Source organism: Argiope bruennichi, chromosome 3 (assembly GCF_947563725.1).
Source record: "Argiope bruennichi chromosome 3, qqArgBrue1.1, whole genome shotgun sequence".
Taxonomy (NCBI): Eukaryota; Metazoa; Arthropoda; class Arachnida; order Araneae; family Araneidae; genus Argiope; species Argiope bruennichi.
The window spans coordinates 145,683,286-145,744,774 of NC_079153.1; the positions used below are offsets into that span (position 1 = coordinate 145,683,286).

The window sequence follows — 61,489 nt, forward strand, 5'->3', positions numbered from 1 at the left end:
AAATTTGTAGACCAATCACAGAGGTTCGAACATGTACACCTGGACCTTGTAGGCCCTCTACCTCCTTCTCAAGGAAACTATTATTGTTTAACAATGATAGATAGGTTCACGAGATGGCCAGAAGCCGTACCAATTCCAGACATGACAGCACAGACAGTAGCACAAAATTTTTTTAAACACTGGATAGCCAGATTTGGTTGTCCTGCAAGAATTACTACTGACCAAGGCAGACAGTTTGAGAGTGATTTGTTCCGTGCTCTCTCTCAGCTACTAGGAATTAAAAGGATCAGATCTTCTCCTTATCATCCTCAGGCCAATGGCCTGATCGAAGAGTTCCACCGCCCATTAAAGGCAGCTTTGAAAGCCTACAACACAGATCAGTGGTCTGCAGCACTGCCCACCTTGTTACTAGGATTCCGGTCCGTCTTCAAAGGGGATCTACAAGCGACGACAGCTGAGCTGGTATATGGCAAGTCTCTGCGACTACCAGGAGAATTTTTCGATCCAACACCTGGAGACGCATCACCCAAGCAGCTTGTGGAGGATTTAAAACGTCATTTTGCATCGATGAGACCAGTTCCAACATCCTGTCATGGACAAAGAACTATCTTTGTACAACCTAACCTCAGCGAGTGCTCACATGTATTTGTGAGACATGACGGTGTACGCAAACCCCTACAAGCCCCATATGATGGACCGTACATTCTAGTCAGGCGACAGAAAACTTTCGATCTCGAGATCAAGGGAACTTCCCATACCATCTCTATAGACAGTCTGAAACCTGCTTTTATTATTCCTCCTGAGTGTTCAAGTATACTACCGGCCAAACAAGAAGCAAGTTTCACTACTAAGTGTACCAAAACACTTCCAGCTGAGACATCCATCGTCGTTCCAGCAAGGCAAACAACTCGCTCAGGGCGACAAGTTCGACCCCCACGTCGTTATGTCCATTTCCAATGAGACTGCGGAGGGAGTGTGCAGCTGCCAAACAAGCGATAAATGACTGTTTGTTTCGCCAGTTGGCGATAAGCGTCAATCATACCTTTGGAGATAAACTTTGCTCTCCAACGGATACGGAGTGACTCACTTCCTGCCTTCACCAGATGGCTTAGAACTTCTGCCTCGTGCTGGTAGATGGAATTACGGCCAATGTATCATGATATATATTTGTTAATTTAATTACTAATTAAAATTTATTTTTGTTATTTAAATGGCTGGCAGTTTTTATTAAGTAAAAATGTTTAATACTTTAATTTAAAGTAAATTTGGCAATGCGTGTTAAACCACTCACCAAACTTTTTTAAAGCGGCCAGTATATCATCATAGTTGCACAAGAACACAAAGTAATTGAGTCTTGAAAGTTTCACTTTTTCACTTGAATCATATCCATCAAAAACGAGCAATAACGTCCATTCATCAGTCCAGTAAATCATCCACAGCAAAAATCCACTCTTATCAAAACTTTTAGCATCAATTTAGCGTCTTAAATTGTACCTACGTCCACAGCTTTTTCAACAATTTGGCGGGATTTGCTAGGGGTATTCTCGAGAAAGGCCGAGTCCCCAAAAATTTAGGGAAAGGCAACGACCAGCATTAATATGAAAATATATTTATTATAATTAAAGGACAAAACATTACTATACTAACATAACACATATAAAGATACATGAGCGTGAGCTGTACGCCTTACAGACTCACTGTCCAACTCTCGTCTGCCAATAATGGCGGGAAACATCACTTGATTAATGACGTGACGCAGCATGGCGCCATACAGGATACGGGATCTGTCAGTACTTACCACATATATATATATATATATATATATATATATATATATATACAAAAGTATTAGAATCAAGTTAATAGGAAAATCAAAAATCAAATAAAAATTAAACCAAAAAATTATAAAAAATACAAAAAAAGAATCCGGCCTGAAGACTTTTTCAAGGGTCACCCTCAGGCAGGGATTCAAACAAAGGGAATTTTTTCTGTGAGGAAATACAGACATTTGTCTAATAATGATTCCTCGTGACCCGAAAATCCCCTGAAATTACGCTCAAGAGACATACCATTTTAACAGAAAGGAAATACAAAACAACAAATTAGAAGAAAATAACCACTACAAAGTAAAAATACAATAACAAAAATAACAATAAAAACAAAAATTAGCACTAAAATTAAAAGCGAAAAGGCCAGCACATACCATCAACAGTCAAGGAAATTTTAAGCTATCGATTGTGATTCCCGATTTTTAAAATACTAACGGTAAATTATGTAAACAGATGTAGGCTCCCAGCGCCATCTATTGAGTGATCCAATAGGCAAGGAAAGTTCTATTTTTATTTAAGCCAAAGGATTAATCCCAAACCATACCTTGTTTAATTAAAATATTGACATTACAGTAATTTCTAGGAAATTCATTTTTAATTAAATTTTTAAGGAGGTTGTTTGATGCTTCAATATAGGAATTTTTATTATTGCAAACCCTTTTGATTCTGTTAACTTGTGAGAAAATTAGATTTTTGAAAATTTTAGAGTTTAAATTGGAATGGTAGTTACATAGTTTTGTAATTTTAAAGTTGAAATCATCCCTTTTATCGTATATACCAACTATTGTTTTATCATTAGCAATTTCGATTTTTTAATCCAGAAAGGTAGCCTCAAGTTGATTTTTATTTGTATCTTTTAGAATTAAATCTTTTGGATAGCAATTAGTAATAATATTAGTATTGTCGAAGTGAATCAAAAGTAGGTCATCAATATATCTCCACCCGTTTATTAAATTATATTGAATTATTTTTTTCTCAAAGTAATGTAGGAAAATATTAGCTAAAGCACTTGAGAAAGCTGTTCCCATTGGAATGCCCTTGATTTGTTTATAAAAATTAATACCATTAAAAACGTAATTTTCAGTAATATTAAAATTACTTAACTCAAGCCAGTTATTTTTAGGAATGATATTTTCATTTAAATATTCGTCATATATAAAAGTGCAGACCTTTATTAATTTTTCATGAGGTAGATTAGAGTATAAATTTTCGAAATCAAAAGTATTAAGTTTATTAATGTTGTTATCTTTAAGAAAATCCAATACTTCTTTGTTACTAGAAATAATAAAGTTGTCTTCATTTTTTATTTTGTCCAGGATAATTTTTAAGTATTTAAAGAAATGTTTACCCGGATAGTAATTATAACTGCCAGTGCTACAGGTTACGAATCTGAATTTTAATGGATTTTTATGAAATTTAACTGTTGGGAATAAATAAGGATAGTTAAGAGAGCAAGTCTTAGTTTTGGTTTTTTTTTTTTTTTTTTTTTTTTGCGAAAGCTTGAACCCCCCCCCCCAAAAAAAAAAAAAAAACTATTAAAAATATTTTATTTAAAAATTTGCAGTTCGTTCAATAGGTTTTTTGGTGTATTAAATAAAAAATGTAAGAATTTTCAGATCATTTTTCCTGAATTTACTTTTTTGAGAATTCCTTGTTTTTGGCGTTTGGGAGATATATATTTCATTTTAATAAATAAATTAAACTATGCAAAAAGTTAATAACGAATTTATCATAGCACATGGCCCGTCGCGCGCTCTACCAAGGGGCACTGTGGATAGCTTTGTGTCAGGAGCATTCACGGAGAAAAAATTACTAACACAATTGTTTTGTTTAAAAAATCTTAAAAATACAAAAAAAAAAAAAAAATTTTTGGAAACGGAAAGTGTAGAACATGTCCATTAGCAGATAAGGAACAGATGAAAAATGAAAACTCAAAATTACAAACATTCTGTAAAAACAAAAATTTGATTTATCTCCTTAATTGTTCAGAATGTAATTTAAAATATATTGGCCAAACTAGCACCGAGCTTAATTGAAGAATTAACAATCACAGATCCGATATAAAACACTTCATAAAAAATAGGACCACTGACTTCGAACCAGGAGCATTTTCAAAACCATAACTTTAACAATATTAATATCTACATTCTAGAAGACAATATTAACGAATTAAACAAAAGATTAGATCTGGAAAACATTTATATTTGCAACCTGAAAACTTTATTTCCATATGGTCTCAATAATAAATTAAATGGGGAAGGTTATGCAGATTTAAACAATAATTGCATTTATAACAAATTTAACATATTTAAAAATTTTCTTAATAAAGATAACTTTTCTAAAAGATTTAAAAGAGGTAAAGGGAAAGGAGGCAATTTTCAAATTATATTTGAGTAATTTCAAAATTACTGTAATCTGGAACACAATAGTGAAAACATTCACAAAATTAGGAAATACATTTTTGGTCTTAGAAATAATAAAATTAAATGGTTTTTAAATAATAAATTCGGGGAATTAGAGTTTAAAAATTCGTACACTAAATGTATTATTCTAGATCTTATTAAATGTAAACTTAACATTGGAAAAAACGATTTACTTTTTAATAATAAAAATAATGTTTACAAAGAATACTGTGTGATTAAATTCTTGGATATTTACTTTGAATATCTAAAATTACCCAAAATTATATATAATAATAATATATTTTTTCCTCTTGCAGATAAAAGAACTGTATCAATAGCGTTTAGTTACACTTCAACTTTAAAGAAAAAAAAATTTGTAATTATAATTACTATAGCAAAAATTTAGATAAAATAAATAAAACAGATTGTTACTGTAACAAAGAAAAATATAAAGATTTTATAGATATTGATAAAGGTCATATTATTACAGGTAATTTAAAAATTATTGAATCCAACTCTTTAAGAGATTTGATGGGAACAGGAACAAAATTTAGATAAAGAGAAAAAATAAACCATAGCAAAATTTTGATTTCTATTGGTAATGATTTGGATGTTTTTATTGCTAAATTACCTAGAAAATACCATTGGCCTGGTTTCGGGAAATGGAAAGTGAGAATTTTAAAGGAAATTAAAATAAAAATGAATACTGATTTTGACAGATCTAAAGAACGTGGGATTTATTTTAGTAAAACATTAAAAAACGAAATAAAAAATTTAAAAGAAAAATTTGTTATTACATTAATAGATAAATCAGCAAATAATTTCTGTTTAATTTGTAAATATTATTATAAAGAACTTTTAATTAATGAATATAACTCTAATGCAACTTATATGTTAAAGAACACCGGGAAAAAGGAATTAGATAAAAGAATGCTAGCTTTCGCAAAAAAAAAACAAAAAAAAAACTAAGACTTGCTCTCTTAACTATCCTTATTTATTCCCAACAGTTAAATTTCATAAAAATTCATTAAAATTCAGATTCGTAACCTGTAGCACTGGCAGTTATAATTACTATACGGGTAAACATTTCTTTAAATACTTAAAAATTATCCTGGACAAAATAAAAAATGAAGACAACTTTATTATTTCTAGTAACAAAGAAGTATTGGATTTTTTCTTAAAGATAACAACATTAATAAACTTAATACTTTTGATTTCGAAAATTTATACTCTAATCTACCTCATGAAAAATTAATAAAGGTCTGCACTTTTATATATGACGAATATTTAAATGAAAATATCATTCCTAAAAATAACTGGCTTGAGTTATGTAATTTTAATATTACTGAAAATTACGTTTTTAATGGTATTAATTTTTATAAACAAGTCAAGGGCATTCCAATTTGAACAGCTTTCTCAAGTGCTTTAGATAATATATTCCTACATTACTATGAGAAAAAAATAATTAAATATAATTTAATAAACGGGTGGAGATATATTGATGACCTACTTTTGATTCACTTCGACAATACTAATATTATTACTAATTGCTATCCAAAAGATTTAATTCTAAAAGATACAAATAAAAATCAACTTGAGGCTACCTTTCTGGATTAAAAAATCGAAATTGCTAATGATAAAACAATAGTTGGTATATACGATAAAAGGGAGGATTTCAACTTTAAAATTACAAAACTATGTAACTACCATTCCAATCTAAACTCTAAAATTTTCAAAAGTTTCTAAAATTTCTCACAAGTTAACAGGATCAAAAGGGTTTGCAATAATAAAAATTCCTATATTGAAGCATCAAACAACCTCCTTAAAAATTTAATTAAAAATGAATTTCCTAGAAATTACTGTAATGTCAATTTTTTAATTAAACTTGGTATGGTTTGGGATTAATCCTTTGGCTTAAATAAAAATAGAACTTTCCTTGCCTATTGAATCACTCAATAGATGGCGCTGGGAGCCTACATCTGTTTACATAATTTACCGTTAGTATTTTAAAAATCGGGAATCACAATCGATAGCTTAAAATTTCCTTGACTGTTGATGGTATGTGCTGGCCTTTTCGCTTTTAATTTTAGTGCTAATTTTTGTTTTTATTGTTATTTTTGTTATTGTATTTTTACTTTGTAGTGGTTATTTTCTTCTAATTTGTTGTTTTGTATTTCCTTTCTGTTAAAATGGTATGTCTCTTGAGCGTAATTTCAGGGGATTTTCGGGTCACGAGGAATCATTATTAGACAAATGTCTGTATTTCCTCACAGAAAAAATTCCCTTTGTTTGAATCCCTGCCTGAGGGTGACCCTTGAAAAAGTCTTCAGGCCGGATTCTTTTTTTGTATTTTTTATAATTTTTTGGTTTAATTTTTATTTGATTTTTGATTTTCCTATTAAATTGATTCTAATACTTTTGTATCAATTCATCTGTGTTTTAAAAGTAGCTGCAATTGCGCTCTCTAAATACTATGAAGTTCTTTTTTGGTTTTAGTTTAAATAGGTAATAAATTTTAGTTGCGATTTCGAAACTATTTGGTTTCGTTTTCATTTCAGTTTCGTTTTCAAACTATTTCTTACTTTAGATTGGTTACTTATATATATATATATATATATATATTTGTAAATATATGTATTAATTAAGTTTGTATATCATTTCAGAATTTTGCATTCAAGAATTATAAGAAAACAAGGGGTGTTTATTTTTCTTTTTAGTTTGTTTCTTCTTTATTTGTCTTCACAAACAAATAGATATTCACATTTTTTTAAGACAACTTTTACAATAATACTTTTAATTTGTTTTTGTTTTTCCTTGTTAGTTGCATAATGATTCATTCACTTAAGAATTTCTTTTAACTTTTTTATATATTGTAAAGATAATTATATTTCTTATTCATTTTTTTAAATCTGGAATTAGTGTATTAATAAGTGAAATAGTCTAAGCACCTCCACCTCCCTTTTCTCCTCCTTGTAAAAAAAGGTTAGTTCATAGTTTCGGAAATTTAATTGATTCATACTATAATATTTAGTTGATAAATTCATAATTCGTAATCATCTGATAATATTAATATCAATAAGATTCATGATATAATAGATAGATATTTTTTCAAATTCATAGTTTCTGCCACAAATCTTCCTGTTAATACAACCCGTAAACTGGCTCAGTGATAAGCAATGAACAATTGTCCAACGAATGGGGAAAATATTATTTTTTTTAATCTATTTGTTAATGTCATGAATAATTCGCTGCTTCTAAAAAAAATTGTTCACGTGAAAGGGGTAGGATTGAGGGTTGCGTTCCTATCATTCGCAGTCGATCTTATTAATTGTCGGCAGTCTTCTCTCAAGTCACGTGATGCATCGGTGCGTTATCCCGGCAGCTTATGCTCGAATTTTTAACCAATAATCAGCGGTGGAACAGAGAGCATGAATGACTCAAACGATTTTCTCCGCGATTTCATTCAGATAGGGGTATTTTAACTCAATAGCTCTCGGTTACAGTTACGCAGTGACCCCCTCGTCCCTGAGTGACTCAAGAGGGATGCAAGCGAATGGAAAAGGGAAACGGCTTCCCCTTCAGTTTAATTGTGAGTTGTTACACAAATGGAAAAATGGAAATGAGTTGGCATTTCGGGGCTTGCTGTGCCCTCATACCGCCATGTTTGGTCTCAAAACAGGAATATGTATTTTTACCTGATAAACATTTGCGATCCAAGTTCCTTTGCTCTGAACGCTTCAAAGCATTTCTTTCCTTAATCACTTCATATTTAAAATGGTTTTAAAATTTGCTTCACAAAGACTTTACGTTATATTGTTTTAAAATATTATTTTAATAAAAATTCATTGCTCGCATTACAGTATAGATAATACGCCAGATATCTAGTTATTTCTAAATTTAGTTGTGGAACTTATTTGTTAACTTAACTTTAAAAAGAAAACTGTAATTAATAATAACTTAAAAACAGTTTTATGCTGTTAATCAATCTATTTTATCTTCATCAATTTTCTTGAAATTATTTCGAAATGTTTTTCACTGCATTTTGAAATATGCAGTGGAAAATGCTTTTCCCACATCTCAATAATACCGGATTCTGAGATACACATACACGTACATAATTACTATGCAAAATATTAATGCATATATTCTTATATCTTTCTTAGTTTAAATTTCCAACTTTTCCTAAAAGATACAAAATTTGAAAATATAAGAAGCTAATTTAAATGATAAACTATAATTTGTATTATCTTTTTTAAACACAGTAACTTATCATTTTTAAAGAGATTTAATAACTTTTGTGAATTGGGGTCATGGGAAATTTCTTTAAAAACCACTTCTTACAATTTGTAATATTTTATAAAACAAGAAGGTAACTGAATTTATTCAAACGCACCAAAAATACATTTTGGGGGCTTCAAGATTATACAAGATTGATATTTACAAAGAAATTAGAAAGAAAAAACTGCAATAATCAGCAATGATTTTTAAATCGAATTGGTGTGAATTTCAAATAAATATCATTCAACAGAAATCCCTAAGACACTTTTTGAAAGAAATGATTGAAAGAATTGTTCATTGAATCACTGCTATAGTATCTTTTTTTAATTAAAATTTCATTATATGCAAATATAAGAAATCTTCAATAAATAAACTCACTGTGTAGACAAAAATGGGCAACATACCAAGTTTGGATTTATTTTTTTTTTTTACTAGAGAGTGGCTGCTCTTTGCACATGACGTCACGCGATAGACTCAATATTAATGATCAGAGTTAATGAGTCATTTGTAGCGAGGGGTGAAAAACTCGAGGGAGAATTTTTTCCCTTCCCGTTGAATTTATAATATTCACTATAAAAAATTCGGATTTAGTGAACGGAGAAATGTGTTTTAATTGAAACCATTGAAAATGTTCCCCGAATGTTTGAGTATCGATTCTAATTATATGATTTTGAAAATTCCTGACAAACTCATACTAATTAGAATGAGAAATAATTTTAAATGTAGAAAATCAATCAATTAAATGGTTGTTTTTATGTCTCGTAATCAACTTTGCACTTAGATACATTATAATTTGCAAATATTAGAGACTTTGGTTGAAGATAGGATGCTTTGAGATGGATTCTGCAATATATTTTCGACTGTCTTCCTCACATCAGCCATCTTGCCTGGAATTAAAAAAATAATCACAATATGAATAAATAAACGAGTTAACAGGGTTTTATTCCTTGAAATGTTGCATAATGACCAAAATTTTGTGATGGGTGTTAAAATATTTTTGAAATAATATTTTGATATTATTGATTTCTGGTTATTAGTAGAAAATAATTAGTTTTTTGTTTTTCACATTTCGATACTAATAGAAGCATAAAATAAAGGATAATAAATTTTCAAACGATATGATTTTTTTTAATAAAAATTTTGATGCTCCTGAATAAATATTGAAATTCTCATTTTAATAGAAGCTTTTATAAAAATCAGATCTAATGGATTTCCAATTTTCAAACATTATAACTTCAATTGGAAAAACAAGAAGCCTCTTTTTCTGTTTTAAATATGCTTTTATATTTCTTATATGCGTTGACAAAGAAAAAAAAACTGCTTAGTTTTCTGAAACGAACGGGCTTATGTGTTCTGGTCATTAACAAGGAACATATAAAAAAATTAAAAGTCATTTCTTGCTACGAAAATTTTTTATTTTAGTTACTTTTTATTAAATAATTACAATTAATATAAATATGTATATACTTATGACATAATTACAATATTAAGTGGCAAAGAATCCGGATTCTTTTTTAATATTTTTTTAATAATTTTTTTGGTTTAATTTTTATTTGATTTTTGTTTTTCCTATTAACTTGATTCTAATACTTTTGTATATATATATATATATATATATATATATATATATGGGAAGTGCTGACAGATCTCGTATCCTGTATGGCGCCATGTTGGCCATGTTGCGTCACGTCATTAATCACGTGATGCTTTCCCGCCATAATTGGCAGACGAGAGTTGGGCAGTGAGCCTGTAAGACGTACAGTTCACGCTCATGTATCTTTATGTGTTTTATGTTAGTATAGTAATGTTTTGTCCTTTAATTATAATAAATATATTTTCATATTAATGCTGGTCGTTGCCTTTCCCCACATTTTGGGGGGGGCTCGGCTTTTCTCGTGAATACCCCTAGCAAATCCCGCCAAATTGTTGAAAAAGCTGTGGACGTTAGTACAATTTAAGACGCTAAATTGTTGAAAAAGCTGTGGACATTAGTACAATTTAAGACGCTAAATTGGTGCTAAAAATTTTGATAAGAGTGGATTTTTGCTGTGGATGATTTACTGCACTGGTGAATGGACGTTAGTGCATGTTTTTCATGGATATGATTCAGGTGAAAACTTTTAAGATTCGTGTTCTTGTGCAACTGTGCTGACATATACTGGCCGCTTTAAAAAAGGAACATCATCCTGTTAGACATTTCATAATTAAAGAAGAAATTGAATTATTTGGAAATGTGTAAATCATTTGGGAGTGAATAGTTCGACTGCTCCCAACCGAGAAGACTCAATTTTTTCCCCGCATTTTCAGCTCTAAATAAATGCGATTCTTGATAAGTTTGTAATTTATAGCACGTTACTTTATTTCATTCTCCCTTTAAATTTTATTCCCGATTGAATGTCTATTAGTTATGTTTTGATTCATTAAAATGTCTTTAAAACTAGGCGATATTCATTTAATCGCTAATTCCCTTAAATATGCTAAAACTAATTCAGTAAAACTGCTTAACTCTGTGTTAGGTTACAGTAAGTTTGACCATTTTTCTCGAAAAAGAATGAGAAATTTTGAAAGATTTGAAAATTTAGATGTAGAAAAACATAAACAGGAATTGCTGAAGAATATTTCTTTATTTCACTTTATCTCCGTTTTTAATTTATTACACTTCGATGTAACTAATACCGACAAAGATGCTTTGTGTGAAAATATTTTTAAAACCCTAACAAATTTAAATGAGTTTTAGAACTCGCTCGATACTAGTTTTTTATTGGGAACAGAAGAAAAACTTTTGTCTCCTCAAAAGGTTTCTCAAACCGAAAGTTCATCTAGTAATATGGGTAATAATTCTTCCATCCCCGTAACTTCAGACGAAACATTCATAAATAACAGTGAGGCATTAAATACTGGCTCCAAAAGAGAATCTCTCGAAAATGATCCCTCGAATAACCAAACGATGAATGAAATAAACCTTCAGTTTTGTTTTTTACTACGCGATCTCTGTGGTAGTTGTAGAAACTTCACAGGCAATGATTCCTGTTCGATTAAAAGGTTTTTTTGCGATGTTGAAGATAATTTTTCGCTTTTTCCTTCTTTAAGCGAACAACAAAAATTAATCTTTGCAAAGAGGTTAGTTTCGGGCACAGCTAAATGTTTTTTATTTTCTCAAAGAAGTCTAAATTCCTATCAAGCTTTTAAAAATGCATTAATTAATGAATTTTCCGACAAAGTAACTTCTATTGAAATACATAAACAACTAGAAAGACGTAAAATGCGCTCGAATGAAACTTTTATGCAGTATTTTATTGCCATGCGTGAAATTGCGAATCAATCTGAAACCCTTATTGATGAATGTTCTGTTATCCAATACACAATAAATGGGATACAGGGTTCCCCTTCTGATAAAATTATTCTTTATGGTGCAAAATGTTATTCAGAGTTTAAAGAAAAATTACGAATTTTCGAAACTATCATTAGTGCAATGAATGCAAATTATTCAAAGATGTCGTATTCTAGATATACTAATGACGGTCAAAGACGTGGTACAATACATAAAATCCCTGTCCAACAAAGAGAATCAAAATCGAATCTTAGTAATCCGACTAACAGTAAGATGCGTTGTTTTAACTGCAACGATTTTGGACATATCTCAAAGTCTTGCCCTAATCGTTCTCGTGGTCCTAAATGTCTTTTTTGTAATCTTTTCGGACATAAATCTTTCGATTGTCACCGAACTACTCTGAATGACAGTTCTAATCCACGTGATAATGTCAAAACTTTACATTTATTGCAGTCTCCGTCGAATATGCATAAAGATGTTGTTATTCTTAATAATACACTTTCCGGATTAGTCGATACTGGTAGTTTTTCGACACTTCTGAAACATTCTGCATGGATTAAACTAGGATCGCCGCCGTTGACGAATAACGAGATAACACTAACTGGATTCGGTTTTTCCCAAACTAAAATAATAGGTTCCTTTGAATCTGAAATTATTATTGATAAACAAAGTTTTCCTGTTTTTATTTCTGTGGTATCTAATAATTGTACTACTTATGATCTAATAATAGGTTGCGACGTAATAAATCAGGCAAATTTGACAATTAAACCTGACGGTGTTGTATTTTCCAAAATTTCTAAATCTGATGATCCTGTTGAAACTGACAGTTTTAAAATGGCTATTTCTGCCGATACTCCCACGTTTGATATAGGTTCGAATATTTCTAAACAAACTCGAAATGAGGTTGAACAAATTTTATTAGCTTATAAATCTAACAAAACTGAAACCGTGAACATCGAACTTGATATAACGCTTACTGACGTTGAACCAATTTACCACACTCCTCGACGTTTACCCTTTGCCGAACGTGATACAGTAAATGCGCAGATAGACGAGTGGTTAAAAAATGGAATTATAGAACCATGTTCTTCACCCTATGCTAGTCAAGTTGTCGTAGTTCGTAAGAAAGCTGGAAAATATAGAGTCTGTATAGATTATAGAAAATTAAATATTAAATTAGTTAAAGACCATTAACCACTACCATTAATTGATGACATTTTAGTTCGTCTTCAAAATGCTAAAATTTTCAGTACTCTCGATTTGCGCAACGGATTTTTTCATGTGCCGATAAAAGAAAAAAGTCGTTGTTACACCAGTTTCATCACAAATACAGGTCAATTTCAGTTCCGTTATATGCCATTCGATTTAAGTTCATGTCCTGTTGTCTTTATACGATACATAAATGCTGTTTTTTTTATCTTATTGCAAAAGGCGTCCTCCCATATATGGATGACATCGTCATTCCCGCAAATAATGAATCTGAGGCTCTCGAACGCCTTAACACTGTTCTAAAAGTAGTTCGCGATTATGGACTAGATATAAACTTTAAAAAATGTCAATTTTTGTATAGTCAGATTGAATTTTTTGTCACGTAATAGATAACGACAAATTGCTCCCTTCACCCTCCAAAACTAAAGCAGTTCTTAAATATCCTGAGTTAAAAAATGCAAAAGACGTACAACGTTTTCTAGGTCTTAAGGGATACTTTAGAAAATTTAGCCCCTTATACTCTACTATAGCAAAACCTCTTAGTGATCTGCTTCGTAAGGACAGCCCCTTTCTATTTCACACTCAGCAAAAAAAATGCGTTTTTGCGCTTAAAACAGCTACTTTCTGAAAAACCCGTTTTAACTGTTTTTAATCAAGGCAGTCCCATTAAAATTCACACAGACGCGTAAATTGATGGCTTGGGGGCAGTCCTACTACAAAAATCCAAAGATGATAACAAATTCCATCCAGTGTATTATATGTCCAAGAAAACGTCTGACAACGAAAGAAAATACACCAGCTATGAACCGGAGGTACTCGCCATTGTAGAAGCTCTTAAAAAATTCCGAATTTACATCCTCGAATCACACTTTAAAGTTATCACTGACTGTAATGGATTCGTCAAAACGTTAAATAAAAAAGAAATGAATTCCCGCATTTCGCGATGGGCACTATACCTTCAGGATTTTGACTACGAAATGGAGCATCAAACCGGTTCAAAGATGACTCATGTCGAAGCTCTTAGCCGAAGCCCATACTGCTTAATCATTCAAGACTGTGTCAATCTTCAAATTTTCAAAGCTCAACAGACAGATGAGCAAATTACAGCTATAAAGGTATTACTTCAAAATGCACCTTACGAGAACTACATAGTTAAGAACAACATTTTATATAAGAACATAGACGGAATCGATTTACTTGTCGTATCTGATGATATGCAGGCCAACATCATTAAATCATGTCTTGAACCAGGCCATTTTGCAGTAAAACGCACTCAGGAAATGTCAAAGAATTCTTTATTCCGAACTTGAAAGAGAAAATTGAACGGTGTATACGCAACTGTGTAACATGCATTCTAAATAATAGAAAACGTGGCAAATTAGATGGCACTTTGCATCCACTTGACAAAGACGACACTCCCTTTCATACATACCATATTGATCATTTGGGTCCTTTTCCCAGCACTTCTAAGAAATATAAGCATATTCTGGCAGTCATCGATTCCTTTGCTAAGTTTGTGTGACTTTATCCGACCAAGTCCACCGACACCACTGAAGTTCTCAATAAGCTCGAATGCCAAAGATGAGTTTTCGGCAATCCTTCAAGAATTATTACGGACAGAGGTACCGCTTTCACGTCCAAGACATTCAAAGAATATTGCGAGCATCAGCATATCACTCATATTGCTATTACAGCTGTACTTCCTAGATCAAACGGTCAGGTAGAAAGAATTAATTCTACTATCATAGCTGTACTCTCCAAGCTATCCATAGAAAACCCTGAAAAATGGTATAGCCATGTTGCTGCCGTTCAGCAAATTATTAATTCTACATTTCAACGAAGTATCAATTCTACTCCATTCGAAATTCCGTTTGGAACTAAAATGAAATCTGAGCATGATACAAAAATCCTCGAAATCGTCAACGAAGAGATCCAATCTACATTTCTCCAACAGCGTGATGAACTCCGTAAAGATGCAAAACAACAAATCCTCAAAATCCAAAAAGAAAATCTCCCTACCTACAATCTGCGTAGGAAGCATGCTCAAAAATTTCAATTGAATGATCTCGTCGCAATCAAGCGCACTCAGTTAGGCCCTGGTCTCAAATTGAAACAAAAATTTCTCGGACCATGTTAAGTGATCAAAATTAAAGCAAACGACACATACGATGTTGAAAAGTGTGATTTCTTCGATGGACCATCAATAACTTCAACTTGTGCAGAATATATGAAACCATGGTCCAGCAATATAGAACATATCACTTGAATTGTTTTTCAAAAGAAAAACTGAACACTACTTAAAGAAAAAGAGAACTATTTTCCTTCTTTTTGTTTGTGTGTATATGGACGATAGAAGACTTTGATTTTTTTTTCTCTGCTTATTTTGTGTTATTACATTTTCAGATGTTCAACACTAATATTATTTTTATTTTTAGTTAGTTATTCAATATTTCCAGTGCACGCTATTGTATTGCTACATATTCTTATGCTGTCACGGATGGTATGACTATTTTGATTGTTTTATCTTGTGAATATTTCAATTTTACATATTATTATTTTCCTGTATTTGCTTTTGTTTCATATATTTACTTCGATGTACTGTATACCATAAGGCGAGGTCGCCGATCCTGTCATGATGGCCGATGTGGGAAGTGCTGACAGATCTCGTATCTTGTATGGCGCGATGTTGCGTCAAGTCATTAATCACGTGATGTTTTCCCGTCATAATTGGCAGACGAGCGTTGTTCAGTGAGTCTGTAAGACGTACAGCTCACGCTCATGTATCTTTATGTGTTTTATTTTAGTATAGTAATGTTTTGTCCTTTAATTATAATAAATATATTTTCATATTAATGCTGGTCGTTGCCTTTCCCCATATATATATATATATATATATATATATATATATATATATATATATATATATATATATATATATATAGGGAGAGTGTGAACTACTAGGAATTGAAAAAAAATTACCGTGTTAAGCAAAATGAATTCAGTTAATGCTCACGTAATAATCGTTAAATGTTTTATATCAATTTAATTTTGGAATTCATTCCGCTATAAACAAGAGAGAAAAAAGCGCTAGCCCAGCCTAAGATGAAGTGCACTTTGATGCTCAGATAGAGACACGCAGCCCTGTAGAGTATGTGATAGTGATACTAAGAAATTGGCTCAACTATATATCTTAAAATCCTGAAAGAAAGAAATTAAAATTATGTTTGTCATAATAATTACAAATAATTTTGACAGTGTAAAAAAATTTGGAAGTCCAATTCAGCAGTCCACAACCATTTCATTCCCTGACGTTCTCTTTCTTCTTTGTAATTTTTTTATTTTTCTATTATTTTTATTGGGTTTTCTTGCTGTCGTATCCTCAACAATCCTTCATCCAAATTAAAAAAAGATTCTGTTAATAACGTTAAGGGCTTATGTAAACTTAATAGTCAAATTACTCTTACTAAATTAGCTTAATAGCATGTAAAAACTTTTGTTTTACATTTTATTCTTATTTTATTCCCTGCTGGTTCGCTAGAATGACTGGTCTCTAAAATTTTCAATTATACAATTATACGATGGTTAGAACTTTAATAGTGACAACTATTTATTTACATGGAATACAAAAGTGATTTATGTCACCATGTTTTACAGATCTTCAATATATAGTCGCCAGCATTGTGTACAACCTTTTTCAACGATGTGGAAGTCGCAGAGCACCTGTAGCAGCGTCTGTTCTGTTGATAGTTCGAATGGACCGGTCTACTGCCGCAAGAATCTCTGGAACATTTTTGAAACGAATGCCAGGAAGTGGTTCCTTCATCTTAGGAATTAAGTCAAAGTCACAAGGCTTAGATCTGAGGTGTATGGTGGATGGTAAAGTACTTCCCAGCCCCATCGATCGAACAAATCAACCACAGCTTGCGGTTCATGTGGGCGAGCATTTTCATGCAAAATGATAGGGACGTTCTGCAGAAAGTGTCGCCGTTTTTTTTTTTTTTTTTTTTTTTTTTTTCAAAGCTGGTCTGAGATGGTGCTACAAAAATGAGCAGTAATACTGCGCTTTGATGGTCTGCTGTGGGGGAACGGTATGAGTTAGGATGACACCATCACAGTCGTACACGAGAACCAACATAACTTTCATATTGCTGGGATTCTGAAGAAATTTCGAACTTCGAGGTGACCCATAAGGACACCATTCGATTTATTGGCGTTTCAGTTTTGGCTGGTACGATCTGGTCAAGTCTCATCTAGCTTATTGATACGGTGTAAAAAAAGCCTCTCCTTCGCGCTCCAGGTAGGTTCGAGCAGCATCGTATCGTAGCCATTTCTCATTTCCATCAAATGGTGTGGAACCCATCGTGAAGTAATTTTTCTCTTGCCCAGGCGTTCCTTCAGAAAGAGCAGCACAGTCTTATGCACAAACCCTGTCTGTCGGCCCAGCTCACGAATGGCTGGACATCGATCACTGTCCATTATTGCGGCAACAGTATGCACTTCTGCTTCGCTGACACTAGGACGACCTGGCCGATGCATGTCTGCCAGATTTTGGCGTCCTTCATTGAAGGCTTTTACACATCTTGCAACAGTTCTGTAAGGTTGCAAGATGGCATCAAGAGGCTTGCAGATTTCCCCGCAAGCCTCTTGAAGCCCTACATGACATTGCCGTGCTGTACGACCTCTGGCACATTCAATTTTTATCCAATTTCGTTGTTTTTGCTATGAAAACCTCCTGACAACACTTACTTTAGACCGCAAGCTAATACAAGGATCAGTTCTTCGCGTCACTCCGCATGCGCGCGAAATAGGACGAGTCTTTTTGCTGACAGGTAAGGTATGTATGTAGCTAACGTGTGATATACGTGACTTTCTTTAGTTTTATTTTACAGCAGTGTTAAACGTTTTTACAGCAGTGTTGCCACTATTAAAGTTCCAACCCTCGTATGTAACTTAGTTTTAATAACATCTTCAACAAAATATTTTTATGCTTCAAATCTTGATAGTCATACGTAACTCGCACTACTCTAGATGTCTTATGCCGTTCTGTTCATTGCACAGTGCATTTCTCTAATTTTGGATCATCTCCTCCTAAAATAACTTCTATTTCAAAGGAAATGATTCAACTTTTATTAAAACGCTTTTTTTTTTTTTTTTGCTGAAAGTAATATATTTTTTTAAATATGGATTTGGAAAATAGAATCGTTCAGCATTGAAGTCATATTACACAATACTTTTTACAATGTATGCAATACCTCGGAGGATTATTCAATAAATATTTCTCTGGTTCCGTGTAAAATTCAGTTTATTATAATAAGAAAACAATTTTCAAACGAAAAAAACAATAATATATTTTTACACATCCAGTTGTATTAGAGGAAAGACTGGTAGTCTATAAATATGAATTCACATTAAAAAAATTTCTTCAGTTCTTACTTGTGAAGTTAAATCTTTACAAGTGAGTAAAGTGGAGCAATCTCAACAAGAAAATTAATTTCAGTTTGAGTTTCAACAATGAAATATATTATTGTTGAAGAGTTAAAAGTAATTAATGAATTTCAAGACGATGGAATGATCATTTTGATGCTGTAATAATTTCCAAAGTTATAGTGAAAAAATATCAAAATTTCATAAATATTTTTTCATCTTTATTAAGATTATTTTATTTTATTTGCTCTCATTTTAATGGTCCGTTTTGTGCAATTTTGGACGGAGGGCATCTGGGCCTCGGACCAGCTATTTTTTGTTTTGTTTGTTTGTTTTTTTGAAATTTTGACTAGAATTTTATTGAAGTAAAAATTAAGGTTTAATGCTTTTTCACGATTATTTTTTTAAAATATTACACCATGAAAATTATTTTTACATCATCTAAAAAACTTTATGAATTATTCCAAATTTTACACAAAATGTTTTTCATTAAATTAAAAAAAATATTTTATACATATTTTTTAAAAATATATGTCTTATGCTGCGTTGAAACTCAAATCTCCTTCATTGTGCCTATAAATGTTGCATCCCGGCGTCTGCTTTCCATTGCCGATGATCAAGTGGCGAAAATTTGGCTTATTTTTCCATACTGTGTGGGTTTCAGTTCGCTTTTAAAGAAAAATTTGATATTTTGCTGTTCTTACATCTGAAGTTCAACTTTAAAATCAAGTAGTGATGAATTTTTTAAAGTACTCTATTTTTAAACTCTGTATTTCTTTTCTGTATGAAGAGATTGTTAGAAAATTAGGAAAATGGGCCGCGCCATGAACAGTATAAGATTTCTATAATATTACGAGTTATATACCTGTTAAAATTTCAAATTTAAGAATATTTCTTAAGGAATTCATAAAAATCAAATGACACGAAATATTTAAACTAAATTCCCATCAGTCATTAATCTCGATGAGCCAAATAGTCGCCAAAGACAACTAGTTTTTAATATTTTTAAGAATTTAGTTTGTTATTAATTTTTTTGAAATATCACATTGTGGGTGTTAAAAATATTGAAATAGTCTCTTTATTGAAATACAAATGAACAGAGACATGTAGCAGAAACGAAAGTTTCGTGATTAAGTAAATTATCAAGATAAAGTTTTATTTGCAGTAAATAAAATATTAAAGTTTCTTGATTCTTAAATCTTGATATTATCCCGAATAATGAATTTTCTTGTTAATACATCCGGGAATATGTGTAAATACCACATCTATTCAGTGGAGGAAATAAAGTTATAAATTCTTGATTCTGTTTAGTTCACATTGCATTTGAAAAGCATTCTAAAACACTCCGAGGTCGTCGCAATAACATGCCCGTGCATGTTGATTTTTTTGTTCTTATTTTCAATGAACTGTATTTTCTAAGAAACACTCAACTTATATTTTTTACTTTCTTGTATATGAAGCATAGAGAAGGTATTGTAATAGTAAAGAAAACCGAACTCGATATTTTGACGTCCCTGAAACAGTAGAGCACGTTTTTGGTATCATGCATGCCTGTCTTTGAACACCTTGAGCCAGACACCTTGAAATTTAAAACATGTGCACTTACGACCAAATTTATAGATTGCTGACAAAGTTTGAACGCAGTTGGTGTTCGAATGCACGTGAATTCAAAAATTACAGAATGTAAATATTTAGATAGAGAAAATTTGATTTTCAGGTTTAGCATCTAAAACAGAGATTCTTATTAAATTTTGCATTAAACCTGTCAAAGGGTTGACCATCTGTCGGTCTGTACTTTCGCATACATGTAAATGCAATGACTTAAATCAATGAAATTCCTTATAGTATCTTGTGACTATATCTGTCGTTCTGTGTCGAATTTTAATGTCAATTGATAGACAAAAAAACGTTCAAAATATATATTCTCGTTATAGAATCGGCAGAAACACTAGATACACGTCAAATATCTGTTTCGTAACCGCAGTTCAACAATGCTATGCAAAGGTATCCACTATTTTATCCAAGACTACATTTTTATGCAGGGATAAATAATATTCGAAAGTATGCGAGAAATTTAGAAGAGACCACCTCTACTTGTTAGTCTTATTTTTTTTTCTTTCTTTAAAATTAGCCTCTTATTCTATGAAGTTTTTTTTTTTTTTTTTTTTTTTTTCAAATTATCATTCACCAAAAAATTTTGTTTACAAGGAGCCCGTTGTCCCGACATCTAAAACTATTTAGGATATGTACATACTTAAAGTTGAGAAAATGCTCTAAATGGTGTAAATAATAATATTTTATTTTGTTTCTGTTAGTAAATGAACTTCTGAAAAATGTATGGTCTAAATATTTTACGGTCTTGTGATCCAAAGAATAATATTCTGCAAAATATTATTCGGTATTTAATCAAAAATGAAATCAAAAAGCATTTCAGTCTTCTTCGATGAAGTTTGGCCGAGTTATGAGGCTTTAAATATCATTATTTTAGGACGGTCAACACTTTCATTATTTTAACCAATCAGTCCTGAACAAATTCCGGGAGCTGAATAGCGCATGCTCTTCGAGACGGTTGATGAATCCGTCTAAAATCTCCTGTTTTTATAAAATATTGATTTCAAAATTTCATAACTCAGTTTATTTTAGCTGCCAAATATTGGAACTTTTTTCATTTAAAATGTCGGAATCTCAAAAATACTTTATTAAATATGATTCATAAGACCGGGGACTGTATAAAAATTCTAAGTTCGTAATTCATCGAAATATTTATTCACTTATTGATTAAAATTTTCGAAAATTATCCCCGAGATAGACATTCTACCTTTCCAGGATATATATGAGGGAAGTATCTCTGTTTCAAACAGTCCGATTTGCAGAGCGCCGACACACACATATTATTAGCTTTTATAATTGTTGAGCTAAAAGTATTAGTTGAATGCCAAAATGAATGAATTAATTAACTATAAAAGTTAAAAATTACTCATCGTGATAGTTAACACTTAAAATGAAAGACAATTTCAATGATATCCTTTCGAATTTTATAAAATTTGGTTCAAATGAAGTTATCTTATAATATCTAAAATTCTGTCAAGGCAATATTTGTTCTGTATGAGACGATAAGGCTCTCTCTACAAGTTCTGTCTTCATACTAAAAAAAGGGATTAAATATTTTACTGTTTTAACACTTCTTCATTCGCTGCTATTCAAAAAGGAATCGCATTTTTTTTTAATTTTTTAATCAGATTGTAAAGAATAATCAAACGAAAGCTTGATTGACTTTTTAATTGAATTTTCTTTGGCGTTTTCAGAAATACTTCATGGACTAAATTTAAGAGTATTATTTAAGAGTAAAATCAAGAGTATTATTGCGTTTTTCAAAATTATTTATAGTACTGATTGAACAATAAATTTTTGAATTTGAATAAATTTTACTTTTTATACAAACTAGAACAAATAAAATGCTAGAATTTTTTTCATTTTAACCCATCCCCCTCTATATTTTTTATATTTCTACCATTGCATTCGTGAACCTTGAAGGAGAAGCGTACAGCATGTTTTGAGTCTCTAGCTCAAGAGAAAGAAAATATACAAACTATTAAATACGGATCTAATACCTTTTAGTAACAAAAGAAGAATTAATGAACGACAAAAAATTACTTTTCTCTGTAATTTAGAACGTTTTGATCAAAAGCCCAGAAAAAGTCTATAATAAATATCATGCCGGGAAAAAAAAAATTGTTTCTGCCTTGTGGTCGAATCCTTATTTCATTCATTGAGCTGATGGCTCACTTCATTTAGATGACTCACGACTGCAGTTCTTCCTCATCGATTCTATAATTAAGGGATATTGATTATCGGAGTCATTTTGTCCTTGAATGTACCGTTAATCGTCACACTCGGTGCTTACGGACAGAGGCCATTAATTTTCTGAATGGCACGTATGCGATAGGATACCATTTGAGGCCCTTTCTGTTTCTCCTACGAATCTTTGTCTTTTATTTATCATTTCACTGAGTTTTTTTAAATCTAATTTATCAGTATAAAAAAGTTGCAAAATTTCATTTAACCCTGAAATGCACAAGTTTATTGCTTTCAAAATTTAATTCTCACGTCGTCTTAAATTGTTTTAATGCATTGATAGGCATGTCACTGTGTAAAGATATATAAAAATGGTATTTTCTTTCATAAAAACAATTATTATCTGTTCCGAAATGAGTGATTATAAAAAAAGAAAATAAAAATACCATTTTTATTTGTATAAGAACGCTAAAACTCAGAATATTTTTTATTTTAATTGTTGTGTGTTTTCTGTCTGTTATTTACAAATCGTTAACCTGATTAAAATGGGAGAAATTTCATTTTTAAATTCATTTCCAAATGACGTTCCTTCACACGGTATTCAGAATTAATTAAATGAAATGATTAGCTAATAATTGCGGTCTGAAAACATTTAGATGATGTATTATCGTCTACACGATATGTAACATTTCACTTACCTCCCACTTAATAATGGGGTGATAAACGGTTACAAAATTCCATCTTAATATAATATGAATCAGTCAAGTTAAATAAAAATTAAAATTTCCCCCATATTGATTTCCTGCATAAGGACCCTTTATAATCCCAAAGGAATTTTTGTCGTTTAAATAGCCCTGTACTAGCTTGAGTAAAAATACTCTAAAGCCGTCTCTTTGATAGTTGGGCACTTGCGTTATTATACTGAGCGGAGTGGTAAAATAAATATCCACAGTAATTACACTTTTATTTCATATAAAGCCCAAAGCGCATTTTAAAAAAAGTGTTATTCATTTTTATTTCAAAAATTATTGAAAAAAATCTAGCATGCCGTCAGGAAAAGCATTTCATTTCGATGACTATTTTGACACAAATCCACAATTTGGATGTTAAGCAAGCTCCTGGGTACCCATTAGGCGAAGGCAAAGAGACGAAACAGTTTTGATAGATTTCTTCATAAGCTAATTAAATGTATTCTATTGAATTTCTTACAAAAAGAGGGAGCATGAATGACTTCAATGAGACTGATCAGCAATGTTCAGTCAATTCAATTTGTTCAAGAAAACAAATTTCTTTTTTAAATCATCCGATTGAAGGTGTCAGAACAGTTAGCGTGATAAGCAACAGCCCATTTTTCTAATAGCATCTTAAATATGGCCATTACAGAGAGGCAGGCAACGCTGACGAGCACGCGCATCTTTAGAGATACGCACACTTATTGATCAGGAGGACAGAACTTTGCCCGTTAGTAGAAACCGTTCCATCTTCGTGGATAATATCCGCTGCCCCTATGCCGGATCTATTGACTAACTGACAGAGGAACGAGTTATATTGAATGAGACGGCATGTTATTCCAAAGAACACATATGGAACATTACTGGGAGATGCATGGCAGAGAGCAATGCACATTGCTTATTAAAAATTAAAAAAAAAAAAAAAAAAAAAAAAAAAAAAAAAAAAGGCTGAGTGTCACTTAATCAGGAATGGCAGAATTTACTTCAGATTCTGAAAGATAAGGTAGTCATGGTATATAAATTGAATACTTTGCATATCTTACAATGAAGAATGAATACGTGCTTTGCTAAGCTTTCATAAAGGAAACCGTGATCAAATTTTTGTGAACCCTTCAAAAACAAAAAATGTTTTTCTTATATCTTGAATTTCTTATACATTTCTATGAGCTAGTTATTCTTCGCATGATATTTTTGATTTAGGATTGTTTATATTTTATATTTATTTTATAAATATAAAATATATATAATAATAGAAAATTACTTTAAAGAAATAATTTCTTTCAGAAAATGTTGTTAAGTCTTATATATGGGTTGCTATCCCGTATATAGACAGTAAATATTCCTTATGAAATCTGTAGAAACGTCATTATCTATAAATGAGATCACTATTAAGAAGTTCAAATTTTTCTTTTAAAATAAATATCTGGTACCACAGGCAGGACATTTTAAATGTCTGGGACTTAACGAATGCAGGGAAAAAAATAGTTCCCTTTTTCAACAGTTCGCTCGTTTGACAGCAATAAAGAAAAAATTATTCTTCTACTTACTCATTGCTTTCATTTGACGCATGCAACGCAATCCATTTCGAAGCAATTTTTCAATCAATTTTCAGAGATATTAAATTTTTGGAATACAATACAGTTAAATAATCTATTTATATATATTTATTCGTTTATACATTCGGGTAGTCTTAATTTTTAAAAATATTTCACTCATGAAAATATCTTAAAGCCTCTTATTTTTTTCTCTTGTAAAAACAAGCTCTTTTTAAAAATTTCATCTTATGCTATTGACTATTTTCGATTCTAAACTCTGCGCAACCAGCGGGTATTCCTTATTTGTAAAATTTTACAGAAACGCCTCTTGCATCTTTAGTATTCGGCTTTCCGTCCATTCTTTTCTACTCTTCAAGTAGGAACGGCTGCTCTATTACGCAGACGCAGTTTGAGAACTGAAATGCTTGCAAATTTCAAAATAAAAAGGCCCACAATCAGTCACAAATGAATTCGCACTTAAAATTCTTGTTCAAAAACTTATGGTATATGAATATAAAAAGAGTTTATTTGTTGGAATTTACTTCTTTTTAATAAAAGAAAAGCTCTAGAAATTCAGAATATTTCTTTTAGTATTGAATAAAATTAAGACTGTCATAATGAATTCATCTTAATTCGGTGGGTTTTTTTTATTTAGTTTGTAAGCTTTCTAAAGGTTTTCCTAGCATATTTAGTTTATTTATTTATGAGATACTGTAGCCGAAGTTGCTCGAAATAAAAGCCCAAATCTTCTTTATAACTCTTTTTTATGCTTCAGAGTATTTGCAAGAAAAATCTAATTCAGTAGTTTGGATTTCTTAAGGAAACAAATAAAATGTATTTTCAATTTTATGCATATGCAGATTTTGAGTTGTACGTTCTCAGAATCAGTGAAGTCAATTCCTGTTCACAAATACATGTAAAATACATGCATTTACATGTTTATGTTCACATATACATGTAAAATCCAACACATTAATAGTTAGTTTTGGAATCTACATCATTCATATCTAACCTCCATTCAAAAGGGAAAAAAAAGATTGATGTCACAACAAAGCTTAAATTACCAAAGATGATAGATATCGTTTGCGGCATTATATTATAAACTAGGCTAAATGAAATGTGTGCATGACTGACGTAACTTGAATGACTCCACAGTAGTATTTAAATTTTATGAAAATCTATTCTCTTTTATTTAATCTTCACTCAGGATCAGTAAAATCTCTTTTTTTAATATATTGAAACCTACTTTTTTTTAAACAAAAATCAAAATATCCAAGAATAACAATTCGATATATATTTCAATTTTCCATGGTGTCTATAAGAAATAATCTTATTAATACATGAAAAATGTCTACTTAATAAAGTTGATTAGAATGAAATAATATTGTTGCTTGAAATTTTGTTTCTATTTCATCATCACAAAATATTAACAGAACATGTTAATGATGTAATTAGATAAATTTTGGAAGTAAGAATTTTTTTTTGTCTCGGATCAATTTAATACGAAATACTTTTAATGCAATAATCAATTTAATACAATTTTAATAAAATCAATTTAATACAATAATACTTTTTAAGCACTTCTCCTTCTTATTAAATACTTACAAATTTAACAAAATTAATCGATTAAATTCTTCTGTTCCACCATAAAATTTCAGCATCAATCAGAATGAAAAGAATCGTAACATCATGATCTCAATACGAAATTTTATCAAGCAATATGCGGAAGCAAGGAAAATATGGATAAATTTCAATTTTGACTTTCAGCAGAATATTTGTGATTATTCGACGTGCGTAGTTATCCAGCAATTGCTTCCCCGATTCTCTCGCCCCTCCATCTGTTCGATCGCTTTCCCCTGGAAAGCGCGTCGTCATGGCAACCCACTACAGAAATCCGATTTCCATCGACCGCTCTGAATGCCCATGCTCGGAGTGAGCGGGGTCTCTTCCGCACAAGAACGCACCACTCAAACGTCATGAGAGCTGGACAGCAGTGCGCGGGAATGATGTGCTCGGCATCGGTCCAACGCGCGCCGGGGAACGGGCTCAGAACCCATGGGCTAGCGTGAAATCGAGTCTCCTCATCTTCTCTATCCGAAGAGACCTGGCTTCTGGCGGAGACGCGTGCGTCGTGTGCAGCTCAGCCGCAACCATCATGGGCACTGTACTCAGCTTCTCACCCCGAGAGCGGAAACCCGTTTACGGGGAGTACAACCTAAACAACTACAACTACGAGCAGCTCAATAACGCGAAGAACAACAACAACAGCAGTAAAGATAGCGGCAAGGCGACAAATGGCGAGAAAGCCAACAATCACCACCACAACTTCAAGAAGCACTCTCTATTCATCAATGCTTTGAGTTGGAAGCACTTCACCGCCTCCAGCAAGAAGAAGCAGCAAGAGAAGAATAAGATGAGGCAGCCATTGGATAGCATCCATTCACTGGTGGATAACAACAAGAATATCCAGAATTCCCTGTCTCGCTTCCGGCCAGGACAGCTCGACGTGGTGGTGAGGAACAACAACAACCTCCTACTCCAGGACCCAGCCAAGAAACCACCTCCTCTGCCGCCCAAACCTGCTCTGCTGACCGCCCACAACCTGGTCCGGCCTTCCAACCATGGGCCGGTTGGTCCTCAGGCTTTTACTGACTCGTCCAGCGCGGTTGCCTCCAGGGCTGGGCAGCCTAGCCCTCATCGAAAGACGGTCATCCAGGCGTCCACCTCTGAGCTACTTCGTTGCTTGGGCGAGTTCCTGGGCAGAAGGTGCAGGAGGCTGAGCGATTTCCACCCCACGGATGCAGTAATGTGGCTGAGGACTGTGGATCGAAGCCTCCTCATGCAAGGCTGGCAGGACATCGCTTTTATCAACCCAGCCAATGTCGTCTTCTTGTATATGTTGGTGCGAGAGATGGTGGGGGAGGACATAGAGTCAGAACGAGAATTGCAAGCTGTAGTCCTCACCTGCCTCTATCTGAGCTATTCGTACATGGGCAACGAGATCTCTTACCCACTGAAACCTTTTCTGGTGGAGGATTCTAAGGACAAGTTCTGGGACAGATGTCTGCTAGTCATCAACTTGCTGAGTGGTAAGATGTTGAGAATCAACAGCGAGCCCAGTTTCTTCACAGAGGTTTTTACTGAACTCAAGGGATGCTGCTCCATTGCGGCATGACTCAAGTGTGTGACCAACATCTCTATTAATCTATAGCCCCCCAATGGGTCAGAGAGGATAAAAACCCATCAGTAATCTTTAAGAAATACTAACAAAATACTAAAAAGGTATTGTATATTTTTTCATAGAACCGTCACTTGTCGAGCGACTTACCATTTTAGTATAACTTTTTCTCTCTGTATACATACATAAGTACATATTACAAAAAAAGTGAAAATTTGATAAGAAAAAAGATGTTTTAGTACTGGAAATTACCATAATTTTAAATCGTAATGTAATATTGATAAATGAGTAGGAAATTTTATTAAGTATTTCTTATATCCAATATAATTTTGAGTTCATTGTTTTTATTTAGCTTTCATTTATGTAATGTGAAAAATTAAGTGAGTCATTTGTACTGTAAAAGTGCACTGCAAGCTTGGAAAAAGGCATTGAAGTTTTTGGGAGTTGTACATGTTGTTATAAATTGATTTGGAACAGTCTGAACAAAAATAAATTTAGATGACTCCTTTAAATTATTCTGCAAAACTCTTAATCTCAAAATCCTATTTATATCTTACTAAATGAGAGAAGAATAGCATATCTTTACTTAATAGTGAACTCTAGGAATGTTCTGAAGAAAGAACTTAAAATGCATTTGTTTTTAAAGCTCCAGTTTAGAATTGTAATTGAATAATGGTTCTGAACTTAATTTATTATTCTATTCTTCTGCATTGATGATATTGACTACTGATTGAATTCTTAAATAATTTCTCATAAGAAAGTCTCCTGGAGAAAAAAGATTTTGTTTATCAAATGTTTTTTTTTATTTTTTATGAAGCAATTTTAAAAATTAGGGGGCGATTCTAAAAATTAAACAATGCATCGTGTCGATTATTAACTAACAACATTTAAGGCACGATTTACAATTATGGCAATCCCCTATTTACACATCTTGTTTGTCCCTAATTGAAAAACTAATGTTCGCCAATTTAAAAGCGATGTATTATCTATAAGATTTGGCTGCTTGAATAAGTGGATTTTCAATGCCCATAAAATATTAAGATATATTATATAAAATTAAAACATAATATATTATTGAGATATGCCCGTAAAATATTAGGATTACATCAAAAACCGAGATGTTATAATTGCCGGAAGAATTATATTAAGCATATTTTTTAACTTATAAACTTACTCGATTTCAGCTAGAATTTGAAGAATTTAAATTTTAAATAAATATTCATGAAATGGTAGATATTATTCTAATTTGAAATCTTTATTATTCATTTCTTTGTTCCTAATGAGTCGTATGCAACCCATCAATACTTTGTTCTTGAATAAAACACTACCTTCAATAGCATCATTTTGCAACATTTGCCCACAAGTAAATTTTCAAAATGTCTTTCCAAATTCTAAAATATTGTCGAGCAATCGAAATAAAACAGTCCTTTCCCAGAATCCGAGAGAATATTCTTCGCGAAACGCCAGCAATGGCGGTCGGTATCGATTTTCCAGAAGCCATTTGTCGCGCAGCAGAAGTCTTAGTTTCGGACTTCGCATTGCAGTGACGAGGAGGATAAAACTTACCAGGAAGAAAAGACTCAATGCGGAACTCCGAAAAACTGTGACGTGGCAGTTTGCATCGCTTCCGAATACGATCGTGCGAATTCTTTAAATTTCGAATTTCTTTTTCAGTCTCAATATTCGGAGACATTATATAAATGCTCTGTAGAAATGTACTCTGAAAAGCCATCGAAATTTGAAGTGGAAATAATAAATCTATTATAAATATGGAAAGGAGAATACAATTCACATTAAAAAATAGAAAGCGTGGTTGTCAGAGGTAATATGAAAACCATATACATGGTAAGAAATTTTTAAATTCCTCGTTTCAACAGTGATATCATTATAAATCAATTCAACATTTTACAAAGCTGTTACGATGAGGAATATCTTTTTAAAAGAAAATTCTTAGGAATTTAATTCTTAAATGATTAAGTCTTAAATGAATAGTTTGATACAATTCAAATTATTTTAACATTCGGTATAAAATAATTACAAAAAGCATTTTTTTAACCAAAAATAGCTTACATATCGTAATATAATCATAATGTAAATATCATAATGACAAAAAGGAAATAATCAAATAATAATATTATTATTTAAAAGTTTGTATTGCACTGAATAAAAAATATTTTAAAGAAAATTGAGTTTTAAAAAGCCAAATTTCTCGAAGATAAGTAACTACAAATAAAACCTCACGAACATAATTAAATTAAAATACTAAACATTAAATATTTTAAATTGAGAAATATTACTATAAGAATCATTTGCATATTTTTTCTTTTAAATAAAACTGTTTTTGAGTGCTCATTTCAAATTGAATCGAATGCTTATATAATATTTGTATCTGTCTTTATATTCAGCTCTAGTTCTAGGTTATTCACCTTTGATTCGACGTTAAAAACAAAAATTCCTCGATCCGACAGCAGAATTCCGGAAAAAAAAAGTAAAACCTATGCATTTAAGTAAAAGCTGCCTCCATTCAGTGATTGCCATTTCGGATAGCAACATTTCCTTCTAAAGTAAGTACTCCTCCACGCGCGAAAATCTGGCCCGTTCAGAGTCACGCAAAGAAAACCAGGCTCACGCTATCTCAGTATGTCAGTGAGGACCTTTTCTGAGAATATGCGTGAGGAAATACCTCAATGTAGGACGCGGCCCTGGATAAGTATCGGTTCCAACAGAGTACATAATTACCATTGGTCAGCAATTGTGCAATGAAAGAACAAACCTAAATAAGCCGCTTTATGATAATGATCTGGCCTGGGTGAAATGTCATTGAAGGAATCAATAAAATCATAGCATTGTGTTTCTCACTTTTAATACTGTTTACCACTACATTCTTAATAACGATGCATTCCAATTACCTCATTGAAAGGATTTTTAGAGATTGAAAATCAATTATTAATAATCCTGAAAGAAATCCAAATGTTTCTCAGCTTTATTTTATTATTTTTTTTAAATGTTGTCTCGGGTAAATGTGCTCATTCAGCTGTGATTTTCATCGAAGGATTTTTAAGTTCATTCACTATCCTCTCGTTTCATATTTCTTTGTTTATTTTCTTTTTCAGTAGGCTCCCATTTAACATTTTTTTTCGCAATATGCAACTTGAAATGTTAATTTGTTCTTCTTAATTATATAAATGTGTTTACTCGAAATTATTTCTCCCAAATCACGTAATCCTTAAGCACAATATTCAAAGTGTTAACTGAAGAAAAAACACAAATAGAAAAAAATATTAACTAATAGCTCATTGCAAATCCTTTATGAAGGCACCCAAAATTTTATATTATATGTCGTTTAAAATACGATGATCAAGTTCGCGATATTTTTAATCAAAAGAGTTTTATTCAAAGATTATGAAAACAAATGACAAATAAAAATGATGACTAAGAATTAAACTAAAAAGGCATAGATATGTAGATAGAAAAGGAAAATAAGAAAAGATGCTCTAACTTTACATCGTTATCAAACTCAAATTCCCTTTTCTGCTCATTCATTTTTTTTCTCCAATTTGAACTAATTTCAATTTTGAAAAAGGGAAGCTAAAAAATGTTAATGATGAGATTAACTTTTTTCTTCATATGCTTCAACGATATATTTATATCTAAATTTTCTATGCAAAAAAGGCAAGTATTTTTGAAAATAACAGCATCGATTTTCTAACATCTGAAAATGCTGTCAAACATGAATAGTAAAATTAAACTTACCAAAATTTTTCTCTCTGTAGTTCAAACATAATTAAAGGGGAAAAAATTCAAAATTCTAGTTGACTGCATGTTTATTTTTCACGCTGCAGTTATTATTTTGAAAATTTTCATTTTGAAACAGAAAAAAAATTGTTCAAGACTTTGATGAATTTAATTTTGTCTATCTATACATATGTATATAATGGTCCAATGCACTTTCCATAAAATGAAATGATGAAACAACACCGAAAAGAATTTTAATTTGTCGAAAAAAGGCCTTTTATAAATTGATTCTTCATCTTTGAGGTGTTAAATCCCCGTATAGCTTTATCATATAACAACAAATGAAATCTGGGATTTTATTATAATTCGCAAATGAGTGTTATGACAACTAACGTGTTCATTTCTAAAAAAAAAAATTAAATCTCAAAATACCTAAAGGGATGCTGTCATTACTATAATCAGATCTCTGTATGATATTTCCGGCTTTATTTCCCGAGCCATTAAATAGTAAAACTAGACAGAAAAATTTATTTGAAATATACCTGTTTTGTACAAATCTTTGTGTGCGTTTAGAAACAGTAGGAAATTTGAAGAGCCGGCAACATGTGCAATATATAAGAATCACAGTCGAACCTCGTTGGAGGATTTCTGGTTTCTTTGTATAAAGTCTTGTCCCTTTTTGTACTATTAAAAAGGCCTGTAACTCTTGTCCGTGTAAAAATATTTTTTAAAAAATGTATCTAGTGTTTGAGTTAGTTACTGTATTCAAAAAAATAGTTAATTCTAGGTCATTAGTTATATATTCTGAATTTTCATTATTGTATTTATTAAATTTTTAGTAAATTTATTTCTGTTCAGAAAAAAATGAATTGAGTGAATTTTGCTATGATAAAAGTTTCTTTATTTAAGATAAAACCAAAAAAATGGTTCAGTATCCACGAAATGTAAGAATACGAATGTGTCAAATATATAAATTTTTACTAACTGCTTGAGCAATCAACTCATGTTCTAAAATTAAATTCTAAAACAAAATATTCCTGTTCATAAGTTGCTGAAATGCCCTTAAAAGTATAATCAGATTTATAATTATTTAAGTAATTACTGATTTCAGTTTATTAAATGGTAGTTAATCCTTTTTCTTAAAAATATTTTTGGAACAGATTCGGAAGTTAAATAATAACTAAAAATCTTTGAAACGCCGATCAATCGATTTCTTTCGTAGAAATATTGCGATATATATATATATATATATATATATATATATATAACAAATGATTATCTGTTTTTAAATGTATAAATTATAATTAGTATGCTAAATTGAATATTACTTTTATTTGATTATTATCCATTAATATATTTATTTATTGTTATTATTGGCTGATATGACAAGTTTAGAAAATTTAAAAGCTGAGTAAAAATTTTGAAAAAAGAATGTCTTACTGAAGTTCTTAGTTTTACTAACATCTTGCAAGATGTTTCGGAAACAACTCGCTTCAACCGGTCCATCGACAGTCTAGTCCAGTTCACTCCTGTAGGTCGTCAATCCGCCAAGAGAAGTATTTACATGCTACTGTGATAATTTATTTTGTACATAGTTATTCTATTTTCGAATGTTGATCAGTCTTTGGTTTGTTGTTTATTTGAAATATTATTCTAATGGTAATTTAATCTATTTATTTCATGTATAAAAGGAAAAAGTAAATATAATGGATTGTTTTATGGTAGCAATTCGAAGATTGTACACTTTTTTCATTCAGGTTTCCTTTTAAATCTCTAAAAGGATTTTAAAGATAATAAAATTAAATATTTTCTAATTGAGAGCTTCACCTTTTATTTACAGGTTTAAACATGACTTTGTTAATTGGGGCATGGAAATCTATAATTAAAACAAGTTTGCATTTTCTCAACAAATATCGATATACTTAATCACGTTGCAGTATAGATATTCAAATCACCTTTAATTTTAATAATAATTGGATTAATAATTCTTTGGAAATACTTTCCATTTATGTGTGTCTCTATATCTTTTACAAATTGATTTCTAGAAATTTTCGTTGGTTTCTGGATTTAGTCACTTCTGCTCAATGTAAGTTGGCAACAGTGTACATGAGATAATTTGGAGAGTGAACATTTCTAAGCAAATTCAATAACGCAAGTTTCATTTAACAGAATTATTTTCACATTAATACGTAAAATATTAATCATTAACTTTTTACTTTATCTGCTTTAGATTACTTGATATCATTAATCTAATGCAGATTTAGCTTTTCGTTTATAACCCATAATTAAATTACTTGAATAACCTCTGAATGCTGCAAATTTTTTTCATACATTTGTAACTTTTGCATTTTTATGAACTTTTTTATAAGTGGTTTAATTTTTTTAAAAAAAAGATTTTTTCTGTTATGCTTGCTCAGTAATTGTTTGCGTTTTAACTGATTGAAGGGTCATGTTCTGTTTGCATGGATTCACTAGCAATAATCACTAACATAGTCCGGTAGGGGAAAAAAACTTAAAATCCTGATTTTATTAAATTTTAAGTAAAAATTATCATACATCTTTATCACTCTGATGGCTATTCACCAGCATAACAATTGTTTAATTAAAGAAAATTAAAATATGCCTAAAAATAAAATTAACTTTGTCTTCATTACCTAAATGTATATCATAAGTTAAGATTGAAAAAAAGACACGCTCTTCTCCATTTTATTTGATCAGAATTGAACCATAAAAATCCATTGTATCAAACGATGTATAAATATATTTGAAAAATACTTACATTGTATTTATAGTACACAGTTGTTGTAAAAGCTAAAACAGTTCTCTCATATTTCCAAGGTATTCTTGGAAAAGATTGTTTTGTCTTAGTGGAGTTTTTAAAAGAGTGTTCACACTCTGTTTTAGATGAGTGTGAGAACCACGTGATTTTTCGTCACTGAAAATGAAGCAAAGTTCATTGCAACTGAAATTAAACAAGCATTGCGGTTAAATAAACAAAAATAAACATATTTATTCTCAAAATTCAGTAAACCGCAAACTTCAAATGATAGCTTGTGAAAAATTTTTGTAAATGGATGTCTAAATGACATTCAAATGTATAAAAGATCAAGTCTTTGGTTTCTACAAACTTTTATGTTTTTTAAATTGACGATTTGAAACTGTTTAGTTTTTTTTAGTTATTCCTATTCTTTTATCTAAGAAAAATTTTCTTACATTACACATTTCCTTTAACTTTGAATTACACTTCATTTTCAGCTTATCTTTTACAACTATGCATAAATCAAATTAAATAAAGTTTTAAAACCTTCTTTATCATCATCTTTTGTAATGAAATAAACTGTTAGATAGAATGTTATATTTAATATTTTATGCTTTAAAGTTAAAAAAAATGTACTTATTATTCTTTCAACAAATAAATGAACTTTTAACGTTAAAAAATACAACTGAAATAATAAACTTAATTTTCAAAATCATAAAATTTCAGAATGAGCTTGAAATAGCAAAGAATTAAAATGAATTATATCAGGCGTGCCTGGTTTCTTTCCGCTGCAATGTCCTTGGAGCTTATTGTATATGAGTATAATTATACGATAATTTATACTTCATTCTGTGTGTGTTCATGTATTGCTATCTAATCTTGCGTATTGTGATTTTAATTGCTCTGTTATATCGTCGATGCATATTTAAAATGTATTTTAAGTCCACGACTGTAAAGAAGAAAGAGAAAAATATAAACGAACCTCGTCCAAACAAGTGGTAAGTTTGCTCAATACACAAACTGTATATACTGGGCCAAACTGATTAACAGAAATTGCAACCGAATTGATAATTAAGCTTTTTTTAAAGTTTCTTCTGCAATTCGATATGATAAAATGCACTTGTTATTTTTTGTTAATTTGTTTTCAACAGAGAATATATAAGCTACTTAACTGAAACGGAATACGTGGGTTATTGTATAACTCATGAGCTTAAAGATCATATTCATTGTGAATTCGTTGGTAAATACACTAATCAATCTGTTATTTTATGTAAATGCAACACTAAGATAATCTTTAAACTAAGTTTTATGATGCATAACTTTGCAACAATCATTGTTTGATAAATACACTCGGAACCCAGTAGTAAACTTAAGCGCGGAACTTTATTTTAGTTTTTAAAGGTGGTGTATCTCTGAGTTTTGATTGTATTTTAATGCGATATGAATTCATTTATGAATTGTATTTTTCCTCCACATTGAACTGCTGTAAAATGTATCAAATCAAATTAATCAGCTTCTTTAAAAGTTAACGATTATTTATTTATTGGAAACAGATGTGAGAAAAATGTATTTTGGTAGATTGCGTTATAAATGTTTCATTCGTAAGAATTTTTTTGTTTAATAAATTGCTATGTAATCCGTTCAGCATGTTTGTCATTTTTGTCTCGCCAACCTGTGCAGCTTGATGCCCACGTTATGATTGGGGAGAAACATGAGCGGTTCACTAAAATCGGAAAGATTTGCGTTTCATTTCATTGAGAAATAAAAGCCACTCTGGAAAAGTTTGCTTTTTTTTCACAAGCATGATGTGTTTAGTAAACTATTATTTTTATAATTACTCCAAAGATGCCATCTTATAAAATGAGAGCAACAAATGAAATGCACAACACATAATTCTTTTATTTATTTGAAACCTTTAGAAAATTCCAAATTTTTAGCATTTTCTCAGGCTATAAAAAATAATTTTGACTTGAATGATAAATTAATGAATAAAATGCCTGAAAAAAATTGAATTCTATTTCGTAACTTTTTTTTGTATTTATCAATATTTTTTATCGATGATTTTAGTTCTATTTAATGTTATTACAAAATACAAGCGATAAATTAATTAGTTTTGCATAAAAAAATGAGAAGCTCCCTCTTATACAAAAAAAAAAAACAGTTTTGCAGTGTGATATAAAAGATGCACGTTCCAATTTAGAGAATTGTTTTTTCTAATCTAAACTTTTATTTTAAAAACTTGCATTCTTATTGGTCTGAGAGGACAATCCGCCTTCAATTCATAGTGTGATCTCTTGTCATAAAAATTGGATTCAACCCGTCTTCTGCAGCTAGCATTTATTAGTATGTCTCTTAATTTTGGTATTCTCATAAAAGAATATTTACTGCATTTCCCATTCGGATAGTATCATATGCCCCTCTAAAAATCACAAAAAATAGAATTTGTTTGTGCAACACTGTTATCTGAAGTAAAAAGAAGTTTAAATTATCTTTCTCTCTTAAAAAATTAATCCATGCGATCCAAAATGAAAATATGTCATATATGGCACTCTAATTTCTTAACATTAAATATTCTTCGAAACATTTGACAATTTGCAAAGTGGAGGCGTATTTTATATTTTAATTCAGATCTCCCCATTCTTCATTGTACGAAATATCAAATTGCTGCTTGTGTGTCTAAAGTCAAAAGCAAAATCTACTTCTCAGTTTTCCTTTCTTAAATAGAATAGTGAGATACATTTGTAGTTTTAATAAAAATATCTCATCAGAATTATATCTTAGAAATAACATGATGTAAATCATTTCTTAATACATAGCTAACTAATCTTCCTTCGCTTTAAAGTTTATTCATTCAGTACTTACAAAATCTATTAATCCATAAATGTTGCATTCAGTGATGGAAGTTGGAAAATGTATTTAATAAAAAGTCATTTTAATTTAGTCTATTTAAACTAATACAATAATTTTCTATGGATATCAATGATTTAAAAAATCCTTACATACGAGGCCACAGATTCATGATAACAAAACTGTCAGTATTTAACTAACGACCCATTGTTAATTTAAAATCTAAATGACACGTTGCTTACATATTTTTTCTTCAATATGATACTCACTGAATTTCAAATTCAGTGCGTATTCTGTGAATTTTCCTCCAACATTACACGGCGCATTTGATATGTATCACGTGAACACGAAATGATTCAATTTTCGAGGCATTTGGCCCTTACTTAATTACAAAGTTTATAAGAGAGCGGTATAAATTAATCTCTTAATAATCATTTTTATATGAATACATAGCGATTCTTTTCCATTGAAATATTGTTCCGTTTCATTGTCTTTGCACTTGAAATAAAGAAATTGAAAGAAATGAATGATAAAATAAAGCAAGAATATGAACGAAGGAAAGATTGATTGAGAAGGCTCCATCTTTTTTCACGCGGTGAATGAAAGCGACCATCTTATCCAGGTATGATGAATGGTTGGCTCATCTGATTGCTTTTTTCTATGTGCTCCTTGAGGAAAACTTACGGTATTCTTATTGTTAATTAGGGGATGCATGCGTATTTTTTCTGCTCCTCAGTGAGTAGAATTCAAAAGAAGAAGAAAACGAAAATCCTGTTAATGGATCAGAAAGAAATAATGTTCTTAATAATATTCTGAAAATTGCAAAAAAATAATAATAATAATAATAAAATAAAAATGAAATTAAAAAAATAATAATAACAATTCATAGTACTACGCTTGACAACACATGGGATCACAAGAGTGTTATAACAACTCAATCAAAATCCTAATCCACATCAAGATATAGACACTTCCTGTTAAGAAATATTTGAATAATAGAATATAATTAAATTTTTAACATCTGATATCTAATGGCCATTTTATTTTATCGGCTTAAATTGTAGCTGTATTTAAAATATTCGAAAAACTATTTTTAATATAAATTTATAACATGCAAGAAAACGAGTCGTTTTGTAATGAATTTTAAATAATTAAAACTAAAATACAATGTAAAGTTTCCGCATTTCAGTCAGCCATAATATGAAAATGTTATGATTTTTCGTTTAAAATTCTCAACTGTTGCTTCTCAACCGACGCGAACCGAAATTAAAATGCTTGTTCACCCCTTTTGAGGCTATGTGAATACTTTCCCGTTTTCTCATTTTACAGTTTTCTGCCCATCTGTTCGGGAGACAACACTTGAATTTTAACAAAGACATCTAAAGACTGAGCTTCTTGGCAACAAAGAAATGGCATTTAAAAACTCATTAATCTGCTTCCTTTAATAGAAATTATGTTACATACATACTCTATCGCCCATTCATTATATGTACATTTACCAATTTATTCTGCATACTCCAAATTACAGGACCTATGAAGAGCGGGAATACATTTGTCTAAAAAAGAGCTTAAAACTAACGGAATAAACATTTCTAGAAATCTTAATCAAAAGATGAATAAGATTAAAAAAAAAGATTTATTAATGCCCCGTTTGTTTAAAAGAGAAGCAAACAATATTGCTTCTTAATGTGTATGAAAAACATAAACATTAATGTAAAAATATGCCGTTCCATTATCTGAAGATAGCACTTCTTGGTTCAGAAAGTATTTTGGAAAATTAAAAAAAAAATTTTAACTTTCTAGTAATCATTTCAAGTTCTAAGATTTTAAAGTAATTATTAATGATAAGCTGAATATTCTGATTTTATTCATTACCCTAAAGAGTTAAGAATTGAGTTTAGCTTGGAACATGACCATTGGAACATTTGGAAAGAAAAGAGAGCTTTTGTTCCTGCTCATTTCTTTTAACAGTCTTTTCACTACAAAGAGTCATTTACATTTTGACAACCCACTGATGCTTTTTCTCTGAAAATATTTGGATGCGCAATGATGTGAGTTTGTCACCAACAACAGTAATATTTTCATCCATTCTAAGAAAGCATTTTCGTTACATCAAAAATAACGTATCATCAACTATTTATATAAAATGATAATATACTTGGCACAGAAATCTACAAACGGTCGAATAGCAACACTCAAATGAAAACAAAATGCTCTGCTTCATTGGGCATTTTTAAAGCAGCAGTTACAGCGAACTTTTCACAATGTTCAAATCGAGATTTTAAAAGAAAGCGTTTTTTGTTTTGTTTTTTTCTTTCTTTCCAATATTAATTCCGAAAAAGGATTTTCGTAACTGTACACTTTCGAATTTGCACGCATTACAAATTTTTTTGGTTTATTCAGTTAAATTCAATTATCAAATAACAAAGTATCATTTTTAAAAAATAACAGCCTAAAAAAACTCATAAACTGGAAGAAAAAGTTGGTCATCAAAGGCGGCTAATATTTAATAATTTATATTTTGAGATAAGATCTGATATATTTTTAAAAGAATTTTAATAAAACTCAACAAAATTTGGCAGTCATTAAAGAATGTCTGCAACATATGCTTACAGAATTTAAAAATCCCTAAAGCGGTTGTTGCGTTTTGGAAAAATGAATTCTATGCACAAACGGTAGACGGAAAAATCCAGGTGGATAAACTGAAATGAGCACTACCAACAATAGGTTAAGATTTAAAAAAAATTCGTTTCATTCTTCATGATTTGCCTAGTACAATAGATATGTTCCATTAAAGTGTACTAAATGTCTCTTGGTATGTAAACCTTTTAATCACATTTTTTTAAAAATAACCTATACTTCATTTTAAGTCCACTTTTCAATTTTAACTTTACTTCTGCACTCCATGGGTGAAACCAATTCAAATCTCGAAATCGAGGCTGCTGGTTCGGAAAGTGTATGAACTCGTCTATGCTTCTCTGCCATTAAAGGTCCTCATTAATAAGCATGGTGTGGAAACTTGAATATCATAACACTGGAAAAGCTATCTTTTTAATTTAAAGATTTGCTAAATTTCTCCTAGTAGCTCTCATGTGACTTCAGAATGGAGCAGTTAATCGAGCAAATCATTAAATTAGCATCATTTTGGCACTATAAAATTTCGAAATATAAGAAACTTCAGAGACATGGTTCCAAAGTTAAGTTTGTTGACATAACTGCCAAATGCATCCACTGCCTCAAGCACTTAATACATTCTATTCATCTCGTAAGTATAGGTTTATTATCAAGCTACTGATTAGAGTTTGGATTTTGAAGAAACTGCTTAAAATTTCAGCTTCCACCTTGTTTGATTCTTCCCAAAATATTGAGAATTTATTTTTATTCCTTTTTAAAATTTAATTTCTTATTCCTAAAATTATATAATGAATTTGGCACTTTCAGTTGGATTTGAAAGAAATGAATAAAACAAGGGCAAATAGGAAATAACGAATCTTTAGCACAATTCTTGTTTACTCATTGTTTTCTATGCAAGCATAGCAAAGTACAGATTCCTGTTAGGTGCCTCGACCTTCCCATCTGGTAGATCGATGCCACGCATGCGTTCTTCTCCAAAGGTAACAGATAGCCAATGCGATCCTTATTTTTAGACTCTGCTGACAAATGAGAAGAAAGAGGACATTATTACTTAGTAATGAAGTAGTTTTCGAGGATTAGATTCATTTTGCCTCATAAATTGCACTCGCGTTAAAAACTGGACTCTGAAATATGGACATGGGAAGATAAAAAGAATAAAAAAGGAAGAGATTTTTTCCTTAAGAGGAATTGATAAAATAGGAGCAGATTATGGAAATGCAGATGCAAACGGTCGATAAAGTATCAAATCGATATCATCTAAAACATGTGCTGTCGCTTCGCTAACTACATTAGAGTTGGAATGTAACGTCTGAAGCGAAAATAAGTACTAGTATCACTTTCGTCTCTATATATTAATATAAAGGGTTTTTTGTTTTATTAAAGATTTAACTTACTTCCTAAAAGAGTTATTTCCATAAAACTATTCACGAATAAATTATCATTTATTATTTTGAAATACAACTTTATTTTTAAAACAAGCATCTTTATATCTTTAATTTATTTCTCAGCAATCATGCTGATGGTACTCTCAAAGACAAAATATCATGCGCTACAATCCATTTTCAGCCCTTGGTTTTGGTCATGGCTCAGGCAGCTTATGGTTTATTGCGATGCGGCAGTGCGGAAAGTGGAGAGGTTGCTCAAAAGCAACTCCTGTCATGATCATGACTAAGTCAGAAAGGCGCATTATAAAGTACTTGCCGCCTCTGATGACCAAATGATTGTTTTTTTTACAGTAAAATTATTTATTCATTAAAAGTATACTTTTCACCTTGTTATTTGATACAACTGAAAAACATGAAATCAGTTGAATCAACTTACTGGAAATCAAAATGTGTTTATATTACAAAAGAAAAACAGTATTGAAAATCCTATTGCTTAGTGAATGATTGTCAAAAACCCGCGATTAAGAATTTCAATGAATGAATTTGAATTTCTATATCATTTAAAAACATTGTCGCATATAATGTGTCAAATAAAATTCTAAATAATATTAAAAATTCTACAGAAATGAAATTCATATTAAAAAGGTAATTATTTTAATCTTATTTAATCTCTTAAATAATATTTAACACTTACAAAAAAAAGACAGACTGTTTTTGTGAGATAATTATTTTGAAAGATGAGGATATCCATTTTCATAGGCAAGTCATAATTATTGCCCATTTGGCAATGGTAAATCATTTTCGCGCTCTATTAAGTTTTCTGTTTGTAGCCGATAACTTGATTTCTTTTATATCTTCTTTCCTATGACTGAATGTACTTTTTGAGATCTCCGACACATTTGTAACAGTATTTTGTTACGCAAGCTTAATTAGCTACCCGAAGTGTTGAATACCATGTAGTAGAAAAAATGTTGAATGAAGCAGTCTGAAATTCGAATGATGGTTTATTTACATTTCACTATTGACATCTGAGAGCAAATAATGAGAGCAATTTCTATGCCACTTACGTTATCGTTTTATGTATATAGATATTAGGAAAAGTTATCCACAATAACAGTATTCTTCATTAAAAATTTTCATTCTTATATTACGGTATTAAAATAAAAAATAGTGGCATATCCACAAAATTACAAAGAGACATGTGCATTCCCTCAAAAAATGTATCGAAACTGAATTATTTTATTATGTTGTTGTAGATGCTCTAAATTTTTGAAAAGTGAACTTCTTCTTTCACCTCATACTTACACTTTTGTTTTTCATTATGAAGAGAGAGAAATTATCCTTTCTAAACCAATTCCTGGTTTTAAAAAAAAAGAATATAAATATTTCGTCTGTGTTGGACGCGAAGAGGAAAAAGTGGGGGGGGGGGGCATTCCTACAGAAAATATTCCATCCTTCTTCTTCCAGGAAAATAATTGCAGGAGTATTCCAGGCAGTGGTCATAAAATAGGGCAGCCAAAGAATACGTGGACAGTCAACCATTATGATAATTAGTTAATAAACTTTCCATTTGAGGTGCAAATCGACAGAGAAACTCCGTGAGCTTCAAAGAAAAAAAGAATCTGCTAACGACTGGCAATTTATGAAACACTCTGCAAGGGAGTAAACAAATCATGACTGCCACTGCCAGTATTCAATAGACAAAAGGAAATTATTAAAAAAAGCTCCGGTCAGTTACAAAAACATTAATTTTTTGTGGAAGAAAGGGACCTTTAAGAGGTCATTGTGCGTATAGTCATATTAAAGGAACAGATGAAAATGGGAAAAAAGCCGCCATTTTTGGAATTTTCATCAAGTGCTTAAATTCCAGATTGAAACAGAAGATGAAATCCTGAAAGAATATAAATCGTATGCTAATAAAGGAAAAGTATAGATCACCTAAAGTACATACCAAAATTATGCAGGCCTGTGCACAGGTGTGTATTGGCGATCGCTCTACAGGCCAGACTATTTGCCCCAAACTTTTCACATGTATACTTTGAAGGGTGGAAATGTGCCCCTTGAAGCGATTTTTTAAAAATCATGATAAGAATGACAACTAATTAAAAATTAAGCTGAATTTTTGCATTGTTTAAATCAGCGTTAAAGAAGATGGTGGTTGGTTGTCCACGCTAGCTGCATTCAACTCACAGCTCTCTTCTGTCTACTACATACACGAGGGGAAAAAATCACATTATAAGAAACTTCAACACAGCACTAATGCCATCTTACATTACATTCCCCGGCGATTGAAATTGCAAATTTCAATAATACACAATGTAACATAGAAAAATAACTATAAAATACTGCAACAATATTAATTAGCAACAAAATAATGCTCAAAAAATTGGACTATTAGGAATGCAACAGCATACAATAACATTTTTTTTAATTATTAATCTTAATATTTAATGTAGTCATTTACACTGTAGGTAGAATACAAATATCTCGTACAATTCTTTTCAAGATTTTACCATCCATAAGTTAATTACTCTAACCCTATTATCTCTATCGATAAAGATTTCATTAATTCATCCAAGTAACCACTGTGTAGAGGGAAAAATTTCCTGCTTTAGTAAAACAAAAGAACCTAATTCGGCATCATTTTTGATAAATGGCCATTTATTATTTTCTTGTAGATTAATAAGACGATTTCTTTTCACGAGTTACAAATGTGTTGTCTGTATTTAGTTATTTTTTGCCATTTAGAATGTCTACCTTCCTTAACCCTTATCGTAGCAAGATTGCTTAAGCAATATATATATATATATATATATATATATATATATATATATATATATATATATATATATATATATATATATATATATATATATATATATATATAATTATGACAGATAAACTACTATTTTTATTTTTGAAGTATAAATAAATGTCATGTGTTTAATAAAACTAAGTTAAAAATTATTTTTTAGTGGTAGTACATTTTTATAAAGTTGTATGTACGGTATACTATACAAAATGAACATAAGGGTTAATATCTATCAATTCTGATTCAGGAAGATCAAAATAAGGTTTCCCTATCAAGAAATGTCCAGGAATTAGACTTCAAAGTTATCAAAATCGGAAGAAAGCAGAGTGAGGGACCTAGAATTATAGATGGCTTCAATTTCAGCTAGGAATGTTACAAATTCCTCAAGACTCAAAATTTATTTACCAATTACTTTTTTCTAATAAAATTTGATGGTTTTCCCAATTCCTTCAAAATTTGAAAATGTAGGTGGAATTGATTTCCATTCAATTCCTTGTGCAGTTAAATAGTTACACAAAATTTCATCTGTAGAATTAACAAATTTAAACTTTTTTTTTATGTCGATGGTGGCACCAATAAATGTTTTTACATTATCAGTCATGATTTTTACATATATGCCTCTTCTACCAAAGAAATGTTTTAGACTTCCTATAAAAACTTCACATGTTGAATCAGTAACAAATTCTGGGTGTATAACTTTAGTACAGAAGCAGACATAAACAGCTACAAAAATTTTATTAAAAACTCTTTTCGCTGCTTTTTTAACTTTATGTAGAATTGATCACGAAAATTTGTTCCAATAACATTGAAAGGTAAGTTGGTTTTACACGTTCCGTTGGTAGATTTTCCATAATTTGGTTAAAGGAAACAAGCTTAATTTTGAAACAAGTTACGCAATCATTAATAATTTTTCTAGAGTTATTTCTGCCATTAAGTGACCAGAACTTCTTACGCACATGATATAACAGAACTAGTAAACCTAACCGAAAGTATTTCAAGTGAATACAGCTCAAAATAATTTTTATTAAAGGATGCTTACTAGGCAGTATAATAGAAAATTTACTGTCGAATTTCAAATCAGAGTGATTTAATTTCCCTCCTATTCCAAGCATTTTATTTTCTTCAAAGATCATATTTAAAGAAGCTTACTTACTTTTAGACAAAATGGATTCACCTTTCTCCAGGCTTTTTATTTCATCTAAAAACTCTGCTCATTGTAGACCCTTAATTAGCCAATGTTCAGCGATACCGCAAAATAAGCCCGAGGTCCTATTTTTTTATTTCGGAAAATCTGTTATTGCGAATGAATCTGTACCGAGAATAACGCGAATCAGTTTTATACAATCATTAGATATATAATAGATGCGATCAAATAAAGAATTGTCATGAATAGACATTAAAATTACCATGGAATCTTTCGGTTCGTAGTCTGTACTTTTCTTAAGTTCACTAAAATACATACAGTGAGAGTCAAAAGAGAGTAAACACTTATGAATGACTGATTTAGAAAATGTGTTACTTCAACTACATTATTGACTTATAATATCAAGTATATATATATATATATATATATATATATATATATATATATATATATATATATATATATATATATATATATATATATATATATATATATATATATATATATATATATATATATATATATATATAATTATTAGCTCATTTAAGCAAAAAGTTGAACAACTTATAAACATTCAATTAAAAGACATAATGAAATAACTAAATTTGAAACTAAGATCATCCAATTTTATGATTAAAAAAAATAGACACTCTTTCTCTTTCAATTTTATAGATATCATCATTTTTTCTTAGAGGATCTTGATATAAGTTAAAGTCTTACATTCTGCCTGAAATTATGCAAATTTCTGAAACATCTGAGAGATTTAGCGATGTGGAAATATCGAGAAAATTGATAATAAACTTGAATGAAAATAGTAAACTCTTACATGAAATAGGAAAAATAGTTGAAAGAAGCCACTGCACAGTGAAGAAAATTTTTGACAAATATTCTAAATACAGATAGATTAAAGATTTTCAGAGAACAGGAAGACAAAACCACCTATTGATACAGAAATGAGAGCAATAGTACGGGTGGCCGAAGCTAATCCAGCAGCAAGTGGTGTTAAAATGTCTCAAGGCATCTCGCAAAGATCAGCGAAAACCGTAAATACAAATACTATAGGACGGATTCTTCACGAACATGGCAGAATTCTATGCAAGATGTCTTTCACCACGAAATCGAACCAGAAAAGGCGTCTGGTAAAAAACTTAATAATGATTTAGATTCTTAGAATAATATTTTATTTAGTGAAGAGAAAAAAAATTGACACCATAAGTTTGCAAAAGTATGAAGACCAAAGAATAAAGAATTCAGGAATAAGTATTCAGTTAAGACAGACATGGAGGTGGATCTGTTATGATCTGGAGGTGTATGGCGGCTTCAGGAGTCGGTAATTTAGTATTTGTCGTAACTACAATGGGCAAAATGGCCTACCTAAACATTTTAAATGGTAATGCTAACTCTAGTGTTGCGAATTTTGGGTTTGTTAAGAAGCTGAATCTTCCAAAATGATAATGATCCCAAACATATATCAAAAATTGTAAAATATTGGTTACTCTATCTTGTTGCGAAGACTTTGAACCACCCTCCACAGTCAACAGAACTAAACCCCATTGAAAATTTATGAGCATATCATGAGAAAAGAGTCATCCAAAGAACGATTTCTAATAAGGAGGAGTTGAAACGAATTGTCAGAGAAGAATGGGAATTGATTCCCTTAACTGATAGAAAAACTGGTCACATCTATGCCTAGACGATTAGAGGCAGTGATAAAATAGAAAGGACTGCAGACAAAATATAGTATCAGTGCCCTCTGTTGATTCATGAAATTTGAAGCATTTCTGTTTTAGTTCAATTATTTCTTTTCGCATTTTGATTTATTTAAACATTTACAAGTTGTTGCACCCTACATGAATAAGTAAATAATTATTTTTACTATATAAGTCAATAATATATTTGAAATAGAGTATTTTTTTATATAAATCATGGGTGTTTTCTTTCTTTTGACTCTCACTGTATATTCATTTCAGGATTATAATTTAAATTAATCAACTTAAGAAGACTCCTCCTTAAGTATATTGATGGCTTCTTCCATTTCTATGAATGTAGTCTCAAAGTACTCAAGATTTTTCTTCTTTCACAATTTCGAAGTATATTTCGTAATTCGTCGATTTTCCCCTTTCATTTTTTGCACTAAATTTAGTTTAACTTGCACCTCACTTGCCTTCAATCAAGTCACCTCTATTCACAAGATTAGTTCGTCCCTTTAAGCTGGAGAGCTTACGCTTCAAAAGTATTAAACTTGAAACTACGTTGTCATGATGGCCAGCACCCAAAAGAATTCAAATACTTTAAAAAACAAATTTGAAAGACTTAAATATCCAGATAGTTCAGCTTTCGGTTCGACGGACCATTTTGTTTAGGCAGTGTAGGGCTGTAATGAGATGTGATATCAATTGTTCTAAAATAACAACATTTAATTTAGCGTTAAAGAAGGTGGTGGTTGGCTCCCCAAGCTAGCTGCATTCAACTCACAGCTCTCTACTGTCTACTACTTAAATGAAGGGGGCAGTCACATTATAAGAAACTTCAACACGGCACCAGCTAATTTTTGGCAACTTTTTAAAAATAATTTTTTGCTTGATTTCCAAAAATAGATTTCATTGCTGTCCTGACTTTCAAACCGTTTGCTTTGTTTCATCAAATGTTTAATCGCGGGATTTTCTTCCGTTTCTGTAAGCTGGTGAAGAAGGTTTCTGTTTATAATCTCTCTATTTTTACAAGACAAATAAAAAAATTGAAGTTACAATATCACTAAATTTAGGAGTTAGGTTAATCGGATATTTATGTTTTAATAGAGCTATGATGTTATGGAACTGTCTCCATGAGTAAGGTTCATGTATACGACAAACAGAACTTTTAACAGAAGACTCCAGAACCGAAAACTATTAAAATATCACGGTTTTAATGCCAAAAAAGTTGGCGGAATCGTGAGCATGAAGTTATAAAAAACGATTTATCGGAAATCAAATATAACCCATATTTCCGGCAAACCAGTTAAAATCGATTAAAATACTTGAATATTTATTTTAGAAGTTTAGATAAATTTAAATATAAATTTATCTCAAAATGTAGCAGTTAAATCTATTTCTAAATATTTTTTGATAAATTTAAGAAATAAGTCACTGGATGAAGATGGATTGATCATCGATTTGATAAAGTTAAAATTAGAAAATTCGGATTGTCCTTAAAGAATTATTATTAATATACCTTAAATGGACTTAAATAATACATAGCACAAATAAAAATGACGCTCGAAATATTTCTAGTCGAAGATGCTGTAATGAAATAATCACAGATTAGGAAAAAATGGAAACAAATTTACAAAGAAGCCGACATAATCAAAATGCGTGCACCATCAAAACGAAGCTCATAATCAACCTGATAAGCTTCATTTTGCGTATTCTAAAACATTGACAAGACTTCTAAAACTTCAAACACAAATATTTCGCAAATGCAATATAAAAACAGTAATAATAGGAGCATTAATATTAAAAAAATTATTTGTTTATTATGATAATCTTGATTTACTTTCAAAATATATTCTTCTCTTAAAAATATATCATAGGACTCAGAAATGGGGTGACATATACAAATCAACAACAAACATTTAATAAATGAAAGGCAAAGTTTACTTTGCCTTTCATTATTGGTTTTTTTATATGGTTTTACTTTATGATTATATGGTTATACTCACAAATTCATCCTTTAAATGTTTTTATCATTTTTTCTGCGTTTATAATTTTATAAGTATATAAAAATGCTTTATTTTTAGGGAATGTATAAAATAAAATAAACAAGTTCATTTCGCTTAATTGCATTCTAAAAATCATAAAAGGGCGAAGATCGCTACATTCTTCTGTTTTCTACGTTGGCTTTTGTTTTTTTAATCTTCAAATTAAAATGTATCAAAAATACCTATCAACTATATCTATCAACAATCAAATAAAGCAAACAGCAATCCAGAAATGCTTTAGTTTACTTCATAGCGTAACAACTTCTTCTCATTGCTCATGTTTATAGTAAGAAGACGATTTCCTTTCAACGAATCTCGCAACTTTCACTACTTTTTTTTAAATAATGAAGAGGGCGGCGCCTGCAACTGTTCTTAGGATTCATCATGATCGGGTTGTTTGACTTACTGATCGACTGAAAATTCAACATGAAACTCCAAAATATCCCTTCACAACTAGACTCAGATAAATATGTCCAGGTCCAAAACCATTCCTTGACTTTAAATCGTGTCATTTTTAAGAACTCTGTTAAATGCAGTTTTCGTTTTAGTTACATTAACGTCCCGTTTTAAAGCAGCTGTTAACTGCAGTTTTTGCTTAAAGAATGCTTTCTGATAGTGAATTTGTGCCGTCTGATTAGTGCGCTGATGCTGTCAAACAACTCCTGTAAGAGCTAATGTTTTGGGCATCTCATGAACCAACCGAAAATTAAAAAAAGCCAAGTAACTATTTTTATTCGTAATTATCAAGAAAATAAAATCGTTTCTCTAATTTTTTTTTATTCATCAGCAAAATAAACAATTAAACAAAATCTCAACTGAATTTGAACAAAAATAAGCAATTTAAAATTGAATTGTTAAGTTGAAACCGCGTTTTTCTGCATTCTTAATTTTTTGTTTTGTTCTTCTTCATCGGTCACGAGGCAAGGGATGCATGTGACCGAGATTCTTATTGATTTTCCCTCTGCTGCCACTTGCAGGGAAAAAAAAAAAAACAGAAGTCGTTCTCCTTTTAACACTTCATCGATCAATCGTACCTTCTCGATATCGATTTTCACCGGGGGAGAGGAAAAAAAATCATTTAATGAGGGTGACGTCACTTTTCCCCGAAGAATGCTAAAATAAGAACCTATGAAAACCTTTAAATAATAGCCGATCGCTTTCCACTGCACATCTCGGTATAAATAACAACGTTAAGAGAATGGATTACTATTATTGGATAAATTATTGCCCTATTTTTCTTATCCAAACACATTCCCTTACAACCCAACTACTTGGTATAAAATATCTTACCCTTAATCTCTAAAAGTTATTTCTGTGTTAAACTATTCTTCTTACATTATTTTATATTGCATTTCATATACTCTTATAAAATTTTCTCTATAACAGTAGTCTTGATTAAGCTAAGACTAATTAGCCTAATATTATATTAAATTAAAAAGTAGCCTAAATATTATGCTACTTTTTGTCGCTGTTGGATTTCATTCCCTTTGCAAGCATTCCGTGGTGAGAAACTTTGATGCAGTTATAAACCTGACTTACAGTATATGAAAATGCATCATTTTAACACTTGAAATGAGCTTCAAATTACATAAAAGTTGTAAGAAGACGTTATGAAGAGAACTGACTTTCATATTTAACGTATTGTTTCAAAAAATAAATCACTGAAAATTATCAATGAATAGAGTATATTCATAATTTCGCTATTAATGGTGCTGGTGCATAAACAATATAGAACTTTTAAAAATTGTTCGATTGTTCTCAGAGCACGTAAACCGAATCCCTATGCTCGATGTTAACATGTTTCGTTTTATTAGTGGTTTTTAAAATAAATTTACACGAATTTATTAATACCCCATTCCTCTTGGTAGGATTCAGAGAAATTTTTAAATCCACTGTAAAAGGAAGAGATATAATCTCAGAGCGTAAAACAATTTGCAGTTACATATTAAATAACATGCACCATTGAATCCATTGTTGTTCCCTTTGTTTGCACATGAAGTGGAAGCGGATTCGCACCATCTCATCAAGGCTAGAGAGGCTTTCATTTTCCCGAGCAAACTCGTCCCCAATCGATGAATGTCATTTTCTCGCGGAATGCCGAGAAGAAAGCTTTCAAGGTTGTGGGAAAATCGATACTCGAGTGGGCGGACGATGCCAGACCGGAGATTATTTTTTGGCCGCTCCAGACACTCAGCCCGGTCTGTTACCGGGGCGCTTCTCGAGTTCCAGCAGAACTGCTTCTTTAACCGATGAAGATGTATGATAGTGTATGGCTTATGGGCAAAATTTTACAATGCCCTGCTCTCTGAGGGGGAAGGTATTCATAGTTCCTGTTGTTTCTCGTATTCGTTGGAAATGAAGAATAGAATCAGTTTTCGTCATGCCATGGGATACAGTCGCGTGATTAACGGAATTGAAAATTTTATTTAATATGTGTGGCAAGTAATCTTATACTGAACTGCAGTGCCCCGCAATGGTGCTTAACGAAATGAGGGGGAAAAAACCCCTTCCCACCTGTATATTAATCTGCAAAGAGAAACAAGCGGGAATGTTTTCTCCAAAACATTTTTGGATACACTTTCATAACAGCTATCTTTTGCAAGTAATTAATGGTCCCTTCAAGAAAAATACATTTTTAAAGCCAAAAAAAAAAAGGTTTTTTTTTTTTAATAAAGCTTTACATGCATAGAATTTTCTACTAAACACTCTCTTTCACACACACACACGCACGCATAAATACACACACACACACACACACATATATATATATATATATATATATATATATATATATATATATATATATATATATATATATATATATATATATATATATATATATATATATATATATATATATGTATGTATGTATAATGCGAACGAAACATACTATTTCTGCAAAAATTTTAATTACTAAACCAATTATGCGTTGTTAGCATGACTTTCATAATCTCTTCGTTGATTACTTATAAAACTTTGTGTCTGATACTTATAAAATTTAATAAAATATTTAATAACGAATAATTTTAATCTACTAAAATGACAAATTTTTTTCGTATACGTTTGCTAATCTTTTAAATCGTTTTGCAATGCTCAATCTTTTACTATTTAATTTGCATTCAGTTCCATTTCCAGTGCTTTACTTCAAACATATTTTCTGTCAATAGTCAAAATAATTCGTTTAACCTGCTATTCTATGCAGCGTTTTCCCATCATTCGCAATGATCTTTGGGGATCGCATTAACTTGTTTGAAAAGTTCCGGCACCGTGGCCGGAGGATTCGACACTCAAAACGCGATTCTACCAAAGAAGCGCCTTGTATGCGGGTCTGAAGTGAAGGCACATTAAATCCATCAGGAACAAGCGTCCGCCTGCTGGTTTGATGGAGAAATTATTAAATCCGTTAGTGATGTTTCAAAACGGAGCTATAATACAACTAAAATCTGAATGGACTGAAACAGTTAAAGCTGAACACATTGCATCAAGAGTCTTATTGCAATCAAAGTCGGAGAAAAATAAGTCGAGGTAGATTATTCGACTGAGTAATTTACTGAGCTTTGCCACAATTAGTAATTATTGAAAATTCTCAGTTCTCTCATGTTGTTCTTTCTCGTACGTAAGGTAAGAATATGTGGGTAGTGTTATGCAGAGGAATAGGAACCAATTACCAATTAGAGGTTTCAGTGTTAGCTCCGCAAGTTGCGCAACAAATTACTTATAAAGCAATTATGCGGATAGAAGATTTTTGTAGTTTCCTTCGTAACATAGAAACTTATCATTGCACAAAAATAATTTTTACACCATTTTGAAATCCTAAAAATTACCTTTTCAGTAACATACATTTCATTTCTGTAGAATTATTTTTTAATTTCATTAGCTTTTTAACTGATTTAAACACTGTTTATAACAACGCCATTTTATCCTTTATTATACTAAACCAAATTACTGTTTAATCAGGTCTTGCAATCGTGCCGTTTTTCCATTCTAAAAGAAACCGAAAATATTTTCACATTAAATATATATAATGAAGATATTATCAAAAAATACAATCATATTCGTGCATGTTGACATTCCGTTAAGAGTTATTTCCGCCATGAGAATTATTTACTTGCACTTATATCAGTATGAATTCTGTTTGCAATAGTATTTAATATTAAGAGATTCACTTGTATTATCATATCAATTATTAGATAAAAGAAATATAAGAATTTAAAACTAAAGAACCTTTTAAATTTCCTACTCTTAAAATTGGAATTCTCTTAAATTGAAATTTTATTTCTTAAAGTTGCAAGTATCAACTTAAAAGCTTTATGTTTCTTCCATAGCCAAATAAAAGAATCTGGAGCGGGAACTCCATATACGTTTTGCATATATTTGACAAATGTTGGAGTTAAACATGATTATTCGTTTGAAAATCTTAATATTCTATTAAGATGTTAAATATGAGAATTAAAAATCTGCATGATGTAAAATAGTATGTATTTTTTCTTTTTCTTACATAATTATATAGAACATAAAACTGCAGGCTGAGCCGCGGGTACTCTGGGTAGTAGTATATAATAAGGTCTAATAATAAACTATCTGGTACTAACTTCTTATACAAATTAAGAGCAGATTCTAAAACATCATTGAAGATTTATTTGTATATTTTGGCAATACGATTCAACTAATAGTTTATAAAGTAGATCTAGCACAATTTTACCTGTTATAAAAGATAAAATTGGTCATAACTCAGAGACCACGGAATCACAAACTCTTATTTAAGATGAAATGCAAGAATGGAGCCTCTTTTCTCCCATCAAAACTCTTGTTACTCGTGATTCATTTCAATTAGGGTCAGAGGAGAACAAATTAAATTTCTTCACATAAATTGCAACATTTTCGTGTAGGCACTCAAAGGTAATTAGCATTCATACGAGTGTAATTATACAGAAATTTTAATATGCATTTTGCTGTGTATAAAGGAAAAATTTATTGAATATTTGAATATTGAATTTATAATTCACCTGTGTTCAAAGTCAAATCAAAGAGCAAGAATTCTCCATTTTGAAGAAGAGAACCGGATGTTATATATCATCAAGTAAAACTATTTTATTATTTTGTTTATTTCCTTAAATATCACAGAGAAAATGTTTACATTCTCTTTGCTAGTTTTTAGAATTTTTATATTATTATTAATGGAAATATCTTTAGATATCTTTAAAATAATTTAATATCCTTGATTCGACAAATGCCTATAAGTGAAATGGCAAATCGAAGCTGTATTTATTTGAAGTTCGTATCTATATTTGTTTCAAAGATAAGTTTGCCGCATTAAAACGTCGTTACAACGCTGCAGATTAGAAGTGAACTTCTCAGTGTTGAGCTGCTGTTACATGAAACTCTAATTATATCTGAATTACAATTCCAATCATCGAACTTTTACTCTTCACCACTTCACGGAAATAATAAATCAGCGTAAAAAGAATTTTCTCCGATTTCATATTTTCTAGTAATGCTTTCATATTCTCTCACATCGATCTTCAAGTGGATGTTAATAACGAAACCTTGGGAACACACACAGATCAACCTTTTTTCTGGTGCTTAGGGCTATAATAAGCGCGAAAATAACGGATATCTGAAAATGACAAAAAGCATAATAATGAGGCTTCCGAGAGTATGCTCATTTTAAATGAGCCAAGGAGTTTCTCCCAAAGATGAGAGGAATGAATTACCTATCTAGTACATTCATTAACTCCCTGGACTGCGAATTTATTTGAACATCTAACCAAGTGTCACATTTTATTCTGGACATCTATTGTTATTTCCATCAATGGAGAGAAAAAATACATGAGATATTTCTAAATTATTACTGTCATTTATATTAATTACTGCTTTAATTTAAATATAGATTCATATATTAAAATTCTAAATACATAAATGTGCTTAACTGGTTCGGATTCTGAATAAGAAATCAAACATATCTAGAGCAAACTAGAACAAGAATCTACAATTTGTTCACAAAGTGACATAATAATCATATAAATTTTGGGAATACACCCTCCCACTTTATCCCTTTCTTTTCATCCAGCGTATTTTTTTCTGATTGTTCCTAAATTATTCTTTTGTCTTTAAATATCACTTTTTAAAGACAAAAGAATTTTTTTTCCAAATTTTATTTCTTGATGATTTTTTAAAAAAATTTAGCACAAGGAATCGGGCAAAAATATAGACAGAAAAAAATTAAGTTTGTCGAGACGATTGCCCTCAGGAAAAAGACTTAAGCATGGAAAAGAAAGGAACACAATATGGGAGTGCATGACTGCAGCAGATGTCGTAAGTTTAGCATTTATCAAATTTGCAATGATCAAAATCCATCAACTAACTATCTTGACACTATTAACTATCTAGCTATCTATGTTGTCCCTAGGTTTGAGAAATTAGGATTTTCACGAAGTTCGGTCTTCCAGCATGGTAACTGTTTCAAAACGTATAAAAAATCGTCAAAGAATGGTTACTATATTGGATACTAACGAGCTTGAATCAACCTCCGCTGTACTCAGACGTAAAATTCTAATTAAAATGTATGGACGTAAGTGCGTTAAAAACCTTTTTGAAACAAGGAAGAGTAGGGAAAAAAAAAAAAAAAAAGATTATGAAAAAGAGTAAAAAAAAAAAAAAATCTTGACATCTTGCTTATAAAAAAAATTCGAGACAACTAACTTTTTTTGCCTAGAAAATTAACGACGTTGGTAGCCCCACCACCACCAATAAAAAGTAAAACATTGTTTCATTTTTCATTCTATTTTTGTTAGAAAAATTCCCTGCTTACTTTTTCGCATACAAAACTGACTGCGTTTCTGTTTAAATTATCACTTATGTTGTGTTTCGCTTTCAATGAGTTTTTAAATTGTTGTATTCTATATTTCTCTAAATCCTTAATTTTCTATATTTTCTTTGCATTATTGGTCAGTAATATATTTGCAATAAACAATTTTATAATTGAAATATATACTTTAATGTACAAAACTGAAATCATAAATTAACATTTCATCATACAGTTATGAAATTGTGCGAACCTCTTTGTGCAATGTTTCATTGATTATTACAATGAAAAATCAATAGAAAATTATTGCATATGCAAATATCAGAAATATAATGGTGCAAATGAGGCAGGGCGCACAGAACGTGTAGAATTAACGCGCCCAGTGAATTGCAATTTAAAAAGCATGGGACTTTTGTCTAACATGCTTCAAATGCTTGGAAATGAAAGTGATATTACTAATTCAAAATTGCTTTAAGAAACCATGAAAACACTTTTACACGAAATAGAATGGTTGGAAAAATGGAAGTAGGGAGTAATGTGACGAATGACTTCGATGAGTTTGGAGTCGGCAAAAATGTTGCATTAGGCGCTTGGAAAGCGTTCCAGAGTACAGCTATAAAAAAATTAATGTTAGACGGCCGAGGAAAACAATAACAACAATAGATTAGACATATGTGTCATCATTCTGGCAAAAAGAGACCGAATCCCATGTGGCACAGTCTGTCCATAATATTGTGCGATATAAAATTATGCAATATTGCAAATATTACTTACATATATCGTATAATATTGTACAATATATATGTGCTATTTAAGAACCAGATAGCTGGTAACATATTTCAACGTTTGAGTGTGGAAGAGGACTGCAGGTGTACCTTTTTGCTATGACATGTACGCTACACCCATGATTCCATTAGCTAGTCAGGAATGTGCCGAACTTCATCATCGCTATGTATCGTCCAATGTATATATATTTTTCGATATATCGTGATCTCCTTATTTATTTATAATTATTTTAAATTATAAATTGCCTCTCTTAACATGCTGACTAATAAGAACGACCCCAAATAAAAGAAAATTTCATTTTATACGATAAAAATATCCGTGTTCTTTTCAATAAAATAGTTAGAAAATAATTGTGTTAAAACCCCTTTAATAAAGCGTATCAATGCCAAAGCAGCGATTGTATGTTACAATTTATCATATTGCGTTTTTTTTATAGTATAATAATTTCAAAAATTTAATTTTTTTACTGTTGGTTTAAATAAAATTTAGGTTTCTTTCAGTCTTTATTAAAAAAAAAAAAAAAAAGGAAAACGACATGATAATATGTTAAGCAAGTAAAACTAAGCAGCTTTAATAAAATCAGAATTCGAAATCCGATATCTTGAAGAATTAATTCTTTTTATGAATTAATTATGAAATGTATAAATTTTATTCTTATTTTAATAGTATTATTGGCAGATTTAATTTAAATATGTACTAGAATTTTAATAGTAGGTATATTAGATAATTGAAATTAATCATTCAATTTACTATTTCAAAATTCAAGAAGAGACGAAAAATAGAAATTCTGAAATGTGTAAAACATTAATAACAAATATTATGGAGGGCAAATTTTATTTGCAGACAAATGATGTAATACATTAAAAATTTTAGAAAAAGTTTTGATTATGATGAAATAAAAGAAAAATATGCCATTATATTCCATCATTATTATAAACTCAATTAAAAAAATAATCAACACTCAAGTACAAGACTGTGTTTCTTAGTATTAAAATTTGTCTATATATTTATTATTTCTAATTATTCTATCAACGTTTTGGCACATTATAAAATTATAAATAAAATTTTTTAAATTATTTTTTTTGTATTTTATTTTAATTGTAAAATGAAGAGGAAAAATGAAAAAAAGATTATATAAAAACAGTTTTAAGATTGAAAAATTATCACTAAAATATCTTTACATTAAAAACAGAAAAATAATAATTTCTCAAAAAATTTCATAAGTCAATTAACTGCAGGAATGTTCAAATCGATTCAAAATACTATAAATTTGAAAATAAATAAAGGAACATGAATAAAAATGGAGAAAAAAAGAAAAATCTTTTAAATTGCGTGGAAATTTGAAAATAGCAGAATGCATAATCCAATCATATAAAGTGAAATAAATCAGAGTAATAAAATTTATCCATTAAAAATAATCTTTATCTTAATTTTTAAAAATAAAATATTGTAATCAAAATATAACATGAAAATGGAAAAGAAATTTTTTAAAGATATAAAATAAGAAAAATTACACACTTTTAGAAATATAAAAGCGCATACTACAGAAAATCATGCGGGTTAAAAAGAAAAGAAAAGAATAACATGTATTTTTCATCAATATACAAAACAATTTCTTAAAATCCAAAAAAATTTTTGTGAAGCATTGTCGGGACTGATTTTCATTAGTCATGAAAATTCGATAAATATCGAAAATCTGAAATTCAATAAGTATGCAAAATCCGTTGTGTATCGAAAATTCGATAGATATCAGAAGTCCGATATGTATCGAAATTTAGATAAGTCTTAGCAGTTCGATATATATAGAAAATTCGATAATCATTGGCAGTTCGATAGATATACAAAAACTGGAAATTTGAATTTCGCGCTGCTGGGTTTACATATGACTGATATTTACTTTACAGAATTTGAAAGTTATATGCTATACTAATTTTGAGTAAAGCTTCTTTTTTTTTCTCGTTGAACAATCAATCTGCATATCTCGGCTATACTTAGTTGTTAATAATATATAATCTTACAGTAAGATATAATATTTGTATACTTTATTAAAATAAGTTGCATTTTAATTTCAAGTTTATTTTATAAGAATATTTATATATTAAGTTACTACTTTCGTGCCCTTGGCTGCCTAGAAGAGCAATACAAAGATTTAAAAAAATGTCAATTTTGATAGAAAAAATGTTTTAAAAAAATTATTATAGTACATTTAAATCGAACTTTAAAACATCTTTAGATCAATAATCTTTGTAAAACAGGACTTTCGTTTAAATCAAATTTATACAAAATTTAATGCCTTTTGTTTGTTTTTTTATCTCTACATTGTATATACGGAAGTAAATATTTAAAATTAATTACAAAATGAAACAAAAAATGCGTGGGAAATTATGCCAACGTTTTAATTAAACATATTTGCTCTGAATTTCATATTTAAATTAAAGTGTTTTGATGAAATAATAATTAATATTTTAGTTAGCATTTTGATTGGACCGCAATTTTTTAATTGAATAAGCACTATAAGTTTTTTTCATAATTAAATAAATTTTAACGTCTGTTTTTGAACAGATACATTTGGAGTTCAATTATTTGTATGATTTTTAAATTTAATTCATAAACGTATTAAAAATTATTACAGAACTGCTTTACCATTATTTTTGGAAGCTATTTCGCATGTTTAGAATGAATAAGACATAAATAATGTATTGATGAAAATAAAAGATACATAATTCTTATATTATACATAAATGTAAATTTGTTGATGGTATCATTCAGTTAGGGAACAGATTAAAGTTTATTCCAAAATGAGATGCTTAAAACAAATATTTTTACATATTTTATAGAATATAGTATACAGAATTTATATAAATATTAGCAAAATTAAATATGAAGGTGAAAAAGAATGAAGAGCAACAAAAATAAATACTAACCGGAAGCCAAAACGGAATCGAAAACGAAAATTAATTGTGAATATGGTTCATGATGAATTAATGATTCATCGTGAACCATCATACAGGACTATGATACCGATAAATCGATACTTTTCAAAAACAAATATCAAATAACCGATTTTATTTATTTATTTATTTATTTTATAAAATCGAAAATTGGCACAGCCTTACTTGTTAGAGCTTTCGGTTAACAGTTTTTTTTTCGCTTTTTTTACTAAAAAAAAGCTGAAAATCTTTTTTTATCTTAAGCACAAAATAAATTAAATCATTCCTGATGGGTATCATAAAAAGCATAAGTATCGAGTTATTAATTTATTACTGGCAAATATTTTATTTGATTGGCTGGATGTTTTCCAACGAGTTCAATTGTGACCGTTCAATCCTTCTGAATTCCGACAGAATTAGTTGACGAAACGACATGTCAAAGCGTAATAATTAATCACATTAAAAAAAACTTGGAACCTCACAGACAACATCTGTTAAAAATCTGAAATCGCCTCAGACCAATGATTTATGTAAAGGCGCTGCTGTTGCAATAAAAATTACGCCTTCTATCATTTTTGGTTCTGTTTATAAATTTAAACAGAGATATGAATTTTTGAGGATAAGAATTATTTCTGTTATTTCGTAATTTTCATAAAGAAATTCAAAATGAATCTGAAATGAAGAAAAAATTAAATTTCTTTTATATGACAATGCAGGGGGAAAAAAGTCGCATTAGGTTTTGCATATTAATTAATAAAAATTTTGAGAGATTGAAAACAAAACAATGGTTTTGAAACTCTTTTATGATAAGATAGATTCATAAGATGTTTGAAAATTATTTTGTACAAATGGAATGCTTTGAAATGTTATATTCTAAACTTATAGCTGATAAAAATGTCTTAAAAATATTTCATAACGAAAATAAAATGTATAATGTAATGATTTAAAATGAGACATTTTCGTACCGATTTCAAAAAACTGTACACCTGAAACTTAATTATTGAGCCAAATATCAAATTTTCTGAATATTTTTTACTGAGAATTGCGCTTCTAAAAGAAAAGAATAGGTGTGTGTGGGGGGGGGGGGGCGATTCGCTTGAAAATTGACTAATATCTTCTCAATAGGAAATTAATCATAATGGATACTGCTACTCTAAAAAAACTAAAGGTAAGATTTTGTTTGGTCCCAAGTCAATTCTTTAACCATTATAGATTCTAGACTTTAATTATTATCAAGTCTTTAACTATTATAGATAAACCTGTTTCATTCTGATAATTTGTTATTGATCGAGAGCATTTTCAAAAAGTTCAGAGATTTAGTGTTAAAATTTCGAAGTTTTCTCAAATATTAAAAAGTATATACACACACACATATATATATATATATATATATATATATATATATATATATATATATATATATATATATATATATATATATATATATATATATATATATATATATATATATATATATATATATATATATATATATATATATATATATATATATATATATATATATATTCGAAAAGAACTGAAATTAATTTTTAAATTAAACGAATTTCATCTTTGGAGAATGGATGCTTTCGTAAATGACATAGAAAAAAAAAACTTTTTAAAATCAATTTTTTTCAAAACATACAAATTTTTCTATAAGAATTCAGATTTAAAACGTGAAAGCATTAGAAAAGTATTATTTCAAGTGAAATTTCGTCCAGATACTTTCCCCTCTGTTTTTCGAAGTGTATTAAATATGAAACAACGCGTTCAAAATGCTTGTTGATTGAAATCGGCGCCTGAGTTAGAGGCTTACGGAAAATCAGCAGATTTTTGCACTTGAGAGGTCTGTCCTTTATTCGCCCTCTTCTTGAGTTTATTCGGCCTTTTAACACCTTTTATGACTCGTCTTCTGTGAAAAAATACCTTCTGAAAAAGCGGATCAATATCTTTCAACTAAATAGGCAATTACTGAACACATGTGGAGACGAATATGTTTTTTATTCGCCAGTCTTTCTGATAATTGCAGTTTTATTTGGTTTTCGGCTTCTTACATCTTTTCAAATTTTTGTTTTGAATAAATAATTTTATTTTATTGTTCCCCAGATTTTAAATTGATAATTTTTTAAGAATATCTTTTGAAAACCGATGTCGAATATATTTGATTCCCTAATCTTGATTGCGATTATTGTAGATTTAAATTTA

The 61,489-nt window shown here is 30.3% G+C and overlaps 1 protein-coding gene across 1 annotated transcript; it reads left to right on the plus strand.

Annotated features, from left to right (window-relative positions):
* Positions 1–26,493: 26,493 nt before the first annotated feature.
* On the plus strand, positions 26,494–32,673 carry LOC129964028 (cyclin-dependent kinase 5 activator 1-like). The gene has a single exon (XM_056078692.1). It carries the CDS (start codon positions 26,690–26,692, stop codon positions 27,707–27,709), a length of 1,020 nt encoding a protein of 339 aa, XP_055934667.1. The 5' UTR covers positions 26,494–26,689; the 3' UTR covers positions 27,710–32,673.
* Positions 32,674–61,489: the final 28,816 nt, after the last annotated feature.

Bases quoted from the DNA above. Each gene is read 5' to 3' on its own strand.
- LOC129964028 (XM_056078692.1), top strand. From the start codon at position 26,690: ATGGGCACTGTACTCAGCTTCTCACCCCGAGAGCGGAAACCCGTTTAC.